The 67,568-nt window shown below is 48.5% G+C and overlaps 4 protein-coding genes, 1 long non-coding RNA gene and 1 pseudogene across 7 annotated transcripts; 5 read left to right on the top strand and 1 right to left on the bottom strand.

Moving 5' to 3' along the window:
• Window positions 1–12,023: 12,023 nt before the first annotated feature.
• Window positions 12,024–18,018, top strand: LOC118149234 (uncharacterized). Its single transcript, XR_008477833.2, has 3 exons — window positions 12,024–12,174; window positions 13,726–13,904; window positions 14,362–18,018. It is a non-coding gene; the product is annotated as an uncharacterized LOC118149234 (long non-coding RNA).
• A 2,222-nt stretch (window positions 18,019–20,240) lies between these two features.
• Window positions 20,241–23,354, bottom strand: LOC100387330 (protein S100-A7). Its single transcript, XM_008984425.5, has 3 exons — window positions 23,013–23,354; window positions 21,387–21,543; window positions 20,241–20,468 (listed from the first exon to the last, which is right to left on the bottom strand). Exons 2-3 carry the CDS (start codon window positions 21,525–21,527, stop codon window positions 20,304–20,306), a joined length of 306 nt encoding a protein of 101 aa, XP_008982673.1. The 5' UTR covers window positions 21,528–21,543; window positions 23,013–23,354; the 3' UTR covers window positions 20,241–20,303.
• A 7,951-nt stretch (window positions 23,355–31,305) lies between these two features.
• On the top strand, window positions 31,306–35,528 carry LOC100385901 (protein S100-A15A). The gene is made up of 3 exons (XM_035279893.3): window positions 31,306–31,483; window positions 32,648–32,873; window positions 35,184–35,528. Exons 1-3 carry the CDS (start codon window positions 31,452–31,454, stop codon window positions 35,358–35,360), a joined length of 435 nt encoding a protein of 144 aa, XP_035135784.3. The 5' UTR covers window positions 31,306–31,451; the 3' UTR covers window positions 35,361–35,528.
• Window positions 35,529–40,688: 5,160 nt separating this feature from the next.
• Window positions 40,689–41,814, top strand: S100A8 (S100 calcium binding protein A8). The gene is given in 3 exon segments (XM_008984424.5): window positions 40,689–40,826; window positions 41,283–41,462; window positions 41,614–41,814. Coding segments are annotated over 3 exon segments (342 nt in total). The 5' UTR covers window positions 40,689–40,793; the 3' UTR covers window positions 41,743–41,814.
• Window positions 41,815–54,861: 13,047 nt separating this feature from the next.
• On the top strand, window positions 54,862–55,665 carry LOC100386973 (lysosomal-associated transmembrane protein 4B pseudogene; annotated as a pseudogene).
• Window positions 55,666–59,800: 4,135 nt separating this feature from the next.
• On the top strand, window positions 59,801–61,314 carry S100A12 (S100 calcium binding protein A12). 3 transcript variants are annotated; one of them, XM_035279898.3, is made up of 3 exons: window positions 59,801–59,848; window positions 60,411–60,568; window positions 61,054–61,314. In XM_035279898.3, exons 2-3 carry the CDS (start codon window positions 60,431–60,433, stop codon window positions 61,192–61,194), a joined length of 279 nt encoding a protein of 92 aa, XP_035135789.1. In that variant the 5' UTR covers window positions 59,801–59,848; window positions 60,411–60,430; the 3' UTR covers window positions 61,195–61,314. The 3 variants fall into 3 exon arrangements, with proteins under 3 accessions (XP_035135789.1, XP_035135791.1, XP_035135790.1); XM_035279900.3 differs by having other exon boundaries at window positions 59,801–60,295; XM_035279899.3 differs by having other exon boundaries at window positions 59,801–60,307.
• The last annotated feature ends 6,254 nt before the right edge of the window (window positions 61,315–67,568 follow it).

The following is a 67,568-nucleotide window of genomic DNA, read 5'->3' as shown; positions in this document are numbered from 1 at the left end:
AATTACTGTGGAAAGACGATATAACAAGTCACATTGTTAACATTTTGTGAGAATACTTTCTATCTCCTTCTTCTGGCCAAAACTGGGTAGTATTGCCTACCATTTCCTCTGAGCTTCCTTTGCCAACATTTCTGTAGTCGTTCGGTGGGGACACGTGTTATGCATGACATCAAACTCAAATCCTTAAAGGAAAAGAGGGATTAACATGACTGTACAAATTTATATTCAAAATACGATGAATAGAAATATATATGTGGATGTAAATATAGACACAAAATATATGGCAAAATATTTTTTATTTAGGATACTTCATCAGAGTTATATATACTTCAAAATTTGTTTAGTAAAACAGCAGGCCCCATGTGTACATAATTATTTAGCTCCTTATCTCTGAATAGCTATTATTAGTCTTTGCTTTCTGAGGTTAGGCCCTATCTCTCCTTCAAATACTCGCTCATCACCACCACCCCCAAACATGCCTCTCAACACCTCACCCTCTAACATGTTCGTGTCCTGGTTTGCTGAGTCAATTACTACATTATTATAACTTGTACATTTTATTCAGAGCTCAGTCACATTGGATATACACAGCAGGAATGAAGGACCAGTATCTTCCGGGTCTCTCTCTCAAGTGGATGAGCTTCAGAGATTCATGTAGTCTTTGGCCACCCTGCCTGTCTTTTATTCCAGGTAAGTACTGGATATGATGGCCTAGCTCAGATCAGGCACTCTCTCCGTGAGCAGGGGAGGGCGGGACATCTTCATGTGCAGTAGCAGAAAGACACTGTCCAAAGAGGGAGAGGCAGTTCTAAAAAGAAAGGTCAGTCTGGGGCATGGGCAGGCAAACCGAGGATGTGAAGAAAACTGTCTGCGCTGTGAGGGGAACATGCAGTAGAGGATGGATTCAGAGTGGGAGGAAAAGAGTTTTTGGAAATATGGGCCGTGAATATTCCTGTGTGAGCTGGAGCCACACGAGACTGTTAGGTACTTACAGGGAGCTTAGGAAAATCTGCACTCCCCAACCTGGGAGACAGGTGAGGGGAATGTCCTGGTCACCAGACAGAGATAGGGTCTGGGCCAGGCAGTTCTGATGGGAAAGAAATGACAGGACATCTTCTCCTTAAGGTAAGGTCCTGAGTTCAGGTCTTGGTAGCTAGGGAGGCTTCCTTGGGCATTGGCAGCTGCAGATAGTTGGCCAGATGAGGGCACTGAAATCTAGGTGCTATCACCTTGAGGTTCTAGTAAAAGAATTGCTGGGCGTGGTGGCTCACACCTGTAATCCCAGCACTTTGGGAGGCCGAGGTGGGTGGATCATGAGGTCAAGAAATCGAGACCCTCCTGGTCAACATGGTGAAACCCTGTCTCTACCAAAAATACAAAAAATTAGCTGGGCATGGTGGCGTGTGCCTGTAGTCCCAGCTACTCGGGAGGCTGAGGCAGGAGAATTGCTTGAATCCAGAAGGCGGAGGTTGCGGTGAGCCGAGATCGCACCATTGCACTTTAGCCTGGGTAACAGGAGTTAAACTCCATCTCAAAAAAAAAAAAAAAAAAAGAATCGCTGTATGAAGGGTTCTTAGGAAGAGGAGGTGGATGGCCTGACTTGGGGTGGGGCTCCAAGAGGAGTGTCTGTGGTGCTGTACAGAAGCCTGCTGCACAACCTCCCTGGTTCTCTTGCTCAGTCTTCTAGCCAGACCCCAGGAGTCTCTGCCCTGTGTGCCCTGGAAGCTCAGTCAGATGAGCCAAGGCATCTTTAGCTGGGACTCATCCCTGGGCATTTTTGTGGCTTTGGGCACCCTGGGCTTCTCCAGACCTTGTCCTGCAAGCAACTGTCCTGCAGGGGGAGTCGGGGGAAGGAGGCTACTTGTCACTGAACTGTGGGGGACCACAAGGTCCTGACTTGGGTCCTAGTCACTTGCAAACCTATGCATCCCCATCCTATCCCACAAATGATGAAAAGAAACTTTGCCAGGAGTCACATAAGACAAATAGGGTGGGGCCTTTTTATAGAGTCTAGTTTTTAGACCATCAATAAGAGATGGAAACCACCTGCAGGAAGGTGCCACGCTGGGAACGTGGGTGGCAGGTAGCAGTCACTCCACTGTCAGGGTGAATCCCGGTCCTCACACACCCTTTCTCCTCCCCCCTCCTTGTCTTTTTTCTCCTGTCTGCTCTTTCCCCTTTTTTCCCAAACTCAAAACACTTGGTAAGCTTGGACAGTTTCAGAACTGGAGAGATTTGGCCACGACATTTTTCAGGCTAGGAAGGTCCCCCAGAACTATTGCCTAATTTTTTTGTGTTTATTAGAAGAGAACAAAAGAGCTTTCATCTGATCTGGTCCTAAGTCTTCTTGAGTCTGAGCAGGAAGGAGGAGGATGCCCAGGGTCCTGGACTTGCCCCTCCCAGCTGCTCAGCTCCTCTCGATTCACTGTGAGAGAGCTTGCCTGGAATGGGGAACCCATGGTCTCCACAGAGGCTGGGATCCCAGGTTCATATCTAAATACTGGCTGATTCAGGAGTCTAAGGGAGGCAATTTTCTGGAGAGAGGTGTCAGGATGTGGGACAAAAGCAGCATCTAGTCGCTGTCCACAGAGACCTCAAGGACAGGAATCCACTGGTTCCCAATTGGAGGGGATCCCATGAAAATGAAATGAAACCCGCACATTAGTACTAGACTGAAGACAGGAGATTAAAAACTGCAGCATCCGAAGGGATGAAGGAATTAGGAAATCTGGAAGTGAAGTTTCTTATATAGGTTGTTTCTTCCAAAGAGACACAGGGCAACAGTTCAATGACATGAGTAAAAGGAATCTCAGGGCTTGGGATTGAGTGGTGGCAGCCTCTTTAGCAGAGGAGACCTCTCACCTGAAGGCCCAGGGTTGCCCTGAGAGGGGAAGGGTCTTCAGTAGCACGTGGCTGGCAGCCTGGAGAGTCTGTGAAATTGCAGCAATTTTCCTGTGGCCCAGGCCACTGTAAGAACCCAGTTTGTGTGACCCTCAACACCAAGGAGGGTATTGGAGACCTGCAGCGCTGAGCCTCTGAACTTCAGTGGAATCCACATTCCATTTAGGGAGCAATAGAGAGCAACATCATCGTAATTATACAGAAAGGTCCCCTGAGACTTGAAGTCTGATTGCTGTGTTCAGAGTCCAAAGAGCTCACCATTACACCATGGAGGCTCACATTAGTGCGGAACCTCACACTAGCTCATTACTGGAGGTCACATTTAGCAACCATAGTTCCCACGCACCTATGTTAAGGCATTTCTTCTGATCCCTCAAGCAACACTCAAGGAAGGTGGACCTGCAAGGGAGGAGTGGTCCCTCTTCTTTGTCTCTGCCCTCTCCTTGGATCAACTTTTATCATTTCATTTGCACATCAGAAAATAAGGCAAACTCCACTCTATTCTTAGGGCCAGAGAAGAGCCGTCGAGGCCTCCCTCACGGCACACACACTCTCTCAGTTTACCTGAGTTTCCTGTACCGAGAGGACATTTCTGCAAACAGTAGTGTTATATGCTCTTTGCCTTCCCTCTTTTTCTTTTGCCCAAAGAGGCCAGATGGTTGTCAGAACAGGAATTGGGACTTCCTGGGTGCCTTTCCCCTTCTTCCGTGTAATATGTAATGGCTGGCACCAATCAAGTGGGATTGGGAAACGGAATCTCTCATTTTCTTCTTTGTTTACTCCTATGTTTGGTTGGTTTGGGCAACATTTTCTCACTAGAAATGGAGATTTGTTGGATTTAAAACAGAAAGCAATCAGCCGTGGTTTGCATTTTTTTTTTTTTTTTTTTTTTTGAGACGGAGTTTTGCTGTTGTTACTCAGACTGGAGTGCACTCTCCGCTCACTGCAACCTCCGCCTTCTGTGTTCAAGCAATTCTCCTGCCTCAGCCTCTTGAGTAGCTGGGACTACAGGCGTGCACCACCATGCCCAGCTAATTTTTGTATTTTTAGTAGAGACAGGGTTTCATCTTGTTGACCAGGATGGTCTTGATCTCTTGACCTCGTGATCCACCCGCCTCGTCCTCCCAAAGTGCTGGGATTATAGGCATCAGCCACCACACCCGGCCTTGCATTTTTATAAAACACTCACACCAGGCCATATTCACCTGCTGTGACTCAAAATCAACCAGAACTGTTGAGGTCAGGAGGCAGGGCCCTGACATTTAAGCACAGTGTGCTTCCAGAGAACTTGGCCAAGTTGATACTATTCCAATTTCTCAATATGCCATGACCCATTAATTGTGGTTTTTAAGCGTGTACATGAATAGCTTATGAAACCCCAGGGGTTCCGTCTAGGTCCTGCTTCTCAACACAAAGCCCATCATTGAGACATTGAGTATTGTGAGGAAGAAGGTTTAATCAGGTGCTACAGCTGAGGAGATGGGAGATCAGTCTCAAATTGATCTCCCTGATCAACTAAAGTTAGGGGTTTATGTAGCAGGGAAGAAACATAACCGTGTGTGGGAAGGAGGAACTAGGGAGGGGTGAGGAAGCACTCATGATGAATGAGGGGGCTGGCATCTCAATGGATGCTGTGCTGAGTCTCAGGTCTATGATGCTCTTTGAGAGGCCTGAGGGTCCTGTCCTGAGGCAGGAACTCCGTTAAAACAAATGTAAGTTTCTTTTATCAGATTGCTTGACCTCAGGAGTTTGAAACCAGCCTGGGCAATATAGTAAAACCCTGTCTCAAAAAAAAAAAAAAAAAAAAAAAGGGGAGAAAAAGTAAAGGAGAGAAAAGTCTCCGAACTAAACTTACCCCTTGAAATTCTCATGTGCCCACCTCTACTGCCTAGAGGAGTAGGGGCCATGAGGCAGCAGAGAGGGGCATGTGGGATTGTTGGGCCTAAGTGGATTGAATGATTTTAATTTCTGGTTCTGTGATTCATGAAAGCAGTTCATTCTGATTGTCGTCTTCTTTAAGTTCTGAAGACAAGGCACCGAGTGGTGTGAATGTTGAAGATTTAGCAGGAGCAGGTGCGTTGTTCAGACCAGGAGTCAGAGCTCTGTAAGCTAATAGCACAGGGACTAGTTAACAGACATTTGTACTGCAGAAAGTCCTGTTTCTTTCTAACATGCCACAAATGAAAACACTGTGATTTGGTGTTCATTAGTCACTGCCTGCAGGAAGTCAAACCATTGCATAAACGTGGTTAGGTTACCCCTTGCATGTCCCTAGTTGCCAGCACTCTAATGACAGAACCGTGAACTGTGCACCACCTCTCCCCGGAGGCCTCCTTGTCCTCCTCCACACCTCTGTTCTCTCCCGCCTCTCTGAAAATCAACTTTTCATCCTTTCTCTCTCCCGCCCCACCGACCCAAGCCGAGTTAAGCCAGGGGAGCCCAAGCCAGTAGAGGGTCGGGTGAAGGCATCTCTTTATGAGTTCTTAGCTTGACTCCAACAGGAGGTGTGCCCAAGAATCTTCCAATATATTTTTCCAACTCAATGAGACGGTCCTTTCCTTATAGGGAGGAAAGCAGCTCATTCAGAAGGTGAATAAACATTAGACTTGGAATAAACATTATAAAGACCCAGGTTTGAAAAACTTTCTCTATTTTCCCATAATCTGAACTATCCAAAGGACTAAAAGTGGGAAGTGCAGCAGGTTTCTCAGTGCCTCTATGAACCCTGCATTGGAACATCTTCATTCACCAAGCACCTATTGGGTGCTCCTGAGGTGCCAAGCCTTGCTCTAGGCGAGAAACTGCATGGTGAGCACGTCCTGCCTCATGGAGCCCAGATCTGGAGGCATCAAGAAGGGACCGGGCAGTGGGAGCACAACCAGTTCACATTCTCCCTTGGAGCGTTCCCCCATTCAGACACAGGGAGCAGGAGCGCTGAGCGCAACAAATGACCCATAGTGAAGGATGGGGAAGTGGGTGACTTCAGACCAAGAGGCTATGGCGGTCACTGGTCACGTGCAGTGGGGCTGCTTCCAATAGCAGAAAGACAGGCGGAGATGTGGGCTGGGGAGAATGTCATGGATCTGGCTGTCCCACTTCCAACCCCTGCTCACAAGCACCGGGTGTCAACTTGGAAACCTGCCCAGCCACATAACTTCTGGCCTCCATGTCACCGCACCCCCAGGTGTCTAGAACCTGTGCAATGGCACAAAGAGGTGAGGATGCCCAGCTTAGGGATGGGGGCATTTACTAACAGACAGGTATCTGAGGCAGATGTCCTGAGACTTTTAGGCACCACGTGCCTCTTTGTGGAGCACTCAGGGTAGTTGTTGGCAAACAACTGAAGACTACTTGTCCTGTCCCACGCAGGCACAGTTAACCTGTGACTATTACTTTCTGACCTCCATTGTTCCACATCCAGATATACAGGGTCTTTGTTGCCCATCTGCTTCAAGTTAGATCAAGAAAATCCTGCCTGAAGGGTTAAGGTTTGTCAGAAAAATAAATGCTGTTTGCAAAGGTGCATTTTAGATGAAAGCTCAGTTCTGGAGCTCCAGAACCCACCTATCCCAAGCCCAATACACACCTCCTTTCTCCCCGTCCCTCCTCGCTGTACCTAACTTTGATGAGTGCTAAGGCTGCATGTCTCTGAGAAGATGACAATCCCAGCAGAACAAGAGAGGCTTGGACTCTTCTGTCCATGAAGCCATAGACGCAAGCAGATAGCCTCATTTGGTGGCCGTATGACTCTGAAGAAGTCACTTAGGTTTTCTGTGCCTCCACTTCCACATTGTAAAATACTCCCAATAGGAATGCATTTCTATTTGTGTTGTTCCCAGTTTAAATGAGACATGGCAGTCAAACCTTGACCCCACGCCCTGACGCAGAGTAAGCGCTCCAAGAGCAGTAGCCATGATTACTACCATTACCGCTGGTGGCCGCATCGCGGCTGTTATCATCATCTACATCCATCTTTGAAATAATTGCACATCCTTTTAAGGTATGGAGGGATCGCCACTCATATAACACTCCCTAACTGACGGACATGAGAGTGGCCCCAGCATTTAGTATGACAAATATCGCTGCTGGGAACGTACTTCTGCATTTCATCCATCATCACCTGTGTGTTTCTCTATGACATCTCTGCACACAATTTGGGGACATTGCAAAAGATATTCCCTGACCAGGAATCGAACCTGGGCTGTGGTGGCAAAAGTGCTGAATCGTAGCCACTAGACACTGGGGAAGCCAACAAGTCTATATATTTCCTCATCAATAAAAACAATGTGAAGGTAAAGGTTAACTTTCTAAGAGAGCCAGAGTGAAGGTGGCTTCGCTCTGCAGGACCACAGGGCTCCCAGCAGCCACTGCTTCACTGGCTCAACACCTCCCACCTTCGCCAGCTTGGCTCCTGCTTTGGGCTGTATTGAAGCCAGGAACAAGAAAACTGAGTGGTGTTCCATTGTACCCGGCCTGTAGCACAGTGTGAGGCGGAGCCAAACACTTGTTGTGTTTCCGAGCCTCAGTTTCCCTGTCACTAAAGTGAGGACTTGGCTGTCAGCAGGTGATGAGCCCAGTCCCTCTGGGTCCTGAACTCTGAACTGGCTCAAGGGGCTCTCTGGATAATGACATATGTAGGGCCCCCTTCATCCTCCAACCAGCTCAATTAGTAGAGCCTGAAACTCTGAATGGCGGGGTCTTTGGCTGAGCTCCAAAGAGAGCTGTGCAGATTTAGGTTCATCTTCTTTTGTTCTGCCAGGCAATCCGACTGTTCTGCAGCTGCGTTCGGGGCTCCGGGCGTGAGAAAGCCAAGTGGGCTTCACAGGAACACCTGGTTGGTGTCAGAGACATCGCAGCTATCTGCTTGTCAAGAAGATTTCAGCAGTAGATGAGCATGCTGGGAATTCTGGATCTAAAGCTAACATGAAGTCGGCCTCAAGCGGAGTTCTCCTCTCTGATGGGACTCACAGTGGGGAAACCAAGCCTGGTTCCAGGGCTCAGGGGGGTTTCAGATACGAATGGCACTCCTCCTGTGCTTCTTGTGTTCAAAGATGCAGCTAGGTTCCCCCACCCCATCCCTCAGCTCCCCTCCCCTCCCTTAAAAAAAAAGAAAAAAGAAAAAGGTGACTGTGAAAGCCACCTTTCATGTGTGAGGTGAAACTGCGCACCCTATCTGAGCTAAACGAGCTGGACATCACCCGTTGAAGACACGAAGATCTTAGGTGCTGCCTTGGGCACCTGTGTATTACCGCCTATGACAGAGGAAATTCGACAGCATCCCAACATTCCCATGTCCCCAGCAAAGTGCTGGCAAAAGGCCCCGGGAAGCACCTGAGATTCCTCAGGCAAGAAGAATGCAGATCACAATAGGCCTGGGCTGAGGGTTCCCCACGTGCTTTCAAAATGAAAAGCCCCTGGAGACCCACACCTGGTTCGGGTAATTCGGATAGGGCTTCGACTGCAATTAGCACAAGACCTTTTCTAATATTCGGCAGTTCCTCACTGAGTTAAGCCTACCCTATAAGGAAGCAAATTTACTTGCATTGATTACACACAAAAAATGAACAATACAGCCAATAAACTTCTACAAAAAATGCTAGGCCGGGCCCAGTGGCTCACGCCTGTACTTCCAGCATCTTAGGAGGCCAAGGCTGGTGGAGCGCCTTAGATCGGAAGTTCAAGAACCGCCTGGCAACATGGAGAAACCACATCTTTACTAAAAACACAAAAAATTAGCTGGGCATGGTGGCACATACATGTAATACAGGTTCTCAGAAGGCTGAGGCAGGAGAATCGCTTGAACCCAGGAGGTGGAGGTTGTGGTGAGCCGAGATTGTGCCATTGCACTCCAGCCTGGGCAACAAGAGCAAAACTCCATCTCAGGAAAAAAAAAATGCTGTTGTGTAAATCTCATTTTTATACTAAGGAAAAACTAGGTACAACACAAACCTTCATCAACAAGAATTTAAAACCTACCCTTCTATAGTCATAAAACAATCTCAGAAGTTTACTCAATAATATCAAAACCAAAAACACACACTGATGAGACAGAAGGCAGAAAATCATGATGTGAAAATGACAGAGATGAGAGAGAGAGAGAAAGAGAGAGAGAGAGAGAGAGAAATTGCACTATAGCCATAGTAGTGGGTAAAAGCCAAAGAGCTTAATTTCTATCATGATATTCAATAGAACTGAAGGAACATGAGGCAATAGCTCCAAGGGTCCAGGTCCACACACGGTGCCTGCTGGGTGCAGGGTTCTGTCGGCTCCCACAATGCATCGCAGATGGGCTAATTGTTATGGTCATGGCTCCTGCAAAATCTACCAAAGAATAATACAGGGACAGTTCTCTGCATGCTAATTTACCATGGTATAGCAGGTATAGGAGGGCGAACTGGCATTAGATTGGTTTCCTCAAATAAAATCAAAACCAAGATTTATGAAGACGAGAGGAAAGGGGCGAAGAAAATCATCCCCTGGGACCTTAGTGATTTTGCTCCTCTTGGATAAGTGACTTGACGGAAAGCTTTCAAAGAGGTCACTGTGGCCCATCTTGTCCAGACCCATGTGACTTGGTCACTGCAGAAAGCAATTACGGATGTTGGAGGACTTTAAAATATTCTAGAAGTTTAGCAGTTCATCGTATGCCACAGAGTATCTGTGTCCATCACGTCCTTCTGCTGTCCGCCCCGTCAGCGGAGCCAGGAGGCCTTCTCTCCCTCCGTGGAATATCATACAGCGATGTGACGTTTGCTGTGCCGGCAAGTAAATGATGAAAAGGACATGGAGAGAACTGGGAAACTAATTGGATATGACTTGGTTCCGCTTCTGTGGAAGATAAATGTGCAGAATGTACTCAAATGAGAAGCATTAAATAAATGCTGGAATGTAAAAAGTGCGTATCCTGTTTCTGCACTATAGAAATATCTGCACGAGTGAGCAAAGAAATGTGAGTATGCAGGAATGGTGGTGATTGCAGCATGATTTGTAATCCTAATACCATGAAACCCACCTCATTTCAAAAACATTTTGAAAAGGGTTAAATAGACCAAGGGTGGTGGCTCACACCTGTAACCCAGCACTTTGGGAGGCCGCGGTGAGAGGATCACCTGAGGTCAGGAGTTTGAGACCAGCCTGACCAAAATGGAGAAACCCCATCTCTACTTAAAAAAAAAAAACAGAAAACAGCTGGGCGTGGTGGTGCATACCTGCAGTCCCAGCTACTCAGGAGGTTGAGGCAGGAGAATCTCTTGAACTCGGGAGGCAAAGGTTATGGTGAGCTGAGATCGGACCATTGCACTCCGGACTGGGCAACAAGAGCAAATCTCCATGTCAAAAAAAGAAAAAAAAAAAGCATTAAATAAACCATGTAAAAATGAGAACAAAAGGAAGAAATGCTGTTTTCACAAGCCATGGCGAGGGGCAGCATGAGGACAACTGATGCCACTGGTCACACTATTAACAGAGCATCAGTAAACCCAGGCACAGTCTGGGGATAGGACGCTACTGTAATAGTCTCCAATTATTATACATGAAGCAGTTGAGGGACCGTATGCACCCAAGCATTCCACGGGAGCAAAGCAGATTTTTATCACACCGGAAGTGTGTTTCCTGCCTAAAGTCTCTGGGATTCCTGAGTCTGACAGGTATAAGGCACCAGGACCCTTGACAAGCCTCAGACTCAGGATAAGTGGGAAAGAGGACATGTGTGTCTCGTGATTAAGCTGGAATTGATTGTGTATCAACAGAAACGGGTTACAACCCATCATTACATGGGCTGGAACCACCAAGCTCTCGGTTAACAACCCAATGCACTAACCCACCTGCCACAGAAACCCTTACTGCTGATTCAACTGGGCGCTACAGGCCGGACTCACTCCCCAGACTCCCCGCAGCCCTTCCACTCTCAGGTGCTGGCGGCAGAACAACTGTGCAAGGCCTCGGAAAACCCGAGAGATTAGAGCGCTGAGTGGCGCTGGTCGTGTAGGACACCCGCAGGTTGGGAGATCCTGGAGCTAGAAGGACAGCCGAATGGCCTTCGCCCGCCCTGCCCCTCACCTGCTTCAGAAACCCCCCAGCTTGGGGGCCCAAGGGGAGCTGAACGCCCGGCGGGCTCCCGGGATGGCTCTTCCCGTTCTTTGCGCCGCCTTCACCCAGTGAGGGAGCCCGTGCCCATCCTGCCCAGGCGCTTTCGGGCGGCTGCGGAGCTTTCGCGGCCGACTCGGATCCTGTGTCTGGCACCGGGGCTCTGCCAGGCAGGGATGGGGTGAGGGTCGCTCGTGGGTCCCATGGGGAGCAGGGGCTGTCACTCCGCAGGGCGCATGACTAGGGCTTGAACGAATCCGTCATCGCCTTCGGCTTTTAGTCATTTGAAGAGCCGGGAAAAAAGAAATCAAACTCATTTCCATGGGGAAGTTTCGTTTTGTTTTTTTGTCTTGTTTTTGAGACAGGGTCTCACTTGGTCACCCAGGCTGGAGTGCAGTGGTGCAAACACGGCCCACTGCAGCCTTGATCTCCCCGGCTGAGCTATTTTCTTGTCTGAGCCCCACAAGGAGCTGGGACAACAGGGGGAGCCACACGCCAGGCTAAATTTTGTCTTTTTTTGTAGAGACAGGATTTCGCCACGTTGCACAGGTTGGTCGCGAAAGGGAAGGGAGTTCTTTCTAAAAAGCATTTATTCCGATTGATTTCTCGGCGTCCCGTGGGGCGGGCAAGGGGCGAGGCTTCCAGTGGCCTCGATTGCCTCTCTGCGGAGCTGAGGGCTCAGTTGGGCTGTTTTTGGGTGCGTGCCTGGGTCGGGAGGCCGGGAGCGGGGCAAGGGGTGGGTCCCGCAGGGAACTGCAGGGGGAGAGCATGGAAGTCGGCAGAGGCCTGGACCCGGGAGATGAAACTTCCCAGTAGCTTTTGTCAGCGGCGAGGACTGTACAAGGGAGAGATGAGAAGTGTTCTTTTATTGCAGCAGTGGGGAAGGGAGGAAAAACGGAGACACCAAGAAAAAATGAAATCTACGCGGACCTTTAGGTCTCCAAAGCGGAGGCAGCCCTGCATTCAGCTGAAAGAACGAGGCCAGCTGCTTCCGCGCCTTTGGCTCGGTTCTTCGTTCCCTTTCGCCTCTAACCTCTGCCTAGACTGTGCCCTTTACCTGCGACTGGAGACTTAACAACGTTTCTGCGGCTTGGAGACTCTGTGCGGTGCGGAGACTAGAAGGAACGCCTACCGTGCACACCGAGGTCATCTTGAAAGGCTGGATTTTGCAAGTGCAACACCCGAAAGGTGAGGAGCTCCCTCTCAGTCGGCCTTATTGGAATCTTTTACTGTAGACATGATGCGGCTGTACCCGTTATTCTGGCTCAGATATTTCAAACAATGGCCTCCAGGTCACTCCAGAAGGGACAGTTGCTGATGAAGCCCCTGTGCTTTCTGAGGAAAACCACTTTTATTAGAGATGTCTTGCTGATCTTCCCAGGACTCCCAGGGCACCCAGGGAGACAGCTGAGCTTTTAATCTCATTTTACAGCTGAGAAAAAAGGGTTATTGGCAGGTGGCTTGCACAAAGTCACAGAGCTAGGGAGGGGCAGACCCGGGGCCATGTCACGGAACTCTCACTCCAACGAGCACGCGTGTTGCATGACCTCAGAGCCACACCAGGTCCCCAGACACACCAAGACAGCCCATTCCCCACAGAAACCTCAGGGGCAGGGACAATTCGTGCCAACTCACTGGGCTTACCATTGGCTTACTATGTAATGCAATTGATTCCCCACTGGGAGAGGGGAGCCTGGATTACTCAGTGGGCACCCACCCAGTACCCTGGTGCTCCTCGAAGCTGCTTCTCATGCCTTCCTTGAATAGGGCCTGCTTGTGGAGCCCTTCATATTGCCTGTGCACTGCTCCTCATGCTCCCAGGGTCTGTCAGGAGTACCAATGGCCTTGCTGACATCAGGGCTCCCTCGCCCTGCTGCTCTCTCGATTGCCCCTCAACACATGCATGCAGACACACACACACACACACACGAACATCTGCATCTGCAGAAACACACACACGGGCACTGCACACATCTGCACCTGTGCCTTCCCACTGCATCTGCCACATGACTTCCCATCCACCCTCCTCCAGCCAGGCCCTCTTTCTGCAGAGTTTTCAAATGACTTTATTCCAAGATACCTTCTTTTTTTTTTTGAGATGGAGTCTCACTCTGTTGCTTAGGCTGGAGTGCAATGGCGCGATCTCGGCTCACTGCAACCTCCGCCTCCTGGGTTCAAGCAATTCTCCTGCCACAGCCTCCTGAGTAGCTGGGATTACAGGTGCATGCCACCACGCCCGGCCTGGCTCATTTTTGTATTTTAGTAGAAATGAGGTTTTACCATGGCCAGGATGGTCTCGATCTCCTAACCTCATAATCTGCCTGCCTCAGCCTCCCAAAGTGCTGGGATTACAGGCATGAGCCACCGCACCCAGTGTGTTATTCAAAGATATTTTCTACAGACAAAATTATCTGCAGGAGTCAGAGATGTCAAACTGAAAAAGCAGAGGAGCCTGGGGAAGGGCGACGGGGAGGCCACGGCTCTGAATCACCTCCGAAGCCCTCCGGTTAAAAGCATGGATTCCGGACACCTGTGCCGTACAGCTTATTATCTCCGTGTGTCAGTGTCCTCATCAGTAAAAGGGGTGACAAAGACAGTAGATTCTTCCTAGGTTGTTGTGAAGACCGAAGGACCCGGGAGGGGAATCAGCAAGTGGTATTTGCTAAATGTGCTTAGTATTATTATTTTATGTTCAAGAAAGTAGCATAACGAGGTATTACTTTTACTACCTTTCCCCAGGGCAGGTGCGAGAGGGAGTACCTGGAAGATGGTTTCATCCCGAGCAGAAAGGGCAGAACCCCCTTGCCTGTCTCAGGAATGCTGGGTTTTCTACCATCACCAGAGGGTCCCAGAATGACACTGCGTGTGCAGAAGACAGATCTAAGGATGAGCCAGCCTCGTGAGTGCGACCTACCCAGGTGTGGCTCCCCTCAGTTAGTACAGACACCTGAGGCCTTGCCTGAGGCATGAGCACAGATGCTTGCACACCGGTGGGGTTGGTTCCAGCCTGACCTCTGCAGGGAGTCTGTCTAAGACAGTGGTTTGCGAAGTGTGTCGTGAGGGCCCTCTTGGAAGAACATGTGATGAGACAGAGCAACTGGGGCTCAGGCAGCAGCCCAGGAGTCAGGAGCACTGAATGCTGGTCTGGGTGGCCATGGGTGAGGCCTTTACCGCCTTCTGTAGAGTTGTCTCATCTACTGAAGGATGAAAAGAACTCACTGCACAGAATTCTTTTACGATTCACAAGAGACAATGGGGACAATGGTAATATGTAAATATAAGGAGATGGCAGTTTTGTTTTTGTTGGGTTTTTTGTAAGCAACAGTGATTTTCTTTTATTTCTAAATTTAATTTTATTTTCTTTTTAAATTCCAGGATACATGTGTAGGACATGCAGGTTTGTTATACAGGTAAACACGTGCTGTGGTGGTTTGCTGTACCTATCAACCCTTCACCTAGGTATTAAGCCCCACGTGCATTAACTGTGTATCCTGATGCTCTTCCTCCCCGGCCCCAGGGACAGGTCCCAGTGTGTGTTGTTCCCCGCCCCGTGTCCACGTGTTCAGCTCCCGCTTATAAGTGAGAACACGCGCGGTGTTTGGGTATCTGTTCCTGTGTTAGTTTGCCGATGATAATGGCTTCTGGAGATGGCAGTTCTGGGAGATTTAGGGGTGACAGGGTTAACTGGAGCCAGGTCAGGTGGGGCAGCAAAATAAAACTAGCTAGAGAGAACCGGACAAGGAGGTGGCAGGTGCATAGAAACGAGAATCAGGCAACTTGCTGCTAACAAACCATGTGACCGAGAGCAGGCACACCCCAGGGCTCTCTTTCTTCATCCATAAAATCATATGAAATCCTGCCTCATGAGGGAGTGCTCCTGTATCAGCCACGCGCCCCCCACCACCATAATATTGCACTCCCCTTGATCCCTACCCTCGGGGGCCCTTCTGAGACATACTCTCCTGGTTCTTCCTGTGTCCTCTAAGGCAGGGTTGGCCATAGGAGACGCTGATACTGAATTACGTACCCTGGCTTAAATGAGGGTGACAGGGTCCTACTGCAGCAGAGGCAGGCGACAGCACTTAACTGTTAGAAGCAAGGTGGTGTCACAACATACCGGACAGCAAGATTAGGCTGGCCCCGGGGAAGTGTGCCCCATGGGGATCTCTGGAGGTGGCTAAAGAGCATGGTGCTTCTAGAAACAAGGTACATGGGCATCTGTGTCTATGGGGGGAATTCAGCCTTGCCCACAGAGAGGTCTGGCCTCTGCCCTGGGCTTCTGGAGGTCATCTTGGAGCCCTGGGAATGTCGTGCCTGAGAAGAGTGTCTTTGTTTTCCTGGAGATTAGAACCACTCCAGAAAGCCTAACAATGTGATTGATGGTGGAGGCTTCGAGTCACGTGTTACCAGCTCAACTTCTGGAGGGCTGGAGACTGAGGTCAGTCACACGGACAGTGCACCAAACGGTCCTCATAAAAACTCTGCTCACCAAAACTCAGATAGGCTTCCCTGGTTGGCAAAGTCACAGGCCGTTGCCAGGAGCAGCGCTGCCCTGACTGCAGGAGAAGAGGATGACTGGACACTCCTGCTTGGAGCTCTCCTGGGCTCTGCCCCATGTGTCTGTTTCTATATCCTCTGTCTGTAATCAGCCACAACCACGAGTATAACCACTTTCAGTGAGTGCTGCTGGAACATTATCAAAGCGCAGGGTACTGCTAGAGACCCCTGAACTTGGAATTGGTGTCAACAGTGAGGGCTGTTTTGTGGACTGTTCTTCCTCTAACTCTAAAACAGCCAACAGGGTACAGCTTGATATGATCGATAAAAAGAAACCAAGAATGGATGAGCAGAAGGCTGAGATCAGCCACCAGATAGAAAAGTTCTATCCCCTGTCCACTCTCTGCACCTGAGCCAGTTCTCAGACCCCGAACCCATCAATGGAAAGAGAAGCTGGGTCCCCATAAAGACAGACCTTGTCATACCACAGCACGTGCATCTAATAGCAGTTTCCTCAGCCATTTCCTCTGCTTGATGGTTTAGGCTCCTTTTGTGAGGGCCAAAATTGCCCCCAAAAAGGCATAACTTCACAGGAAGGGTAATTGATTCTGATTACCATGTAGGACTGCTTTTACATAATGGGGTAGGGAGAATACTTCTGGACTCAAGTAGTCCCCTGGGTATCAATTATTATTCCGACACACAGTTTTAACTGTAAATGGGTGAGTACAGCAACCGAGACCTGATAAGGGCCTAGGAACCAGGAGCACGCATCCCTCAGGGATGACAGTCTGTGTCACTCCACCAGGCTACCTAGACTAGCGGAGGTGCCAGCCACAGGGAGGGAAATCTATAATAAATGGCAAAGTGTGGGGAGGATGTGCATCAGTTGTGACCTTAAAAACAACTGTAGCAGTAAGGCCTATAATGGCCCCCAACTCTACTCTTGTAAAATTATCCAGAAATCAAAACCATCTAGAATTGGAGAAGCAATCGCTGGATGACATGAATTTGATGTGAGAACCATATGGATCTGAGTGGGCACAAGGTGTGGACCGCAGTAGATGCTGTAATGCCCGCCCACATTCCTGATGCTGTGATGCTCCGCCCACATTCCTATTATCTGATCCTTGTGGCTGTCACCAGCTTCTGTTCGTGGTGGCCACTCTAACAGGGCATGACGGTACCCTTCACCTAAGAGCAGCCCCTGCTCCAGAGGAGCCTCCAGGCCCGGAAATACCTAAAAGGCTCTGCCTCTCCCTGGCGTGGCCTGTAGCCAGCGACAAATGGTGCAGGGGTGGCGGGGCATGGTGGCTCATGCCTGTAATCCCAGCACTATGGGAGGCCGAGGCGGGGGAGGGGGGCGGATCACAAGGTCAGGAGTTCAAGACCGGCCTGGCCAAGATGGTGAAACCCGGTCTCTACTAAAAATACAAAAATTAGCTGGATGTGGTAGCAGGCACCTATAATCCCGGCTGCTTGGGAGGCTGAGACAGAGAACTGCTTGAACCTGGGAGGCGGAGGCTGCAGTGAGCTGAGATCTCTGTGGAATTCTGACTTGCAGTCAGAGCTGTTCCTGGTACAGTTGACTCCAATCAGAAACCCAGGCGAAACTGTGGCCCTGAGCGCAGAGAATTGGTTTTCTGTTTCCCAAACTTCCACACGGTGGCACCACTGAGCACCCACTTCGTCCTCGTGGTTAAGGGAGACGGTTCCACGTGGCTGGGCAGTACTTGCGGTTCCTGCCCTTCTGTAGGCTGCGTGTCCCGCGTCGCGTCGGCAGCAATCTTGCAGCTTTTTGAAAAAGAAACCTTCACCAAAGGCTTCTGAAAGCCAGAGGCCTTTTCTTATTTCATTTGCGTTCTCTCTCTCCAAGGCCTACGAGAGAGCACTGCACAAAATCGTATATTGGGGATGAAATTGTTAATGGAGTTGGTAGAAACAGGAACAAATTTAAACAATTACCTTTTAGTCATGGGGAATTAAGTGAATCTTCATTCATATACACATGGAATCTCTGTGATGACTCGAAATGGACATTTGGTCTTTGTCCCTGTTACTGACACTGAGCTCTGAAACCCCTGAAATTTCCTGAATGATAGGGATGAGGGAGCTCCTTGCTATTCATAACAAGCTCCTCCAGCCACACTGAGTTTGTGCTAATGAGGTGACTCTTGGTGGACCCCTAGATAGCTGCAGGATGGGGCTGGTTGCCAGAGGAACCAACCATGTGATTAGAGGACTGAGCTTTCAGCCCCACGCTGGGCCTCCAGAAAATGGCTGCAGCTGCGGGAGGGCTTCAATGACCAGTGGCCAATTATTTGATCAGCCATGCCCAAATAACGTGACTGCCACAGAAACCACAAACGAAGGGCTCAGAGCGCTGTCAGGCTGGTGAGCGTGGGGTGCAGGGAGGGTGGGCACCTGGAGTGGGCCTGGGAGCTCCCTGCTGCCCCCATACATGGCCCTGTGTGTCTCTTCCACGTAGCTTTCCTGAGTTGTAGTATTTGTAATAAACCAGTAATCATGAGTAAAGTGACTTACTGACTCCTTTGAACTCCTGTAGCAGATTATCTAACCTCAGGAGGGGGTTTGTGGGGACCTCCAGTTTGTAGCCAGCCAGTCAGAGTATGGGAGGGCAGGTGCTGAGACTGGCATTGGAAGTGGGCGCAGCGTTGTGGGGCTGAGCCTTCACCTTGTGGGGTCTGTGCTAACTCTGGGTAGTTAGGGTCAGAACTGAGTTGTAGGATACCCTGTCTCTACTGAAAATACAAAAATTAGCTGGGCGTGGTGGCGCATGTCTGTAATCCCAGTTACTAGGGAGGCTGAGGCAAGAGAATGGCTTGAATCCTGGAGGTAAACGCTGCAGTCAGCCAGAATCCCTCCACTGCTCTCTAGCCTGGGTGGCAGAGTGACACTTGGTCTGAAAAAATAAAAGTTATTGGAATCTTTTGATATCAGAAATTCTTGGGACTGTTTGGAATTCCAGAATCTCACATCAGCTGTCATGTGAGTGTGGGCATAGAGTTGTCAATTATTCTTTCTCTTTAATACCCACATGATGTACAGTAGCTACAAATCCCTCTAAATCAAACAAATTCTTGCTCTAGTATGTGTTAGAACAAAGGTGGAATTCTGATCAATCCGACACTGGCACCTGCGCCCTTAGGCCTTGCTCTAAAATGGCCTCCTTCCAAAACAGAGTGACGCATTGCCTCCACCCTGTTCATTGAAACTCTTTTGAAGGAATACTGGATGAAGTGAAATCCACTTGCTCTCTGGTGACTGGAGCTCTGGGCTGTGGTTGTGGAGATGGCCTGGCTGTCTCTCCTCTTTATATCCAGCTGCTCCTGTTGTATAAGCTGCCCTGGTGAGTTTGGAATGACACAGTTCTCTTGACAATCTGCCACAGCACATCAGCAATATCTCAGGATTTTGGATCTTAGCTAGGAATTGTATGGCAGACATGTGGTCCCTGCCCTGTGATCACTTCTCTGGGATGACATGGACATGTAAACAGAATATCCTAATAGATGTGGTGAGTCCTGCGTTGGCATCAGCATGGAGAGTGTGAAATATTCTCAGGCACATTAGACAAGACTTCCTAGAGAAGGCAATTTCTAATCCTAGACAAGAAGATGAAGAAGTATTTGTCACACACTCCATCCTAATCTTCATGTGCCATTGTAAACTGGAGGGAATACTATAAGGTGAAATAGGAACTGGACAAATAAAGGGGGGCAGGCCTACATCAGGGTGGTCTGGACTGTAGCCACAGACTTGAAAGTCCAGCAAGCCCAGCACGGGAGACTCTTCTTTTGGGAGATCAGCATGTGGGTCCTGAGGCAAGCTATGCAGTCATTTGCATTATTCGTTTTGGCCTCGTTCCAGATTGTGGGGTCCAGATTGTGGGGTCCAGATTGTGGGGTCCTCTCCTAAGCTGCACAGCCTGCCTCCAGATTTGGAATCGTGGAGCAAAACACTGTTACCTCAGATCTCCTGGTTTCCCAGCATGCACCAGTACTGGATCCCTGCTCATAACTGTGCTTACATCATTTTTTATTATCAAATGCATTTGTGCAAATTCTGGTCAATACTACCTCACGTAAAGAGCAGGCATTTAACCGAACATCATTGAGGACAGCTTAGGAGCAGGGCGACTCCCTCTCACTTCCACAGGGTCACCCACATAGGCACACACACACAAGCACACAGCAAAGGGACAAGGACACAGCCCCAAGAGCCCAGGCCACAGGACAAGGGAGCCTATCCTCAGGGCACTGCTGAGCCTCCCATTCACAGCCACAGTAGCCCTGAGCCTGCTACCCTCCAGGAGTCCCTGTGTGAGTGGTTTCTGTTTCCCCAGGCTCTGGAGAACAGCTGGGGTAGGAGCCGGTGGGCAGGAGCACACTGAGAGATGCCAGCTCCTTCTCCCTGCAGTATCTGAATGCATCTGAATGACCCTGGTCCTTGCCTTGACGAGGAGGAGCATTGCTGTGACCTGGCGGAGGCTTTCCTCCGACTTCCACCTGGAACCTGCCGTGGTGGCTGCATCTAGGGAGAGGGGCAGAGGTGGACACCAGGACCTGTGTGAGAGGCAGCTCAGCTCTGCTGAAAGCCACAGGAGGGACATTGCTGGAGGGACATGACTCCTGGGTGACCCACTGGGTGGGAGTGGGGGAATTCTCCAGCAAACTTGACCTGGAATTGGTAGTTTTGACAACGTCATCACCAAAGAGAAGGAAATCAGGCAAGTGTCTCGTGGTGGGACACACTTTATTGTTTCTGGGGGTCTCTGGAGGCCCCTGGGTGGGGCTGGATCACTGGCTTCCCCCGGAACAGGGCTCTGCTCCGTGGCTCTGCTTGTGGTAGTCAATGGCTATGTCTCCCAGAAGGGACAGATACTCAGAAAACTCAATCTTCTTATCCCCATTCTTGTCCTTTTTCTCAAAGGCATTGGCCAGGTAATTTTTGCCCTTTTTGTCCTGTGGAGAGAAAAACATACAAACAAGAAAAATTCAATCACAGACAAGATTTGGGGCTGGGAGAGGAGACGAGAAGGCAGAGACAGAGACAAGTGCCTAGATCGGCACAGGCGTGGTGGTGGGGCTGATAGCACAGGGCGGGTGGCTAAGGTTGGGGTGAGGATGTGAGTGTTATGCCTGGAGCACCCTAGGGAGACTTTTTGACACAAACCTCAGGGTGGGAGGCAGGTCCTGTCCCGACGCTCTCTGTTAAGTGATCTTGGCAAGGGGAGTCTCCTGCCCTAGCCTCACTCTCACCTGTCCCCAGACGTTAAGGGCACTGCCTAACTTAGGTCTACCCCAGGCGCTCAAAATAGGCCCTCACACTTTGTGCTCTTTCTCTGACCCCCTCTCGTTTCTTCTCTTTTTCCATCCAAACTCATCTTTCCGGGTTCCCTGTTCTTGGTCATCTAGACCCTTAGGTACCTAGTAGCCCACAGTATTTTTCAGATTTGCTCATGAGTTTTGTTTATTGCAAAGAGGGGTATTGATTTCAACTAGCAATGGAACTTCTAGTGCTTTCCTGTCAATGTCAGGGATGTTGACGTGGGGCCTTCGGGAAGCAGGACCTGAGCATGTGAGTTTCAGTCTCACAGAGAGAGGGTCAGTGAGTGCTGGGAGGGGACTGTGCACTGCCCACAGGCTGCACTTTGCTGACTGTCTAATAACATCTTTATATCTGTCTAACCCTTTACCATTGTCATACTTGTTCGCCTATCATCCTTAGATTCCCATCTGACCCAAGCAAGAAAGCCCTATTGGCAAATGAGAGATTTTTGAATCAGAGGATGAGGGTGACCTGTCCAAGGTCAGGCAGCAAAATGTATCCTCAGCCATCCCAGGGCCCAGCCAACATTGAGAAGCTAGACCCCGACTCACACAGGCACTGAGGAAGTTGGGGAAGTTCTCCTTCATCATCGTCAGCAGGCTGGGCTTGTCAATCTTGTCGTCACGTCCGGTGTATTTGTGAAACATGTTGATCATGCCCACTATGGACCTCTCAGCTTCAGTGCTGCTCATCTTTGCTTTCAAAAGGCTTCGGAAAACAGAGACAATCATTTCGTTCCCTTCATTAGAGTTAAGTTCTCTATGTGAAGGCATTGAAAGGACGGCTGAGGAGTGAGTAAATCAGGGCTAAGATGGAGCAGAAGAAACTTGATTTTTTTAATGTGATGAGGTAATTTGCTCAAACATGGGAGGGTGGAGCCAAGTCTGAGACCTGCCCCATCCTGGCCGGGGCCAAGAGGAGATGTAGCTGGAAGTCCAGCTGTGGGCAGTGCTTTGGAGAGCGAGAAGCAGAAAGAGACGGGGCCAACAACACGTGGAAGAACTGAACCCTGAGCTGGGACCCTCAGCCACAGCCGGCACATGGCAGACCCACTCCTCAAACAGCACCAACTCCATCTCCTTCAGCTTCACAGTCGGGGCGAGAGGCACGGGGCAGGACAAAGGCCTTTGATCTGGGCTCTGACCCTCCTGGGCTGCTTCAGGAACAAGACATCATGGGCTCCACCTTGACTCAAGTGCGGGCCCTGCCTGACACGGTGTGTGCAGGCTCCAGGTGCACATGTGAGCGTGGACGTGAGTGTGAGCCGGAAACACGGCCCTGTCCTGAGCACAGGGGCCCCTCGTGCATTCCCTTGGGCATGAGAAACAGGCATGGGCTCTGTTACACAGAATAGAAATAACTCCCTGGTTCTTAAGCTGCTGAATGGGATGGGAGTGAGGTGGGGTCCCTTCATGTCTACTCTTGGGAATTATCTGCACCCTCTGAATCTCCAAGGCTTGGCTCTTTAAATAAAACGTTCTGACTTTCCAAAGCAGATAGTCTGGGCTCGCCTGCACCCCAAGCCTGAAAAATAGGACAGTGCAGCTGTAGCTTCCCACACTTTCCAAGGAACCAGAAAATGACCTTAGCTAACGAGTGTGGCATCTGACAATAAACCCCCATCACCTCCCAACACAGGAGAAAGCTCCTTGCCGGCAATTTACTAAAAGGAGCCACCCAAAGCTTTTTGAATCTGAGGCCAGGGCAAGGGGCCAAGCCCAGTTCCCAGAGGATAATTGAGGCTTTGCAGGTCCCAGGTCTGGGGATTTGAAGAGCACCCAAACTATTCACGAGGGACCTTTATCCCTCCACCCTCTGTGGGGGCAGAGCTACAGAGGGGATTCAGAACCCCAGACCCCAATAAGAGGATGAATCCAGGGAGGAAGAAGACAGGGAGGAAAGGGAGGGTGCTGTGCTCAGGTCCCACTGGGGACATTTCCACAGAAGCTGTCTCAGGAGACCCCATAGGAGCAATGGGCAGGGCTGGTCCAGCTTCCTGGTTCTACAGAGGAGCACTCTCGGGCTCCAGTGAAGGTCACACATCCCGGCTGGCGGCAGAGCTGGCCTAGACCCTGGACCCTGAGTCTTCGTCCACAGCCCTGCCCTGTCCTGCAGGCGGCACAGCAGGCCAAACACTGGGCGCTGCTAGAAAAGGCAAAGGGGTAGGTGAGACTTACCAGAGCTGGGACGTGTCACCAGGGGAAGGATGAGTGAGATGTGTGCGTTTGGATGAAGAGCAGTCCCTTTATAAGGCTCAGCCGGGCTCTTCCCAGGGGCTGGAAGGCCCGGGGCCACCTCTGTCATCTGTTTCTTGCCCCACATCAGGTGGGTGGGACACACCCAGCAGGCTGTGCTCAGGATTTCTGGCCAGAGTCCCAGGTCACCAGGTCCCACACCACCCAGAGACCTCAGTGGGGTCTTCTCCGGCTCAACCTTGGTTTGGGTTAAGGCGGCCGGTGCATGTGTAGTAACGGGACGGCAAGTAGAGGAAAGAGCACTGGGACTCTGGACCCAAAGAGGACAGAGTTTCAGACTCCAGAGCAGGTGGTCTGTCTGCTCCGCCTCCTGGTCCTTCCGCACAATTGCCGCCACAGCCTGTTCTCGACCCTCCACTTACTGCGCGTTTTCACATCCAGACATCGGGAGCCCTGCTGTGCCTGCATCCTGCTCAGTCCTCTTAGTCCTGTGAGGCAGGCGCTGCAATCTCTACTTTTGGAAAGAAGTTGAGATGTTTCCAAGTTTGCTCAGCTATAAACCCAGCACATCACCACAGGAGCGCAGAAAAGCCCGAATCCCATCCTCACTCTTATCCCCTCTACTCTGTCTTGGGTCGCGTCAGGGTCTGACTGGTGCAAACTCAAAGTCCGGGGAAGGAGGCAGGGTCACCTCACTGCCAATCATTGGTCAGCCCCTCACAGAAGCCCTGGATCCAGGTGCAGGGACTGCGGTCAGGGGTCTCCCTCTCTAGGTTGAGTGGTGGAGTGACCCCCATGGAATAAGCCTGGAGGCAGGGAGTGGGAAAAGTTCTTTCCTGCCCCAAGGCGGTAACTTCCCAGAAAGTCTTCAATGTTTTTCTTCCTTTATGCAAAACAGCCTGCGTAGGAGTTGGGAGTTGTGCCCTTGGCCGTAATGTGCCCTAACCTGCTGTGGAAACGCTGACCCAGGTAGGGGCTACAAGGCTGGGAAGGCGCGGGAGTCCCTGGGGCATGGTGAGGAAAGGGAGATGATGAATCACTGAAATGGACTCTTTTTCTGCTACCCCTTCCAGTGTTCCTTGTAGGCTGCAATAGAGTTCTGGGTTCATTTAGTGCCAGCCCCTTAAGCACTCTGGGGCTCCATAGAGCTGATGTGATATCTTCCTAGGTGGGGCCTATTTTCTCCACTCATCATATCCCTTCAACTTCCTTCTCCATCAGTCCTCATGTAACCAGGGGCACCTGTTTCTCCCTCTCCCACTTCTCCATAAAATGGTGATATTATTTTAGTGGCAAAAGATACACACACACACACACACAGAATAATCAACCATAAAAAGGAATGAACTTTGCAGCAACATGGATGGAACTGGAAGCCATGATCTTAAGTGAAATTACTCAGAAACACAAAGTCTAATACTACAGCCCTCACTTATAAGTGGGAGCTGCATCGTACGTACAGATGGAGGTAGAGGGGAGAATCACAGCCACTGGAGACTGTGAAGGGCGGGCAGTCAGGAGGTGGGTGAAGGATGAGACATTTTTAGTGGTATAATGCACGCTATTTAGGATGGGCTACATTAAAAGCTCAGACTTCACCACTGTGAAATCTATTTATGTACATTTGTATATGGGTTTTTGTAAAGACATAAGTTTTCAATTCCTTTGAGTAAATCCTGAGGAGTGTGGTTTCTGGATCCTATGGTAAGAGTACGTTTAGCTTTTTAAGAAAGCACCAAACTGTCTTCCTATTCTGTGTTCCTGCTGGTAATGAATGGGAGTTCCTGTTGCTCCACATCCCTCTTCAGCGTTTTGCGTTGTCAGTGTTCCACATTTTGGCCATTCTCATAAGTGTGTACTGGCATCTCATTGTTGTTTTAATTTGCATTTCCTTGAGGACATATGATGTGGAGCATCTTCTGATATGCTGATTTGCCACCTGCCGTATCCTCTCTGATGAGAGGTCTGTTAAGTTCTTTGGCCCATTTTCTCATTGGTTGATTTGTGTCTTGTTGTGAAGTTTAAAGAGTCCTTTGTACGTTTTGGATGACACTCCTTTGTCTGACATGTCTTTGTAAGCATTTTCTCCCAGTCTGTGGCTTGTCTTTTCATCCTCTTGATGATATTTTTCACAAAGCAGAAATGTTTAATTTTAAAGAAGTGCAGCCTATGAATTCTTTCTTTCATGGACTCTGCCTTGGTGTTGCATCTAAAAAGTCATCACCAAAACCAAGATGATCAAGTTTCCTCTTACGCTACCATCGAGGAGTTTTGTAACACTGTGTTTTGCATTTAGGTCTGTGATTCATTCTGGGTTATGTATCATCACCACATAGGAAAAAGAGGAACAGAAGAATAGTGATACAAAAGGAATCAGGGACAACAATATTAATACAAGACAAGAAAGAATTCTAAGAAAAGGAATTAAATGGAAAAGAAGAATAGTTCTTATTGATTAGTGTCCAAGTCCCCAAGAGGCAATAGTCTTATACTTTTTTTTGTTTTCTTTCTTTGTTTCTTTTTTCTTTTTTTGACACAGAGTTTTGCTCTTGTTGCCCAGGCTAGAGTGCAATGGCATCATCTCGGCTCACTGCAACCTCCTCCTCATGAGTTCAAGCTATTCTCCCTCAGCCTCTCAAATAGCTGGGATTACAGGCACATGCCACCTTTTTTTGGTATTTTTAGTAGAGATGGGGTTTCACCATGTTGGCCAGGCTGGTCTTGATCTCCTGATCTCAGGTGATACACCTACCTCGGCCTCCCAAAGTGCTGGGATTACAGGTGTGAACCACTGCACTGGGAATAGTCTTACCCTTATACACACAATAACATAATTTTGAATTATATAAAGCAAACATTGAAAGACATACATGGAAACTGACAAACTTATGATCACTTGTCAGGTTTTGGCAGAATCTGCCCAGGACTCAATAGGGTAGTCAGATAACAAAACACCAGGAAGGATTCAGAGCAGGGCGGGCAGATGCTGCCACAGCCCCAAAGCAGTCCCATACATAAGGGCACCGTGGGTGACGATGGCTGTGTCCAGTAAACCCTGATCTGCAGAAACGGTGGCTGGATTTGGCTTGAAGACCATAATTTGCTGATTCCTGATATAAAATATTTGAAGGACACACTTGAGTTTATTTAAACACACATGCATTGATGAATTTGTGCTCAACCATAGAGAATATACATACATTTCAAACGTATTTGAGACATCCAAAAAACTGATCATTTGTTCTTGCCAAAATCAAAATCTTGGCAAATTTGCTTTAACGGGGGTCTTATCTTTTGCACCTGCGGATCACGGTGACCCCCGTGAGCCCTTCCCCTGTGTCATGTCTGGAACAACCCCTCCATAAACCCACCCCACCTCATCACACATCCAGCCTCCCAGCCACTGCTGATCACCAGGGAGAGCTCACAACAGGCTGGCCATGAACAGGAATCTGGCTGGTTGATATGTTCATCTCCTCCATGTTTTGGGGGAGCTCCCCTCTCCCCAGTCTGAGGTAGAGGCAACTCACTCCTGGGTCTCTAGAAAATCTCAAGGTGCTGGGGAAGAGGACAGAAAGCCATTCGTTCTCTTTGCTGTATTTTATCCATTCATTTGTGTTTTGAGTGCTGACTGTGTTCCTGGTGAGCGGGTGGTGGGGGTGTCAGGGAGATGGAGTGGATGTGGACGGTGCCTTGAGCCATGCTCCGGCCCCAGGAGACAGCTCCACTAAGCCACTGTGTGGTGACAGAGTGGGGTGGACAGAGCCCGGGAGCCCCCAGCTCCCCAGGCAGTTCGGTGGCCACTTTCTCTGTGAAGCCTTCTCCAGGCAGAGCCACCATCCCCACGTCCCTGCATGTCTTGGTGACAGCCCTGGCCGCACATGTGCCATGTTTGTTTCTACCCGCCCTTGGCCATGTGCCACCAGCCTCCAGTGCAGAGAACTCCGTAAACGTTGGCTGAACTAGCAAGTGAGGCAGGTGTCTTCAGAAAGGTTCAGATCAAGTGTGTGGGAATTCGGAAGAGGAGAAATCACTTTTCAGGTGGGGGAACCAGGGGAAGCTTTGTCAGGGCGTCCTTTCAATAGGACGTGGAGCACTGCCAGGAGCAGAGGGGAGGTCAGAGAGAGCCACAGGAATGTTCCGAGACAGCCAGCTCTTCTGTTTGGGGCCCTTCTGGGAGGCGTTGGCTGGCTGCACCCCTGGACTCAAGCGGCAGTTGGGGGAGGGGGACAGAGAGACAGAGAGAGAGAGTTCCACAGCATTCACAAGAGGTTATTAGGACTCAGTTCTGCTGTCAGTCATCCACACTGGAGGATGAGAACACCCAGCTGCAGCCTAGAGCCTGTGGTCCAAGGGAAGGCAAAGGTTAAAGAAAGATGCAGAGAGAACCGGAGGCTCTACAGCAACGCAGGTGTTATGTCCAGCACAAGACCTGAGGAGGTGGGGGACCAGCTTGATGCCAGAGCCCCCTGCCGCTTACAGGCTGGGGTAATTTCTAGGCCTGGGTGGGGGTCTGGGCAGGATGGCTTGCTGCCTGGGAGGATATTGATAAGCTGTTTATGTGATCAGGTGGTTTGGACCTTTTTATGGTGGGATGTGATAGGCTGTTTCTTGGACCTTTACCCAGCAGGTATGGCAAGGATTTTCCTGTGCCTTGCAGTCAGGAGGTTAGGGATGTTTCTCAGGGCCAGAGTCTCCATGGAATGTTTTGCCGTAACCAAGGTCTGTGAAATGGCAGGGGGCTTGTAAAATGATGAGGTTTGGGCTAACACCCACCATATCCCGTCTAGAATGGGTTTGCTAGAAGGATTTACTGTCAATTCCGTTATTTTGATAAAGGGGGTTGCTTTCTCAGAGGCCACATACACAGACAGTGCTGGGAAGTGACCCATGAGTACCCTGAGAAATTTACCTGTTCAGCCAGATTTCAAGTTGGCAATGATCATTCAGTCAGAAACTCAGGTGAAACTGGCCCTGAGCGCAGAGAATTGTTTTTCTGTTCCCCAAGCTTCCACACGGTGGCGCTACCGCGCACACATCTGGCCCTCGACTTGCGGGAGAGGGTTCCACGTGGCTGGGCCGTCCTTGCCGGTTCCCGCCCTTCTTTAGGCTGTGTGTCCCACGTCGGGCAGCAATCTTATAGCTTTTTGAAAAAGAGATCTTCACCAAAAGCTTCTGAAAGGCAGAGTCTTTTCTTATTTCATTTGCATTCTTCTCTCTCTCCAAGGCCTACCAGAGAGCACTGCACAAAATCGTATATTGGGGATGAAATTGTTAATGGAGTTGGTAGAAACAGGAACAAATTAAAACAATTACCTTTTAGTCATGGGGAATTAAGTGAATCCTGATTCATATACACATGGAATCCCTGTGATGACTCGAAATGGACATTTGGTCTTTGTCCCTGTTCCTGACACTGAGCTCTGAAACCCTTGGAATTTCCTGAATGATAGGGATGAGGGAGCTCCTTGCTATTCATAACAAGCTCCTCCAGCCACACTGAGTTTGTGCTAATGAGGTGACTCTTGGTGGACCCCTAGATAGCTGCAGGATGGGGCTGGTTACCAGAGGAACCAACCATGTGATTAGAGGACTGAGCTTTCAGCCCCACGCTGGGCCTCCAGAAAACGGCTGCAGCTGCGGGAGGGCTTCAATTCCCAGTGGCCAATTATTTGATCAGCCATGCCCAAATAACGCGACTGCCACAGAAACCCTAAACGACAGGGCCCAGAGCGCTGTCGGGTGGGTGAGCGTGGGGTGCGGGGAGGGTGGGCACCCGGAGTGGGCCTGGGAGCTCCATGCTGCCCCACTGCTCTCTTAGTCAGAAATTGAATATTATCCTTCTTGAGGTCTTTCCAATCCTTGAGGTGTCTAAAATCCTGCGTGTGGGCAGGAGCGTGGGTGGGAGTGCTTCAGGGCCAATTTCGGGTAACCTCCTTTCTCAATTTCACCAGAAAGTGCTACTCTGCTGCTGTAGTGGCTTCTGTATGTCACAGGGCATTGCTTTCAGTGACTGGTCTACACACCGGAAAGACACGAAGGCTGTGCTTGTCAAGATCACAGTCTTGCCCTGGCCACAGGTGGTGAGGTTGGGACATAGGAGATGCATGTTTGGCACCAAGTTGGTGGTTCTTTTCTAAGTACAGTACCTGAAGTTTTGGCTAGATGTCTGTCTCCACCTACAGACTATGAGTTGCTGGAAGGCAGAATGTTATTCAATTCATGTCTGTCCCCTTTCTCCCACAGCACCTAGCAGAGGCGCACCTAGCACCTAACCCATGGCAAAATTCTGATAAACATCAAGGAAGAGTTGACATTAAAATGTATAAATAAAATTTAATGTCTAACAATAATGGATTCATAAGACAAATTTTGATACATGCGAACAGATGATCGCTACGTACTCACAATCAGGCTAGCATTCATGAAGCATGTGAGCTGTCCACAGCATAACATTGAGTCAAACGTGCAGCTACAGCACAGCTGTGCACCCCTGGGTATTGGCATGGTGTAGGGGGACGTTTTGTCCCAGAGTGAACAAAAGCTAGGGTGAAGAAGAGTGCAGTCTGCCCCACCATTCCCAGCCATAGGTCAGAAATGAAGTTTCTTCCGAACAACAAGCTACTATCCAGCAATTGTCCAAGGGTGAACCATATGAATATACCAAGTCTGTTCATTACACGGCTCTGTTTGTTCCTTGGTTATAGATACTGCAGTGGTGGACATTTTCCTGATAATTTTTTTCTAACTTCTGCTTAATTAATTGTTTTGGGATAAATTGCCAGGGGAACGACGGCTGAACCAAAGAATTCAATACAGTGTTTTTGTGGCTCTAGCTTGGCAAGGCTGATAAATTCAAGCCATGTTTTTAGTTTAGAAACATTAAAGTGTGTTGATAAACCACTTGTTTGCTGGGGAAGGCATTATGTAAAGTCAATGAAGTCTCACCCAGCAAACTGGAAAAGGTGTTGGCTTCAGTATCTACCTATGATTTTCTCTCCAACCTTCGGGGATGGGTAGATGGAGATCTGGTTTAGTGGCCTATCGTTTGGTGCCCCCTTCTGGAAGACTCAGTCATCAGCCTGTGCAGGCCCTCCCAAGGGAGCTGTGTGGGGTGAAATGGGACCAAGGAGAAGGGGCCGGCTGGGAGAAGTTTTGTGTTGGGATGAGGTGGCAGACAGGACCCACCTGTCACTCAAGGGCCCAGGTACCATCTGTAGGGATGTGGAGCCTACAGGCCTGGCCCCCTCAGAGTAGGGTCACTTCTACATTGCAGTCGGTGATTTGCTGATGAACAGTTTGGTTCTACCCCTGTTCTTTCACCTCCATCCATCACCCAAATCATTTAAAAATTCCTCTATTAGCTTCCTTCCTTGTTTGTGTATGGCAGTCTTACCCTGGCCCCGGTGGTAGGGGTTGTGAGGTGGGGGATGCATGCTTAGCACCAAGTTTGCGGTGCTTTTCTAAGTATAGTAGCTTGGAGTTTTGGCTAGATGTCTGTCTCCACCTGCAGACTATGAGCTGGATGGGACAAAGTTGAAACTGTAGCTTGGCATGGGGTCTTCGGATCTTGTCTCCCTCCTGCCTCTCCAGCCTTGTTCCTTCCAACTTCTCATGTGCACCCTGGGGACTCCATCCCCTGAGCAGGTCATGCTCTTTCCACCCCCAGGCCTTTGCCTGTGCCATGTCCTCTGTCTGGACCTCCTGGCCCTCCAGTCCTCCTTGCAACTCAAAATGTCTCTTCAAGTCCCAGCTGAAATATCACCTCCCTAAGGAAGTCTCCCTCAACTCCCCAGGCGGAAGGTGTTCCTTCCTGTGTGTCCCAAGCACCTGTCTGTGTCACTCAGTTGGCTTGCATGTGCCTTGTGACAGTGTGTGACTGTCCCCTCGCACATCCCCACCCTGTGAGCTGGCCCTGCATCTCATGCGTATTGCCTAGAAGAAGGTCTGTCACACCGTAAGTACTCAAGAGTATTTACTGAATGAATGAAGGAATGAATGTGCTTCATGACAGTGGAATTTGGGGGTTCGCTAATTGAGGGAGGACATCCCAGGGAGATGTAGTTAAGTGTGTGTCTGACCCCACCCAAGCCCTGGAGCTGGGAGGATGAGCTCTGAGGGAAGGAGACAGATAATGGGACCTTTTGTGATTCTTAGATGCTTCAGATCCCGATCCCAGGGAAGTGGGCCCCTAGAACCTTAATCTTAGGAAGTTAAGTGTTGTGATGTCATCTCAGGAATGCAATTATAAGGCTCCATCCTGCTGCAGAAGGACATGTGAAGCGACAAACACAGGCTGCCAGAATTGGAGGTGCTGAGGGTGGATGGGGTGTGGGGCTTGGTGATGGGTTCCCAGCTCCCACAGCTGCCTCTTGCCTGAGCGCTGTCGGGTATCTCTGGGATCAGCTACAGGCTGGATTTATGGATTCGGAACCTCGTCCCAACACTGACAGGTCAGTGCCTCTTCCAAGAGAGTTGTGGGAGTGGGTTCTGTGTGGGGTCTGTGCAGGTTCTGAAAAGCAGAGGTGGGCAGCTTCCCTGTTTTGGAGAACACGCACAGCGTGGATGGGCATCTTAACAGCACAACTGTGGCCCGAGACGGGGGGTTAGGACCGGAGCTGAAAGCACGCCTTTGGGCTTGTTACTAAGACGTGGGTTTGAACGCAGCTCCAGGTGGGTCAGTTGTGTGATCTTGGGGAAATTATTTATCCTCTCTGGGTTTCATTTCCCCCTTAGGAAAATGGGGGTAATGGTGCCTGCCTCCTGTGACCCTTGTGGGGGTTATGTGGGATATGGGATGATTTGCATAAAGTGCTCACCGGGTCCCTGGCTGGCACCATGGCAGCGGAAGCAGCATTGTCCTGACTCCTATCTGGAGAGTCCAGGGAGCTCAGGTGACCTGACAGGGGGATCTCATCAGGATCTCCATAGGAGGCGAGGAGTGGGGGGTCACAGGCATCAGAGAACCCAGAGAGGCTGCGCAGAGGCTCCAGGAGGGCCATTGGATGTGAGGGCTGAAGGGATGGTGCTGATGGCATGGGGACTTCCTCTGGAGAGGGTGGCACAGTGCGGTGGCGGCAGGAGCAAAGGCAGGATCCGTGTGCTGTCTATGGATTCAGCTGGGAAGCAGGACAGCGGCTCAAGGGCAGGGCGGGCTTTTCTGCATAGGGCAGTGATTCTAATATTCTGTTTGCTGCACAAGACAGTTTATGATAGCGCGGATTCTGCCTTTTCAAGGGTTTAAAAATATTAAAAATATTTCTATTGGAAAACAGCCCAAACCCTGTCTTGCCTGAGTCCTTAAGTTTCTCCTCATTCTGGACTGCAGGCCACTGCTGAACTGGGGTAGGCTGGAGGGAGGAGGAGGCAGCTCCTGTGCCCAGGAGGCCCTCAGTCCCAGAGGATGGATGGAGCCCTGTCCTGAGACTTTCCAGGAAAGCTTCTTGCACGGCAGTGACTTTGAGTCACGTTTTCAAGGGGTCAGATGGAGTATAGGAACCCCGGCGGCCTGAGACCGGGTGCGGGAATGTGGGCAGGTACAAGAGGGAGGAAGGGTCTTGGAGGAAGCACCATCTGCTGTGGACCAGCTGGGACCAGGTACTGCTCTCTCTTCTCAGACTCTCCACTGTCCCCTGTGGCTGCACCCCCACATCTCCAGTTCTGCCCCCTGCCTGGGGCCAGGGCCCAGCCGTCATGACAGACACCCCAGTGGAGGAATCTCTCTTCCAGATCATCCACTGCTTCCACCAGTACGCGGCCCGGCAAGGCGACGTGGAGACCTTGTCCCTGCAGGAGCTGCAGGCCCTGCTCATGGACAGTGTGCCCCGTTTCATGGACAGCTTGGTGCGCAGGGTCTGGGATCAGGGTGGGGGTTCAAGTGGGGCCAGGGCACCGGTACAGGGTGGGTTCTGGGGTGGCAAGTGAGTGTCGAAAGCGAATAGTGAGGGTATTACACTGGGCACTGTCTCCTATGAGATTTTTTTGTGTGTGTGACAGAATCTGAACCTCGGCTTCCCAAGTTCAAGTGATTCTCGTGCCTCAGCCTCCCGAGTAGCTGGGATTACAGGTGCCCACCATCACACCTGGCTAATTTCTGTATTTTTAGTAGAGATGGGGTTTTACCATGTTGGCCAGGCTGGTCTCCAACTCCTGGCCCCAAGCAGTCCCCCTCGGCCTCCCAAAGTGCTGGGATTACAGGTGTGAGCCACTGTGCCTGGCCCTGAGAATCTTTAATTCAGGAGATGGTGGGATCTGTGGCCACAGAGGGGTGTTCCCAACACAGCTGTGTTTCTTGTCCTTCCCTGTCCCCGAGCTCTCTGCCTAGCCTCACTCCAGCCCAAACTTAGTGGATTCCTAAAACTCAGTCCTAACCACAAACCTGTGGATGCCTCTGCCCCTCACCCATGCCACCTGTCCAGCCCTTTGAGCTCAGCCCCTTCTCCTGGGCTGCACAAGCCTGGCCCTCCTGCCCCCATGCCTGGAGGGAGGATGGCGGGGGCTGTGGTGGCCTCCTTAACCAGGGTGGAATAGGGTGGGGTGGGGGTAGGAAACATGACCTCCCCTTCTACCTCCTGTCCCCAGAGCTTCTCAGACCTGGACAGGCCCAGGACCCAAATCCAGGCTTAGACAGCTCCTCAGGCCCTGCCCATCTTCTTTGTCATCAGACCCAGACCCATGCTTACTGGGCTCCTTGGGGACTACAAGGCCTGCAAAGGTGTCTGTGGGGTGCTGCTCTTTATCCATGCCCCGGGGGCTCGGGACTGTCATCTCCAGAGGACTTCTGGTCCATCCTGACTCAAGGCCACTCCTTCCGGGAAGACTCCTTCGGTCACTTCCCATCTCCCCTGCCTAATGTTGGGAAGCACCTGAGGGGACAGCCTTGCATCTAGAGAGGGATGGAGTGAGGGGGCGGTGATTGTGGGTGGTCCTGTTTCCAGAAAACCTAGTCCTTTCTAGGGCAAACCGTGCCAGAACGGCCTGGACCCTGACCTCGTGGGGCTCACAGCCCCACCGGGGGCACGGAATCCTTGGGGACAGAACCTGGGCACAGAAGGCAGCCCTGGGGAAGGTGGGCTGAGGTGAGGGAATCCTGGAGAGCCTGCCCCAGGCAGGAAGCCTCCAGCTCCTCTCTGGGTAATCAGTTTTGTGGAGCAGTTAAGATCACGGGAACAGGTGGCAGGGGTGGGCCCTGAGGGGAGAGAGAGGCTGCAAAGCTGCCCGGCAGCTGCTTCCCCCAAGTGCTTTCTAAGGTTTCACACTGGGGTCCTCATGCCCACCAGCCAAATCTTGCTGAAAGCTGCCTCACCCGCCCTGCCCAGTGCTCACGATGCCCGCCTTGTCTCTTCCTGCTCTGTCCCCTGCTGTGCTCTGGCCCTGACTTTCCTCATGCTCTTCCTTCTGCCTCAAATGCCTCTTTCCTCTCCTCTACCATCCCCACTTCTCAGCCCTCAGGGCCACCGCTGGGCCACCTGCCTCGGAACAACCTGGACAACTCCCAGGCTCCTGGCTCTGTCCTTTCCCTCGTTCTGCGCTCTATGGGGGCCCAGCGCCCAGGGGCTCAGAGGTTTGCATGCTGTGCATCTGCCTGGGAATTGCTTCTGATTCGGGCAGATGCACGAGCAGATGAACAGGCATGCAAACCTCCGTCCCCCTGGGCACAGCCCTGCAGCAGTGCTGGGGATGCAGACTCAAGGGCCAGGTCGACTCTGCTCTTGGAGAGCTCCTGGTGTGGAGGAAGGCACTGCCCTGCCTTGAGGAAGCCCTGGCTGGGTCGTTCCTCCAGAGGAGTCTGCAGAGTGAAGAGAGGGGTAAACAGCCGCTGACGGTGGATGCGAAGTGCGTCTGGGGTGCCAGTGCTGCCTGGGGACTGCAGGCAGTTAGTCATCAACGGTGCCCAGTTTACCTCATTTGTCTGCACACATGCAGCTAGCTCCAGGCTCTGTTACGGGGGCACCGGCCATGCCCCTGTCTCTTGTCCTGACTGCAGCATTCGGTGTCCTAGTCACTGACTACTGGGGTGAGGAGTCATTTCCTGTAAGCCCTTGCAGGCCAGGCCAGGCCACAGTGACCCCATCCCCTCCCAGCGGACCGTGGGGAGCCTGGCAGGTGGTCTGCGTGCTGGGGTGGGTGGTTGACCCTCTGCCCACTCCTCAGGGCCGGAAGGAGCCGTACTACATCACAGAGCTGTTCCGGGCAGCAGACAAGAACAAGGACGACCAGCTCTGCTTCGACGAGTTCCTCTACGTCTTGGGCAAACTGGTAAAGGACTACCACCTGCAGTACCACCGGCAGCTGTGCGCCCGCCACTGCGCCCAACACAGCCTCTACTAGACGGGCTCAGGCAGCCTCCTGCCCATGGAGCCTGACCCGGGAGGAGGCGTGACCTGGCTGGAGAGCCCAGCTCTGTGTGTCTGTGTGCGTCTCTCTGTGTGTGCACATGTGGGTACATGACTGTGGAAAGGACACAGTGTGAGAGAGAATAAAGCAATTTCACACATATTTCCAAGGACGTGTCAGCATTTGGTTCTAGGCTTCACCTACAGTTCGGAAAAAGAAGGTTTGGTCCAAACCTGGGAAAGATCTGTTTTAGATGGATGAAACAGCCCTTGCCTTCAGGGTGCCCCTGTCTGAGGGGAGACACAGCTCCTGTCTCCAGGAAAGACCTGTCTGAGGGGGAGACACAGCTCCTATCTCCAGGAAGCCCCAGTCTGAGAGGGGAGACACAGCTTTTATCTCCAGGAAGCCCCTGTCTGAGGGGGGAGACACAGCTCCTATCTCCAGGGAGCCCCTGTCTGAGAGGGGAGACACAGCTCCTATCTCCAGGAAGCCCCTGTCTGAGGGGGAGACACAGCTTATTCCTCTAGGGAGTTTATCTCTGATGGGGGAGACGGTCCCTACCTGCAGTGCTCTGTCTGAGAAGAAAGAGTCTCTCTTGTAGAGATAGTGAGGCCTGGCCCGTGGTCACTCACTCCCCCACCACACAGTGGTAGCACAGGGGTAGGGGTGAACTAACGTGCCCACCCGATGGCATCCCTGCTCTGAAAGAGAGCCCCACGAATCAGTGAGCAAGGCAGGGGCTGAGCCTGGGAAGAGATCAGGATCAGGAGGCAGGTGCATTCCTAGCAGAGGGAACAGCAGTAGAAATGTATAAGGTATATCTGGGAGCAACAGAAAGTCTGCTTGGAAATGAGCGTTCCTGAAGAAAACAGTAGGAAGTCAGCTTGAATGGGTGCGTTAGGAGTCTGGAAGTCCCTGAGCACTGAGCCCTGAGCACTGAGCACTGGAATTTGGACTTCATCCTTTCAGTAAGGGATCCTGAGTGGTTAAGCGTGGGAAAGGGGCGAGGGCCCTGGGACCAGCTCCGTGTTTTAGGAAGCTGGTGCTGGCGGTTTGGGTGGAGGGAGACAGTGGGACCTGCACAGCCTGGCCAGAGGCTCTGGAGAGCCGATAAACAGCTGCATGGGACAGAAGGGAGGGAGCAGGCATCAGAACAGGCAGAACGTCAAAGGCAGACTTCGGGAGAGGAGCATCCGGAAGGAGGTGGAGGTTCTGGGGGCTGGCGACCGGCATGGGACCTCGGTGTTGGGGTGGGAGTCAGTCTGCAGGGAAGGCTGTGTGCTGGGTTTATGCATGCTGAGTCAGACGCTGACAGGAGCCGAGCTAACAATTCAGCCTGGCAGAACCAGAGACACCTGTCACGGGAAGAACAATGAGTGGAGCCTGGGTGACCGTCAACCAGGAAGGCTTTCTGGAGGAGAGAAGGGTTGGGTCTGGTTTTTTCCTACAACATGATGGTGGATGTGAGTTACTCTGACTCAGGGCTATTCATGACCCCCGATCTGAGTCCCCCGTGTCGCTGATCCCACCCACCTGAGACCTGCCCCTGCCCTTGCTCTGTTTCTTTTTCCTCCTCCTCTCCCTGGGACCCCAGGAATCTAATGCAGAAGCCCTTGAGGAGGGTCTCCTCTGCCTTCAGGATCTGCCAGAGCCCACTTTAGTGGGCTGTGTTTTCTGAGAGTTGGTTTGGGAACCAGTGTCCTGAGCTTACTGAGACAGAAACCATGGATTTTGAGAGTGATAGGAGGTGACCCATCACCTGTGCACAGGACTTCAGGGTAACTTAAGAAACTCGGTCTGTTTTACTCTCCACCTGGGCCTTTGCGCCAAACATGGTGGGTGGCCCCTGGAGCTGAGCCGGAGACCCTTTTATCATCAGTCCGGCTCTGGGGCAGGATTGGCCCTCGCTTCTCCGGGCCTGGCCTGCTGTCCCTCCCACACTTGCCATCAGCTTAGCTTGCCTTTCCAGACCCAGCTGGGCCCTCCCCTCCTCTGGAGACGTCTGCATCCCATTCTGCGATAACCTGCTTTTTGCCAGCTACAGCTGACTCTCTCTTCCTCAGACCAAAAGCTGTTCAGGCTTTATGTTAGCTTCCTGAGCCGGACAGACTCCATCTTAGCTTCTTCGTATTAGTTATTTTCCCACCATTAAGTATGTAACTGTGGCATGTAGCTGGGGTGGGCTGACGCTGGGCACCTCCAGGAATGCATTTGTGGATAAGGGGCCGAGTTAAGTGGTACCGTCAGAGCCTGGGAATGCGGGCAGGTGCTGTCCATTGCCCAGAGCCCCCATTACATAAGTTGTATGTCTTTTGTGACACTTTACTCCTGGCACCTGGCACTGTTTTATTTCTCATGTACCAGTTTATCTTTTAACTTTTTGCTTACTCTGCTTTTGTGAAAAGTTGGCTTCAGCTAGGTTCCCCCTCCCCTTCAAAACTAGGGTGTAAAAGACCACCTAACTTTTTCTTAGGGGCTGAGAGAATTTTGGGTGTTAGCCACCTCTCGGTCGCCGGCATAATAAAGGACTCATAATTCAATCTCAGTGTGGCTCGTTCCTTGACTCGCTCGGGCGCAACAATTCCCCTCTGCATTCTCTCCTGCGGAGGGGCAGCTTCTGCAGTGCTGCGTTGGTTTTGCACTCACCACAGAGACAGGACCTCAGTGTCCCCATAAACGCTCAGCAGGTGTTTGGGGAAGGAATGAATTCAGGACTGGGGCCTGTGGGGCTGGAATGGACAACCTAGATCTGTGCTCCTTCCCGCAGGGCGGTGACTGTCTAGGGGCATGAAGACCATCGCCTGGGTTACTCAGGCCCCTCTTCCTCCAGGCCCAGGGGAGGAACACCAGTCACAGCCAAGAAGGGCTGCGGTCTACCGGCATCGAGTGTGAAGCAGGGGCACTCAGCTGAGCCCTCCCTGCCCCTCTCCTGCCCCCTTCTGGGGGTTTCTTCACCAGCTCTGTCTGCTCTGTCCTCATTTCCTTGGCCTCAGGGATGGGCCTGTCAGGTCTGTTGGGACACACGTAGGGAATGAGCCCTTTCCTGTAAACACGAGCTGGTTCCGTTCCCTCTGGGTTGCCCCACGTCCGCCAGGCTGCTTACAGCCTCTGTCTTTCCCCCCATGTGCTTACCCAAGTCCTGATACGTTTTTGCTGCAAGGTCTGTCTCCTGCTGTCCCCAAAACACCCAAGGCTGTGTGTCCAGGGGTGCTGTTTCTGGGGACGGGGTGACATTTCACAATCTTGCTGGTCAGCCTGCACACGGTGTGGGGAGGAGGTTACCACTCAGGATTTTCTCACTGGACCTAGGGAAGGACCTGGGGTCACTCCCTGCACCTCAGTTTTCCCATCTGCCAAATAAGGATAATTATTCTTGTAACGTTCACATCACGTGGTTGCTGGGAATATCAAATGAGTCAGTGGATGCAAAACGCTTTGCAAATACGGTGTGCTGCTTTGAGGCAGGTGCTGGTACGCCAGGTCACCTAGGACAGTACGTGGTGAATGATGGGTACTAAGGGCGGGTCCTGGGTTGAAAACTTGTCATGTCCGAAATGACATTGTTTTCCCAGACAGAGTTTGATTCACCTTTTGTCAAGGAAGTTAGACTGCATTTGGTTGATGCATTTATACCCTGCCTTCTTCTAGAAATGATTTAAAATGGCTGAGTATGATAAAGAGAATTTCTGCCTTGAATGAGGGAAAGGCCAAACTCAATTTTGTATTCATTTATCCCCTCAATAAGTATTAATTGAACACTTAGTAGGTGCCAGGCCCTAGGGTTGTGAAAAGAAATGTGATTTCTTTTCTGAATGGTCTCCTAGTCCCAAAGAAAAGACAGACAATAGACAAATGACTCGTAACATAGCAGGGCCAGTGCTGTGACGGATAAGGATTTGGCTAGCATGGAGGAGAGAAGAATGAACTCCGAATCGATGGCGTGAGGTCAGGGGGATCAGGGATGGACTTAGAGCAGCTGGTGGTCCTGAGCTGGGTGAGGAAGGATCAGGAGGACATTACGGGGACAAAAGGCATTACAGGCAGGAACAGGAAGTAAATGCTGTCACATCACATCATGAGTCACTCAATCATTTAATGCACGGAATTACTACGTCTTTCTGTGGGGCTCAGTTTCCTCATCTGTACAATGGGCATTATAATAGTACATACATCATCGGATTAGTGTGATAATTAAATGGAGCAATGCAAATAAAGCACTTAGAGTAGTTCCCGGCACATGGGAAATACCCAGTGAGTGTTAACTAGTATTTTGCCATGATTTGTTCTGATCAGTGATTGTGGCTGCTGTTATTGTGTGTGCTGGGCACTGTGCTGGGTCCCCAAGTGTTCACATCCAGAGAGAGCTGCATTCATGTTGGAGGGTGAAAGGCTCCCTGCTGTGTTCATGCAATGGCTCAGGCCCTTGTGCGATGTGGAGGGACCCCAGGCAGCTTGCACCTCCCAGGGCACGGTGCATCCCCAGCTTCACGGAACAGGAGAGCTGTGGAGGAGTGTGGGCAGCAGGGTAGGAATGGATATATAGCCCTTGGCAACAACACATGTTCCCACAAAGCATCCACCTCCCCCGCAACCAAAACAACAACGACAACGGTTTTGGTTTTTATTATTTATTTATTTATTTATTTTTTGAGACGGAGTTTCGCTCTTGTTACCCAGGCTGGAGCGCAATGGCGTGATCTCGGCTCACCGCAACCTCTGCCTCCTGGGTTCAAGCAATTCTCCTGCCTCAGCCTCCTGAGTAGCTGGGACTACAGGCGTGCCCGACCACGCCCAGCTAATTTTTTTGTATTTTTAGTAGAGACGGGGTTTCACCATGTTGACCAGGATGGTCCCAATCTCTTGACCTCGTGATCCACCCACCTCAGCCTCCCAAAGTGCTGGGATTACAGGCGTGAGCCACCGCGCCCCACCCTTGGTTTTTAATAATGGGAACAATAGTCTTCAGTACTAAAATCCAGCAGCCAGGGCAAGTGTTCTCAACCCTTTTGCTGTCTTTGGACCCTTTCAAATTCTGATAGAAGCCATGGAAGAATGTTCTCATTGAGTGCATGCACTCAAAATGATGCATTCAATTTCAATTCAATTTCAGGGATGTATGGCCTGACCATTAATGCAGGGGATTAGCAATCCCGAGTGGAGAGGGCATAGGAGTTTCCCAGAAAAAGAGCCCCCCTTCCTGCCTTTTCCTTGTGGACACAATTGCCCAGCAAATAAATGCCTTCCTCCTTACACTTCTCCTACCTCCCCACCCCAAATTTTCATTCTGCACAGTGATTGCCACATTCACCTGGTTGAGAAACCAGAGACTGTAGCAACGCTGGCAGGGAGCAGCTGTCTCTGATGGCCTGAAGCTGTGGGCGCTGGCCAGCCTCACCGCTATAAAAGGAAGCTGCAGCTCAGCCCTGCATGTCTGTTGTCAGCTGTCTTTCAGAAGACCTGGTAAGTGGGGCTGTGTGGGTTGGCCCCACACTTTGGGCTTCTCTTGGGGAGGGTCAGGGAAGTGGAGCAGCCTTTCAGAGAGAGGAGAGAGAAAGCTCAGGGAGGTCTGGAGCAAAGATACTCCCGGTGGTGGGGAGTGAGGCAGGGATAAGGAAGAAGAGTGTCCCCCAGCACCTTCCAGTGGGCAAGGGCGCATGTCTCCTAGGCTGGAGCTTTGTTGGGCAGAGGGTGGGGTGGTGGGGAAAGGCCTGTGTGTGTGCACATGGCTCTGTGTGAACAGACCCTTCCCCTTTCCACCCTTCATGTCTGTTATCCACCGTTCCCATCACAGCCATAGCCATCTGCTCGTTGGGTTATTTGGAGAGTGCAGGCCCAGGACAAGGCCATCGCTTGGGGCATGAACCCTCTGAGTTCTGCTCTGGGCAGAGGCACACTCCCTGCCATGGGATTCCCCAGAGGGTTCTGTCTTTCAGGTGAGGCAAGTCCGTGGGCACCATGCTGACCGATCTGGAGAAAGCCTTGAACTCCCTCATCGAGGTTTACCACAAGTACTCCCTGATAAAGGGGAATTACCACGCCATCTACAGGGACGACCTGAAGAAATTGCTAGAGACCGAGTGTCCTGAGTACACAAAAGTGAGGAGGGGCTGGGTGTGGTGGGGGATCTCTGCCTGGTCCTGGGGGTGCCCTGGGCCACTGGTCCTCCCTGCTGCCCTGCGTAGATGGCCCTGCGTTGGCTCTCCCTGAGATCTTTAAACTCTGGCTTCTTCCTCCTCCATCCTGACAGAAAAAGACTGCAGAAGCCTGGTTCAACGAGTTGGATATCAACAGCGACAATGCAATTAACTTCCAGGAGTTCCTCATCCTGGTGATAAAGGTGGGCGTGCAAGCCCACAAAGACAGCCACAAAGAGTAGCTGAGTTACTGGGCCCAGGGGCTGGGCCCCTGGACATGTACCTGCAGAATAATAAAGTCATCAATACCTCAAGCCTCTCTTGCTCATGCTTTTGTGGGATGAGGTCCCTCAGGGTGGAGGGAGGGTTGGAAAACTCAAAGGAAGAAAAGTAAACCTATGTTATCTGCCTCCCCTCAACAAGCCTTTCCCGCTTTACCCCTCATCTGGCTTCTGTCCCACACTCCCTTCCAGCCCCACTCTCTTGAGCCATGGATTTGAGGCTTGAGGATTCTAAAAGTCCATGACACTGTAGCTGATGATTTTACTAGTAGTTCTGAAATAGGGATTTGGGATCAGGGTGGTGTAAGAAAAACTCATACTGTTCTCTAAGCTAAATTTTAGTTTCCAACTAAATGTCTTAGATGTGGCTCTTGGAAAATTAGGGTGATAGCTACATAGAAGTGTGTGTGTGTGTGTATGTGTGTGTGTGTGGCTGATTCTGTGTGTGGTGTGATGTAGGTGGACAACGTTCAGAGTTCTACATTAATAGGATAGTTCCCACACCTGGCCCCACCTCTATAGTTTGTCCTTGGGGATTCTGAAAATTTTTCCTCCCTCTCTACTCCCAACCTCCCAACTCATTTAAATAATAAAGGAATGGACAAATAGGAAAATAAATTAGTAAAACTTAAGTCAAAGAATAGGTTATTCAAATGTTGCCCTGTGGGATTCTATGCTTTGGTGACCAGAGAATTATCTTTAAAAAAACTTTCCAAGGGCCTGGTAGAAAGGGAAGGCCAGAAGATGAATGGTTCTTCTCTGAGATGGGGGTTAAAAGAAAGAAGAGCTTTGGGAGGCCGAGGTGGGTGGATCACGAGTCAAGAGATTGAGACCATCCTGGTCAACATGGTGAAACCCCGTCTCTACTAAAAATACAAAAAAATTACCTGGGCATAGTGGCATGTGCCAGCTACTCAGGAGGCTGAGGCAGGAGAATTGCCTGAACCCAGGAGGCAGAGGCTGTGGTGAGCCAAGATCGCGCCATTGCACTCCAGCCTGGGTAACAAGAGCGAAACTCTGTCTCAAAAAAAAAGAAAGAAGAAAATGAAGGGGCACCTTTTGACAGGAACATAACCCCAAACTGGACTTTCATGCTGTACTGTGGGGAATTTTCTGTTGTCCTCACTTAGGTGCTGGGGCAATGGTGTTAGTGATGCTTAAGAAGGTAGGAAGCTGTCACCAGAATCACTAAACCAGGGTTCTTAACCTGTCTGTCTACACATCTCTGAAATTGGATTGAAGTTGATCGCGTCATTTTGAGGGCACGTACTAAGTGAGAACATTCCTTCACGGTGTCTATCAGAATCTCAAAAAGGCCCAGACACCTCAAAAAGGTTAAGAACACTTGTCCTGTTTACTGGTTTTTAGTAACAAAAGGCTAAGTATTTCTCTCTCTCTCTCTTTTAACACTGGGTCTTGCTCTGTCACCTGGACTACAGTACCATGGCGTGATCATGGCTCACTGCAGCCTCTAATAACTGGGCTCAAGCAGTACTCCCACCTCAGCCTCTTTAGTACCTGGGACTATAGGCATAAGACAGTGCACTTGGCTAACTTTTAATTTTTTTTTTTTTTTTGGTAGAGATTGGGACTTGCTATGTTACCCAGGCTAGTCTCAAACTCCTGGACTCAAGTGATCCTCCTGCCTTGGCCTCCCAAAGTGCTGAGATTACAGCTGTGATCCATGCCACATCTGGCCAAAAGGTGGAAGATTTTTATGGCTATTGTTGTTTTGGGTGGCTGGGTGGATGCTTTTTGGGGACATACGTTGTTGCTAAGGGCTAAATCAATTTCTATCCTACTGCCCACACTTCTCCACAGCCCTCCTGCTCTGTGAAGCTGGGGATACGCCCTGGCATGGAGGATGGAGGCTGCTTGGTGTCCCTCTGCACTGCACAAGGGCCCCAGCCATTACCTAAACACAGTCTACAGTGGCTGAACAAAAGACTGTCTTTCAATGGAAAAGATTTTCCTGTTTATTTCACCACTTGGGAACCAGAACAATTTGGTTGGGTCCAGAACTCAGCCCATTTTCTGCCCTCCTGCCTGGGGCATTCAGTCTAAATACAAATGGGCTTTAGAGGGGAGAAAAAACTACCAACACGTATGGTGGCGTATGGTGGGTTGTGCGTGTGTGTGCGTGTGTGTCTGTGCATATGTGTGTGTGCGTGTGCGTGTGTGTGTGTGCACGTGTCAGGGTGGGAGTGCAACCTATCACAGTGCTTTTGATTCCCCTTGGAAGTGCACTGTTGGAGTTGCTGTCAATTGCTTCTTTGTGAGGAGAGTTACTAAATACAGCACGGAGACCTCCACCCTCGCTGGGATAATTGTTGTGCCTGGAACCCCAGGATCTTGGGCTGAAGAGAGGAAGCCAACTCTGGGGTAGTGGAGAGGAGGGGTTATTTGGAGAAGCTAGACATGCTTCATGCCTAAGAGGAGAAGAGGAGGTGACCAATCTCCTAGGATTTCAGGAGGAGAAAACCCTTTTCCCACCCTCTAGCAAAATGCCACTCGATTAACTGACTTCCAGTGCCGAAGATTACACACTTCAGGTCACTGGGCTTTTTCCTGTAGTAGACCTTAATCGTATAAAGCGCAGATGAACAGGGAGGGGTAACAGTTTAAGCCCTTACTCACCAACGTTTTAACTACCGACCAGTTTTATTTGCTATTAGCTCACATATTAGTGAAAATGGTTGGCGGTCAGCTGAACGTTAAGACTGGGACCTAACACGGGTTGGGAAAATCTAGTCAGCAGAATATGGAGATGGGCTTCTGCGGGGCAGGGAGGAAGGCCTAGGCATTGAATTGCTTTCTTTTCAGTTTTGCTGAAGGATATCTATCCATCCCTTCAAGCCAGTGCTTCTACTCAAGTCAGGAGTGTGGAATATACTCCACACTGCAGAAACGGAGATTATGCAGCTCTGAGAGGCACCACGGGGATGTATGTGTGATTTTCTCCAACACGTGGTTGAAAGGTGAGTAGCTGGACCAAATGTGGCCTAGGCAAAAAAAGGTGGGAAACGTTCCAGGGTTTACCAATCCACATTTCAGGTCAACTCAACATTTAGGGGATCTCATGGGAGAAAAGATAGTAATAGGAGCATGTAAAAGGAGTGAGCACCCCGTTTCTGCCTCTCGGCTATCCACACTGATGGTGGTGGTGGTGATATGTGTGTGTGTGTCAAGGTGGTGGGGGGCAACCTATCCCAGTGCCTTTGATTCCTCTTGAAAGTGCACTGTTGGACTTGCTGTCAGTGCCTTCTTTTGGGGAGAGTTACTATTCTCAGTTGCCTGCCTTTGCTTGGGAGTCCAATAAGTCTGCTTCCTCTGAGCTCAGCAGAAGGGGGAGGTGGCTCAGCCCTTTGGAGTTTCACCGTAAGTGATGGGCACTGGTTGTGAAGAATTGGGTCAACAGTTGCACAGCTGGGCAGGGTAGATGACCCAGCTGGCACTGGCCATCTGGAGAAGAGGAAAAGTGAGAGAGGCAGGCCTTGGAAGCTTCGCAGAGGACGCAGGCTTGGAGATGATGATTTACAAACAAGACTCTGCCCATTACTGAAACCACTGACAGAGCAAGGGGATTTTGTTTCCTGTTTCCCCAGCTACAAAAGAAGAACAAGGGAGTGGGAAGTTTAGAAATATGTAGTTTAGCAGGAAATCTCATGCAACATTTGAGCCCACAAAGGAGAGCTGGGCTCACCAATTGAAGCAGATCCGGCCACTATGATTTCTGGGTCCTGTAAGGATGACCTGTCTGAAATCTTGCTTCTCCTTCCAAGTTCTTCGCCCGAGGGACCTGTGTTCCTAGTGGTTGTGACAAAAGTCTTGAAGGACATGGAGAGGATCTGGACTTGGGCAATCAGTCTACAATGGCTGAGCAAAAGACCTTATTCCAATGGGAAAGATTTTCCTGTTGATCCCTCCACTTGGGAACCAGAACACTTTTGACTGGGTCCTGAACACAGCCCATTTCTGCCCTCCTGCCTGCGGGAATTCAGTGTAAATTCCACTGGGCTGAAGAGGGGAGGGAAAGCTGCCAACACATACCGGGCTCCAGCTATGTGTCAGTGTGAAAGAAAAATAAATCATCTCAAACCTGGAGAAAGGCAAAATGGCGACGGCTTATATTTCGACCTCATGCTAGAGTCTGTTGGATAAAAGCAGGTCCTCACTATTAGTCCTCATCGGACACGTAGGAGAAAAGTGACAGCAAAGTAAGTCTGGTAGCGATTCATGGCAGATGAAGGACAGTTTGCCTCTGCTAGAGAGGTCAGTGTGGCTCTAGAGGCTGGTCAAAAGGATAAACCCAAAGCTCTTAGGGTTTTTGTCACCCTATGAAAAGTCAAAAGACTTGTATCTAGTCTTGTGTCTAAATTAAGAATCCGAGGCGTTACTTTCTAACAGTCTTTTATATTCTTAATATCCTTCAAACCAGTTCAAAAGTCTCCCCTGCTGGTTCTCTTTTTAATGAATTGACACAAAAATTTTGACACAGGCCCATGATTTTTTGTTAATGATTTTGCTTTTTAGCTCAAGACATAGTGGTAACTTATTCCTCATAACCCTATGAGAGAAGTAATTACTATTTCCAGTTTGTAGATGAGTAGACTCAGAAACCTGACAAAGCTTATGAGTCTGGCAAGTGGCAGAGGTAGAATCAGATCTCTGCTGTCTCCAGGCAAGAGACCCTGATTAAAACACGAAGGTGCTTCTTTTAGCCGTTTTCCACCCTGGGTGTGGATGGGCCAGCCGTTCCTGGCCTGCCTGCTTGGGCTCTTTTTCCTCAGCCTCTGTAGGGTCTCTGCTGTCCAGAGGGAGAAGTAGGGAGAGCAGGTACCAGATGAGCTTCTCTCTGGGGCCACTCTGCCCTGCCCAGGACTGTACCTGGCACGCCTCAGGGCCTGAAGGACTGGTAGTTCTTTCCTGGTGTGAGCAATCATCTGGGAAGGATAATTTGCCCACATATAGAAGAAGAGGATTGACGTTTTGATTGTCCTAAGCTCTTAGGGGTTGTCCCAGTAACAATTTCGTCTTCTTCATGGGGTGGAGGAGCTTTCCTTCCAGTATTAGGAGAGTTGTAAATTCCCCTGTGATCTAAAATGTTGCTGAATCAGCCACCCATGTACTCAGAGCATTTCCATTCTGGAATAGTTCATCTGTGGCCTATCGCCAGTTTGACTGGGGTCCCAACAGCCATTGGTAGTTCTGATTGGAGAGTGATGGCCTTGGTGCAGGTTACCTAGAAAATAGACACACAATCAGACAGATTTTAAACATCATCAGTGGCATGGGAAAGTAGGCACATCATGCAATGTACTCTGCCACCTAACTCACGGCTACATCAGACATGGGCTTCGAACATTTGAACTGGAGACTTTCACGACAGCTCCCCGACTGAAGTTACTCCCTTGGCTGATATATTTCTTTGAAGTGCTCCCTTGGCTGATATATTTCTTTGAAGTGCTCCCTTGGCTGATATATTTCTTTGAAGTGCTCGCTTGGCTGATATATTTCTTTGAAGTGCTCCCTTGGCTGATATATTTCTTTGAAGTGCTCCCTTGGCTGATATATTTCTTTGAAGTGCTCCCTTGGCTGATATATTTCTTTGAAGTGCTCCCTTGGCTGATATATTTCTTTGAAGTGCTCCCTTGGCTGATATATTTCTTTGAAGTGCTCCCTTGGCTGATATATTTCTTTGAAGTGCTTGCTTGGCTGATATATTTCTTTGAAGTGCTCCCTTGGCTAATATATTTCTTTGGTGGGTATACTGTAGAATACCTGTTATCATCAGATAGAGCATGCTGTTTTGGAATTTGGGGTCCTCAAGTGTTTGTGCAAAAGGACACTGAGCTGGAAGGGCTTCCGACGTTGCAGGGTTGCCTGAGATACTCTGCCAGGAAGGCATTCTGACAGCTGATTCCATTTTGCTGCCTGTGTCCTCCTACCTGGCATAGGTGTACATGCCCTGGGAAAAATGGTACCCAACTTGTCGCTGACTATGTCAGTGATAAGTAATGCTACCACCTGGGCTATTTAGGACCAATGAGACTCACTGAACTTGTTAGCTGAGCTGGTGGTGAACACCTGAACAGCCCAGATCACCTGTTGGCAGAGCAGAGTGGCCTTTGGTTGTTGCCAACACCTCCTGCTGTACCCAAGTAAACTCCTCAGGTATTGTACAGACACAGGGGAAGGGATCCAGAGGCAGACCCAGCACATTGGTTTCAAACAGTGAGACCATCTGAAGGATCCTTCTTTGGCCTCATTGTAAAAAAATTTTTAAATTTTAGATTCAGGGTATACATGTGCAGGTTTGTTATATGGGTACATTGCATGATGATGCGGCTTGGGCTGCTAATGATCTCATTGGCCTAATAGTGAACATGGAACCTGTTAGGTAGCTTTTCAACCTTGGTGCCCTTTCTGCCCTTCCTCCTTTTGGAATCTGCTGTGTCTACCACTCCCATCTTTTTTTGTTTTTGTTTTTTGTTTTTTGAGACAGAGTTTCGCTCTTGTTACCCAGGCTAGAGTGCAATGGTGCGATCTCGGCTCACCGCAACCTCTGCCTCGTGGGTTCAGGCAATTTTCCTGCCTCAGCCTCCTGAGTAGCTGGGATTACAGGTGCGCGCCACCATGCCCAGCTAATTGTTTGTAATTTTAGTAGAGACGGGGTTTCACCATGTTGACCAGGATGGTCTCGATCTCTTGACCTTGTGATCCACCCGCCTTGGCCTCCCAAAGTGCTGGGATTACAGACTTGAGCCACCGCACCCGGCCCGTTCCCATCTTTACGTCTGTGTCTACTCAGGGTTTAGCTGTCATTTATAAGTGAGAACTTCTGCTATTTGGTTTGCTGTTTCTACATTAATTCACTTAGCATAATGGCCTCCAGCTGCATTAATATTGCTGCAAAGGACATAATTGTGTTCTTTTTTATAGCTGTGTGGTATTGACATATATGACATATATGTACTACATTTTCTTTATCCAATCCACCATTGATAGGTACCTGGGTAGATTCCATGTCTTTGCCGTTGTGAATAGTGCTTTGATAAACATGAGTGCAGATGTCTTTTCCTTTGTGTATATACTCAGTAATGGGATTGATGGGTTGAATGGCAATTCTATTTTTAGTTCTTTGAGAAATCTCCAAACTGCTAAACTAATTTGCATTTCTACAAACAGTGTATAATCATTCCCTTTTCTCTACAACCTTGCCAACATCTGTTATTTTCTAACTTTTAAATAATAGTCATCCTGACTGGTGTGGGATGATATTTGATTGTGGTTTTGATTCACATCTCTCTGATGATTAGTTTTTTCTTTTTTTTGAGACAGAGTTTTGCGCTTGTTTTTTTTTTTTTTTTTAATTTTTTTAAAGAAAAGCTTTCACTTATTTAGTTAAAACTGTCTTATGCTTCCATGTGAAATGTATGGCTGGTTCTCTTTTTTTTTTTTTTAAGTCCTGGATATCCTTATTAATTTTCTGTCTCACTGAGTCTAAATCTCGTTATGGGTCTTATGTATCTGGGTATTAAGATCTCTTATTGTTGCATTGATCCTTTTTTTTTTTTTGAGGGAAAAAGAGAAGAAGAAGGGGAAAAAAAGAAAAAGAGGGAAAAAGGAATATTACTTCATTCCTAAAATGGGTTTCAATAATGGCCGATCAATATTTTGAGTGTTTAAAGTGGTTAGTGCATATTTTATGTGTTTAAAATGGTGACCTCTATTGTGTTTATTTGTTCTGGCTCTGAGTTCAAGTCCTGGATATCATTATCAATTTGTTGTCTCGTTGAATCTAAATCTCATTATGTGTCTTATGTATCTGGGTGTTAAGATCTCTTATTGTTGCATTAATCCTTTTACCCTTGCATCCTTGTAGCTTTGAAATCTATTTTATTAAGTGTGAGAATTGCAACTCCTGCTTTTTATTTATTTATTTTTGCTCTCCATTTGGTTAGTGAGTTTTTTTCCATCCCCTTGTTTTGAATCTTTGTATATCTTTAGATATATCGTTAGATTTTGTGGATAATGTATATTTTGTGTGTTTAAAATGGAGAGCTCTATTGAGTTTATTTGTTCTGGATCTTAGTTCCAGTCCTGGATATCGTTATCAATTTTCTGTCTCGTTGAATCTAAATCTCATTATGGGTCTTATGTATCTGGGTGTTAAGATCTCTTATTATTACATTAATCCTTTTATCCTTGTATCCTTGTAGCTTTGAAATCTATTTTGTCAAATGTGAAAATTGCAACTCCTGCTTTTTATTTATTTATTTTTGCTCTCCATTTGGTTGGTACGTTTTTTTTTCCAACCCTTTATTTTGAGTCTATGTATATCTTTGGATATACTGTTAGATTTTGTCTGTATCTTTTGATTGGGAGATTTGGTCGATTTAAATTTAGGGTTGCTGCCGTTTGATATTAACTGGCTATTTTGTCCTTTTGTTGATAAAAATTCTTCTTTATGTTAATGCTCTTTACTTTTTGGTGTATTTTTAGAAAGGGTCATACTGGTTGTTCCTTTCTGTGTATAGTGCTTCTTTTAGAAGTTCTTGTAAAGCAGGCCTGGTGGTAATAAAATCTCTGAGTACTTGCTTGTTCCTAAAAAATTTTATTTTTCCTTCAAATGTAAAGCTTAAATTGGCAGGATATGAAATTCTGGGCTGAAAGTTCTGTTGATTAAGTATATTGAATATTGGCCCCCACTCTCTTCTAGCTTGTAGGGTTTCCGTTGAGAGATCTGCTGTAAGCCTAATAGGCTTACCTTTATGGGTAACTTGATCTTTCTCTCTGGCTGCCCTTAATATTTTCTCCTTCATTTCGATCTTGGTGAATCTAACGATTATGTGCCTTGGGGTTGGTCTTCTTGAGGAATATCTTTGTGGTGTTCTCTGTATTGCCTGGGGTTCAATAGTGTCCTGCTTTGCTAAATTAGGAAAATTTTCCTGGATAATGTCCTGGAGAGTATTTTCCAGCTTGAATTCATTCTCTCCGTCACATTCAGGTACACCAATCAAGCGTATATTAGTTCTTTTCACATAATCCCATATTGCTTGGAGAATTTGCTCATTCCTTTTTATCCTTTTTTCTCTATTCTTGTCTTGTTGTTTTGTTTCATTAAGTTGATCTTCGACCTCTGATACCCTTTCTTCTGCTTGATCCATTCGGCTGTTTAAGCTTGTACATATTTCACTAAGTTCTCATGTTGTATTTTTCAACTCCATAAGTTCATTTGTATTCCTCTCTATATTGTCTATTCTTTTCAACATTTCATCTAACCTTTTTTTCCAAGTTCTTAGTTTCTTTACATTGGGTTAGAACAAGTTCCTTTAACTCCCAGAAGTTTCTTATCATCCACCTTTTAAAGCCTACTTCAGATAATGCAACACAGTCCTTTTCCATCAGGGCTTGTTCCGTTACTGATGAGTCCTTTTCCATCAGGGCTTGTTCGGTTGCTGATGAGTCCTTTTCCATCAGGGCTTGTTCCGTTGCTGATGGGTTCTGATTTTGAGTATACACGGCCTTCTTAGGCTGTTTTTTTCCCTTCATTGTAGATGAACCGCCTTTCTAATTAGTTTTCTGAGTCGACGTCCGACTTATTGATTCCCAGTGTTGGGATCCGAGCAACCCACTGTGGCAGCCTAAATAGCAGCGGTAAGACTGATGGTGCTCTTCTGCCCGGGAATCTCTGGTCTGGCTTCCCTCTTGAGTCCGCAACAAGCGGCTCTGACTTCCCGGAGCTCCAAACTCCGGTCAGTAGGGGAAGCGGTCCCGTTGGCTCTGCATGAAGAGCTGCTGCACCTAGACGCCGGCCAAACCGCTGCGGCGGCCACAAGAGTCGCGCTGGTGACCCGTGGGGCTCCTCCACTGGTAATCGGCTGATCGGTGAGTGACGAAAATTCGTCCAAAAGTGTGGCGTCATCTCGTTCTCTGGGCTTTCACTGGGAGCTACAATCCTGAGCGGTTAGTGGTCGGCCATCTTGGATCAATCTCGAGTTTTGCGCTTGTTACCCAGGCTGGAGTGCAATGGCGCGATCTCGGCTCACTGCAAGCTCCACCTTCTGGGTTCAGGCAATTCTCCTGCCTCAGCCTCCTGAGTAGCTGGGATTACAGGCACGCGCCACCATGTCCAGCTAATTTTTTGTATATTTTTTAGTAGAGACGGGGTTTCACCATGTTGACCAGGATGGTCTCGATCTCCTGACCTTGTGATCCACCCGCCTCGGCCTCCCAAAGTGCTGGGATTACAGGCTTGAGCCACCGCGCCCGGCCCTGATGATTAGTTTTTTCATATGTTTGTTGGCTACTTCTGTTTCTTTTTTTGAGAAATGTCTGTTCATGTCTTTTGCCCTCTTTTTAAAGGGGTTATTTATTTATGTATTTTTGTTAAGTTGTTGGCATTTCCTGTAGATTCTGGATATTAGCCCTTTGTCAGATGCATAGTTTGTGAATATCTTCTCCCGTTCTGTAGATTGTCTGTTTACCCTGTTATTAGTTTCTTTCACTGTGTGGAAGCTTTTTAGTTTAATTAGGTCCCATATCAACTTTCATTTGTGTTGTATTGCTTTTGAGAACTTAATCATAAATCTTTCGCCTAGAACCTGTCTAGAAGAGTAGTTCCAAGGTTTTTTCCAAGATTTTAGTAGTTTAAAGTCTTACATTGAAGTCTTTAATCCATCTTGCGTAAATTTTTATATGTGGTGAGAAGCAGGGTTCCAGTTTTTTCATTCTTCTGCATATGGTTAGTCAGTTTCCCCAGCACCATTTATTGAATAGGGTTCCCTTTCCCTATTGTTTATTTTTACCAACTTTGTTCAAGATCAGTTGGTTGTAGGTATGTGGCTTTATTTCAGTGGTTTCTATAGTTTTTTTTTTTGTAGAGGCGGGGTTTCACCATGTTGATGAAGACTAGGGTGTTTTGGCCGGTTTCTGTAATTTTGTAGTTCTCCTTGCAGAGGCCTTTCACCTCACTGGTTAGATGTTTTCTTAGGTTTTTTTTTTTATTTTTTTGTGGCTATTGTGAATGAAATTGCATCTTTGATTTGGTTCTCAGCTTGAATATTATTGGCATATAGAAATGCTACTGATTTTTGTAGGTTTATTTTGTTTTCTGAGACTTTGCTGAAGTTGTTTATCAGGTCTAGGAGTCTTGGCAGAATCCTTAGAGTTTTCTGGACATAGAATCATATTGTCAGTGAAGAGAGGTCATTCGACTTCCTCTTTTCCAGTTTGGGTGCATTTTATCTCTTTCTCATGGCTAGGACTTTAGAACTATGTTGAATAGGAATAGTGAGAGTAGATATCCTTGTCTTGTTCCAGTTCAGGCAGAATGCACTCAACTTAGGCTTATTCAGTATGATGTCGACTCTGGGTTTGTCACAGATGGCTCTTATTATTTTGAGGTATGTTCCTTTGATGCCTCGTTTATTGAGAGCTTTTATCATGAAGAAATGTTCAATTTTCGGCCGTGCACGGTGGCTCAAGCCTGTAATCCCAGCACTTTGGGAGGCTGAGACGGGTGGATCACAAGGTCGAGAGATCGAGACCATCCTGTTCAACAAGGTGAAACCCCGTCTCTACTAAAAATACAAAAATTAGCTGGGCATGGTGGCATGTGCCTGTAATCCCAGTTACTCGGGAGGCTGAGGCAGGAGAATTGCCTGAACTCAGGAGGTGGAGGTTGCGGTGAGCCGAGGTCACACCATTACACTCCAGCCTGGGTAATAAGAGGTTGTGTTTTCAGGAATGTATTCATTTCCTCCGTCTCAAAAAAAAAAAAAAAAAAAAAAGAAATGTTCAATTTTTATGGAATGCCTTTTTTTGCATCAATTGAGATGATCATATTGTTTTTGTTTTTAATTCTGTTTTTGTGGTGAATTACATGGATTTATTTGCATATGTTGAACCATCCTTGCATCCCAGGAATGAAGCCCACTTAATTGGGAAATTAACTTTTGGACATGCTGCTGTATTTGATTTTCTAGTATTTTGTCGAAGATTTTTATGTCTATGTCCATCAGGGATATTGGTCTGTAGTTTTCTCTTTTTTTGTTGGGCCTTTGCCAAATTTTGGTGTCATGATGATACTGGTTTCATAGAATGAGTTAGGGAGGAGTTCCTTCTCAATTTTTCGCAATAATTTCTTTAGGAGTGACACCAGCTCTTCTTTGTAGATCTAGTAGAATTTGGCTGTGAATCCATCTGACACAGGGTTGTTTTTTGTTGATGTTGTCATTAGGAGTTTTATTACTGATTCAATTTCATTACTTGTTATTCTATTTCTTCTTGACTCAATCTTGGGAGGTTGTGTGTTCCCAGGAATGTATTCATTTCCTCTAGATTTTCTAGTTTGTATGCATGCAGATGTTCATATCTCTGAGGATCTCTTGTAATTCTGTGGAATCAGTGGTAATGTCACCGTTATCATTTCTGATTGTGCTTATTTTGATCTCTTGCTAATGGTCTATGGATCTCGTTTATCCTTTCAAAAAAGCACGTTTTCCTTTCTCTGATCCTTTGTATGGCTTTTTTTTTTTTTTTTTTTTTTTTTGAGACGGAGTTTCGCTCTTGTTACCCAGGCTGGAGTGCAATGGCGAGATCTCGGCTCACCACAACCTCCGCCTCCTGGGTTCAGGCAATTCTCCTGCCTCAGCCTCCTGAGTAGCTGGAATTACAGGCGCGCACCACCATGCCCAGCTAATTTTTTGTATATTTTAGTAGAGACGGGGTTTCACCACGTTGACCAGGATGGTCTCGATCTCTTGACCTCGTGATCCACCCGCCTTGGCCTCCCAAAGTGCTGGGATTACAGGCTTGAACCACCGTGCCCGGCCAGTATGGCTTTTTTTCTCAATTCATTTAGTTCTGCTTTTATTTTAGTTACTTCTTTTCTGCTAGCTTTGGGTTTAGTTTGTTCTTGTTTTTTTTTTTTAATTCCTAGCTGTGAGGCTAGGTTGTTAATTTGAGATCTTTCTATTAATATCTTCTTGATATAGGCATTTGGCGTTATAAAATTCCCTCTTGGGGGAATCAGAGGGCGAGGTCTGCAGGCGCCCTGGCGAGCGGGCCCGGAGCCGCAGAGGCCGAGGACACCGCAGCAGAGGCGCAGCTGGCGGGGCGAGGCGGTCGGCGCTCCTGGAAACCCGTGCGCGCTCGCGCCACTGGGCCCAGAGTGATGATGGTCGCGCCCTGGACGCGGTTCTACTCCAAAAGCTGCTGCCTGTGCTGCCGTGTCTGCTTTGGCACCACCCAGCTCGGTGTCTGGTACGCGATCATCAATACTATGGTACTGTTGCTTTTACTGAGTGCCCCGGCTGATCCGGATCAGGATCACTTTCCGAGTTCTGAAGTGGGAGGTGACTTTGAGTTCACGGATGATGCCACCATGTGCATTGCCATTGCGATTTCTCTCCTCATGATCCTGATATGTGCTATGACTAATTACGGAGCATACAAGCAACACGCAGCCCGGATCGTCCCATTCCTCTGTTACAAGATCTTTGATTTTGCTGTGAACTCCTTGGCTGCAATCGCTGTGCTTGTTTATCCAAACTCCATTCAGGAATACATAGGACAACTGCGTGCTAATTTTCCCTGCAGAGATGATGTCACGTCAGTGAATCCTACCTGTTTGGTCTTCATTATTCTTCTATTTATTAGCATTATCCTGACTTTTAAGGGTTACTTGGTTAGCTGTGTTTGGAACTGCTACCTTTACATCAATGGCAGGAACTCCTCAGATGTCCTGGTTTATGTCACCAGCAATGACACTACAGTGCTGCTACCCCCGTATGATGATGCCACTGCCAATGGCGCTGCCAAGGAACCTCCGCCACCCTACGCTCTGCCTAAGCCTTCGAGTGGGCGGGGCTGAGAGCAGCAGGCTGACTTTTCAGACATCTGAGGAATAGTTCTGTTATTTCACTTTTGAGCTGAGCTCCCTGAGCTTGTTTGTTGCTGAAATCTACTTTTTAAAATTTAGACGTTAGGTTGAAAGCTGCAGTTTTCAGCATATGCTTTGCTAGAGCACTGTGATAGATTCGCTGTAGAATTCTTTTTTTTTTTTTTTTTTTGAGATGGAGTTTCGCTCTTGTTACCCAGGCTGGAGTGCAATGGTGCAATCTCGGCTCACCGCAACCTCCACCTCCTGGGTTCAGGCAATTCTCCTGCTTCAGCCTCCTGAGTAGCTGGGATTACAGGCACGGGCCACCATGCCCAGCTAATTTTTTGTATATTTTAGTAGAGATGGGGTTTCACCATGTTGACCAGGATTGTCTTGATCTCTTGACCTGGTGATCCACCCGCCTCGGCCTCCCAAAGTGCTGGGATTACAGGCGTGAGCCACTGCGCCTGGCCCGTAGAATTCTTTCTGTAGGATTGAGGGAGTAATGGACTTCACTAACCTTCCCTAGGTATTGAAACTTCCCCCAAATCTAGATGGATCTAGAGTCAGTGAAGTCTGCCTTCGTACTTGCAGGGGCCCAAAGTTGGGCAGTCCGTCACACATTTTCTCTCAGTTCCCTCTCTTTTGAAAGTGAGACATAAAACCAAAAATAGACAACGTTTTCTTAAACCATTCCAACGTAGAGAACAAAACCTTATAAAAACAGGAACGTCAATTCTGTGATCATCGTTCTAATTAAGTAAATAGAAGGCCTTATATATGTGTTACAAGAATTTCCACCATAACGTCCTCTATGACTTAAGTTCCATGACAGTTTGCATTTGGTGGTAAAGGATTTTCTCCATGGCCTGAATTAAGACCATTAGAGAGCTCCAGGCACCGGGAGCAGTAACCATCTGATGACTGTTCTTGTGCATCCCATGTCCAGGGACAGGGGGCGACATGCCTTGTCTGTGTTAGAGGGTGGGCCGGATGTGTTTGGCACTGCATGGGATCTGGTGCTCCTCTTTTAGATCCACATCCTCACCCAGGGCCCACTTTTACTAAGTGTTCTGCCCTAGCCTGGTTCACGGGGGTCGTCCCACTGACTTTATCAAGTGGAATTGGGATATATTTGTGATATATTTGCCTAACAACATGGTAAAGGGTTTTCCTCCTTCTTTCCCTGCAAGGCACATCCTGCTGCTTTGCACTTCCAAGTATGCCTAGTCACCTTTTAAAATGCAGAAGTTTTCAGAAAAATGAGGATTGCTGCCCTTTCTGCATGTATTCTCTTGACTACCTGGATTGCAAGAGACTTTGATATATTCATATGTTCAAAAGATAGTGACTCTCCTGCTGCTTCATTATTGAACATGCTGTAATGAAGTCTTTTGCAAATAAAATGAGATCTGCCCACATCCAAGATGAAAAAAGATTTCCCTCCTCACACCCCTTTTGGTACATTCCAGATGTTTTGATATGTTGTATCTCTATTTTTGTTTGTTTCAAAGATTTTTTTTTACTTCTGCCTTAATTTTGTTGTTTATCCAAAAAGTCAGGAGCAAGTTGTTTAGTTTCCATTTATTGTGTGGTTTTGAGATTTCCTCTTGGTATTGATTTCTGTTTTTATTCCACTGTGGTCCAAGATTTTTGGTATGAGTTTGATTTTTTTGAATTTATTGAGATTTGCCTTATGACTGGGCCTGTGGTTGATCTTAGAGTATGTTCCGTGTACAGATGAAAATAATACATATTCTGTGGTCGTTGGGTGCATTGTTCTACAGATGTCTATTAGGTTTAATTGGTCAAGTGTCAAATTTAAGTCCATCTGTCTACTGATGTCAGTGGGGTGTTGTCCCCTGCTATTATTGTATGGCTGTCAAAATCTTTTCTTAGATCCAGAAGTACTTGTTTTATAAATCTGGGTGCACCACTGTTGGGTGTGTATTCACTGAGGATACATTTTCCTGTTAAATTGAACCCTTAAACACTATGTAATGCCCTTATTTACCCTTTTTTACTTTCTTGGCTTAAAGTCTATTGGATCTGATTCAAGAATAGCCACCTCTGTTCCTTTTTGTTTTCCATTTGTTTGCTAGCTCTTTCTCCATCCCTTTACCTTGAACCTACAGGGTCACTACATGTGAGACAGGTGTCTTGAAGACAGTAGAAAGATGGCTCTTGTTTTTACATCCAATTTGCCACTGTGTGTGTTTTAAGCACAGTGTTTAGGCCATTTGCATCGGAAGTTAATATTTGTATGTGAGGCTGTGTCCCTGCTTCTTTAATTTCTTCAGCAACCTCTTTCCTGGATGGCTGGGACCCTGGGCTAGTCCCTTCTCCAGGTAGATGTAAAAAAATAAAATAAATCTGCAGACCCCAAACTTACTAAGCCAGAGGGAAAAGTCAAGCTGGGAACTGGGATGTGCAAACCTGCCCCCAGTTTGCTTTCTAAATAAGATAGCTGCAAACATAAAAAGCCACATGCCACCCTCACAATTTGCCCACAAGGAAATTCCTTGTGAGTCTCAAGACCCTTACCCTGAAACAGTTCTGCTGAATTTCACCCTGGCAGTGTCTGATAGCTTGTCCTTACAGGTGTGGAACAGAGGACAGAACATACACTCATCCTGCTGCTTACCCGAGATAAATCCATATCTGCTCACTTCCTCTGCCCTATTTTTGTTTTCTTAAGTAAAAATGCAGACTCACTGAGCCAGACGAAGGCATAAGTGACTATTTTTTCTACTCCCCTCCTACATGAAAATTGTGTATTCAGTGAAAGATTGATCAAAGACTCAAAAGGATGCAATCACCTGTCTCTTATCTACTGACACATTTAAAAAATATTTCTTCCTCTTTCCCCAATATCCACCCTTTCTCCTTCAAATATTGAAGCCCTCAAAAATCATCTTTGGAGAAGGACGTATACCTACCTCATGGGCACGCATCCTTGGCTTTGCCCAAATGAACCTCCTAAAATGATTGAGACTCGCCTTGGTCATTTTCGTTGATGTACACAGGCCTGATCATCCTGCTGTGATGGTGTCCTCCTGGGCCTAGTGAAACTAATACTGTCAGTGGCTCAACAATGTTGATCTGGAGACAAACTTTGGCCTCCAGATCCAGGGAGGTCATTGGGCACGTGAAATGAACTAGCTTTGCTAAGGGGGAGATCTGGGTTGTGGGGTGGATGGCAGTACAGGCTTTGGCTTGGCCTTGGCTGCCCAGCAATCTTACTAACCTCGGGGCATAAACCAAAGGCAGAGCGCTTTTGGATGTCCCCCAGCTTTGGTGTGACATGGGGAATGTACAGATGAGACTTCATCCATCCTGGGCAGATTTCTGAGTCTTGAAGGACCACGTCTCCCTGAATCCTGGGCAGCGGTTGCCCCTTGCTGCCTCTCTGTGAGTAATAAAGTGGCTTTGCTAAAACTTGCTTGAGTGTTCTATCTTACCCAACTCACGAACTTGGTAAGTAACCTAGGTGCAGTGAACTTGCTTCACACACAGTGATTATCCTACTCCAGCTTTCTAGGTCTTTGTAACAGCCAAGTTAGAAAATGCGATGGGAAAGCGAAGGGAAGGCAGAGCAGTGTTGCTCTCTCCCTTTTTGAAAACCTTGGAATCTTTTTTGAAAATGTATCCTCTACTCCAGTGATACGCTTTGCATCCCAGGATGACTTAGGAGGAGGTCTCCCTTTCTGTCTTCTCAGCTGCGTAAAGATCTTTAAATTGATATTCCATTTGCCAAAACTGAGGAGCCCCATCTGTTAAGACAAGACACCCAGGAAGTAAAATTTGTTCTCCTAGTCTTTTATTAGGGAGCAGGGAAGTAGAGCTAAACCTGAAGGCTGGGCCCTGGCTCAGAGCTAAAAAATGTGCAGGGCACCCATGTTTGGGTGGGTGGGGTGGGGGGATTTTGTTTTGGGTTGAGCAGGAGGGTAAGATTTGGGCTGGGTACAGTCTGAGCTGCTTTTGTGGCAGCCAAAGCCACAGGTTTGAAGCTTCTCTTGAGCAACAGAGTACTTTACATAAATTGCAAGATGAATCAGAGTAATTTCTTCACCCGAGGGTGAAGATGAAGCCTGGACTGACTATAAAAGCTTCCTTTGGTCAGTACCCCTCACTACCACCAGCTTCTTGCTGTAGCTCTACATTCCTGTGCAGTGAGGGGTAAGTGCCCTTTTCTTGGATGGGTTCTTAGGTGTCCACAGGGTAGTGACTGCAGGTGGCCATTTGGAAATCCCAAGGTGTTGGAAGCCACAGCCCTCTACTTGCGTGAGCACCTCTGCGGTGACATTGCATTTTGGACCCAAGTAAGCCAGCTGTTGTTGTGCTAGGTACACTCAGCCCCATGACTTAAGAATGGCTAAGCATGGGTGTCATAGTGCCATCACCTGAGGGAAGCAAACAGCCTGGCCAATCACAGAACCCTTCCCAAGGGAGCTTGAGTAAGCAATACCCTCCACGTTATGCTCCCTGGTGGATGAGGTGGTATGCAACATGGCCAACTGAGGCTGATTCTTTCAGACGTTAGACAGTATTATATGTTTTCTCTTCCTCATCCTATCTACACATGAGAAGTTCACCATGGATCAAGCAGAGCAGAGAGACCACAAAGTAGATATGGAGGTTATTATTCTTTCTTTAGGCCCTTGATTCAGAAAGAGAGGGGAGAGTGGATCTTGAGGGGTGGGGGAGAAACTGCTGCTAGACCTCCCTTGTTTCCTTGAAGGTTAACGTGAGGCTGGGAAGATGACTAAACTTGAGGAGCACCTGGAGGGAATCGTCAATATCTTCCACCAATACTCAGTTCGGACGGGGAATTTTGACACCCTCTCTAAGGGTGAGCTGAAGCAGCTGATGGCAAAGGAGCTTGTAAACCTCATCAAGGTAGGTGATGCCCCTCTCAATTTAAACTCTCCCACCCCCGTGCACTGAGGGGAGTGGCAAGGCCTGGGGGAGGATGGTGAGACAAGGACTAGGGTGGGGTTGGCCCAGGTTTGAGTGCCCAAGGGTGCTCTCCCTGCTGCTGTGGGAGTGGGTCTTTCCCTCTCTCAATAACTCACTTAAGGCTCTATTCAGTTTTCCCTCTCTCTGGGTTTGTTTCCTCCCATGTAAAATGGAGAGAGGCAGGGCATGGGAGGGGCTGAATGAGTGAGCTGAAGAGTCCCTTCCAGGTCAAGCCTTGCTAAATCCAGGGTAATTCCTGACCATGGTGTCTTCTGTTTTGTTACATTGGATTCTCCAACACAGTGTTGGCTAACGAGTTAATGTGCCTGGGTCTCCCTAACCTGAGCTCTGAGGGGTACGAGGCCTATGAAAGGGTCTTGTGTAGAGGTTCCGAGCTCAAGGTCTCTGTTATCCTTTCCTCCTAGAATGCCAAAGATAAAGCTACTGTTGACAAAACATTCCAAGATCTGGATGCTAATCAAGATAATCAGGTCAACTTCCAGGAATTCATATCCCTGTTGGCCGTTGTGCTGAAGGCTTCCCATGAAAATATCCACAAAGAGTAGGAAGCTCTCTGAAGACCTTTTACCCAGCAGTGTCCCCAACGAGGGTCTTTCCTTTCCCTCACCAAAACCCAGCCTTGCCTGAGGGGAGTGAGAGTTAATAAATATACTCATGAAAAGTTCTGACTGGTGTCTGTGCCCTTTTTTTCTTTCCATGCCTGTGGTTCCCAAACTTGACCACACCTTACCCCTGCTCTTCCGGCAGCCTAATTTAGACCCCTTAGAACTCTTGCTCCATTTGTTCATTTGATCAACAATTATTTCATGTTTGAATGCCCACTATTATTAATTCATGTATTCATTCATTCAACTAATGTTCACTGAGCATCAGAGACTGAAGACCCAAACTTCTTGTCCTCTTAGAGCTTGCATATTATTGGGGAGGGGATAGAAAATAAGTGAATAAACAAGCAAATAAAAATATTCATGGCTTGTGCCTGTAGCTCCAATACTCAGGAGGCTGGGGCAAGAGGACTGCTGGAGTCCAAGAGTTTGAGGCGATCGTGTGCTGCGATTGCACTTGTGAATAGCGACTGCATTTCAGCATGGGATATAGCAAGATCCTTCTGTCCTTAAACATATATATATATGTGATATGATCAGATTATATGATAGAATAGTAGTTAATGATAAGTCATATGAAGAAAAATAAAGTAGAGAAGTAGAGTTGGGGTGGAAGGGGAAGGAAGGTGATGTTGGTTTAGATGGGATGGTCAGGGTATAGATTTGAGCAGAAATAGGAAATAAATGAGGATGAGTGATTTGCAGATATCTAGGGGCCAAGAGTTCCTGGCAGTGAGTAGCCAAGGCTCTTGGTGGGCACATGCCTGACCTGCTCAAAGAGTAGCACAGAAGCCAGTGTGCCTGGAGTAAAGTGACTGAAACGGGGAGTGGTGGGGAATATGGGCCTATATGTATCAGGAAGCAGATAACAGCAGCTTCCCAAGAAGCTTGTAGACCATGGGGAGGACCTTGGACTTTATTCTAAATGTGCTAAGGAGCCATTGGGGGGCTTTGAGCAGGGGAGCGAGATGATTCCATTTATGCTTTGAAGGATGACTTTGGCTGCTTTTGTGGAGAACAGTTTAGGGCTCAGGCAAGCGTGGAGGCTAAGAGATCAGCTAAGGAGAAATTCCCCAGGGCAACATTATCCAAGAGAAATATAGTGTGTGTAACCTACACTTTACTAGTAACCATATTTAAAAAAGTAAAAATAAAGGGAAAATAAAATTTAATAACATATTTTGTTAGCCTAATAGAACCAAAATATGATCACTTCAGCTATATAAAATTATTGTTGAGATAGTTGACATTCTTTTATTTCATGGTAAGCCTTTGAAATCCATGTACTACAGTTCTAGTACACCTCATACATATGGCCATGATTCAGATGCTCAGATGCTCATGGCAACCATATTGGAACCTGAAGCCCTGTATCGTTTCGGAGATGGAGTGGGGCTGGACTAGGGCAGTGGTAATGGTGATGACAAGGGGTGGTCAGATCATGGATACATTTTGAAGGTGGAAACGGAAAAATCAAGGATTACTCCAAAGGTTTTCCCCTAAGACACTCAGGTGAATGCTAGGGATACAGAGGTGAAAGAACAAGTCCTCACCTTAGATGCTCATCTCTGGTGGGGGAAGACCCACATCATGTCGTATATGTGTTGGCAGAAGTAAGCACAGGATGTTGTGGGAGAATAGAGAGCGACCCAGCTTTGGGGGTGGGCTGGGGCCAGTTAGGCTACCTGAAAGAGTGGACACATGGTCATAAAACTTGGGGCAGAACTTTGAAAGGAGGGAAATGATGTAGAATTTGCATGTCTGTGGGCATGGGATAGTAAAGAACGCTCTCTTTGGTTTTCTTAAAGAAGGAAAGGGCGGGAAATGAGTTGGGAAGAACAAGGAGCAAGGCACCAGGGAGAGGAGTATTATGCCCTGTGCAACAGTCAGGGAAGACTTCCCCGACCAGACTCTCCACGCCGGTCCAGGCCAGGTTCTGTGGCCAACACTCCCCTGGGATCATGCTGCTCTCCTTTGGTGCTCTTCTTTTCTTTTGTGATTCTGGATCTGTGGCCATGACTATTTGTTTACCACCCATCTTCTCTGGTGGACTTGGTTGTTAAATAGCGGATGCCGAATCACCGTGCGTCACTAGCGTGAGCGCAGTGCCTGGCAAGAGGTGGGTGTTTGCTATAGATTGAATGTTTGTGTCCCCTCTGAGATTCATGTTGAAACTTCATCACCAATGCAAGTATTATGAGGTTGGGGTTTAGGAGGCAATTAGGCCATGAGGATTCCACCCTTTTGAATGGGTTGGTGCCTTATGAAAGGGCTTGGGGGGGCAAGTTTGACCCTTCTAAACCTTCCACCATATGAGGACACAGCGTTCCTCCCCTCCAGAGGAAGCAGCAACAAGGCACCATCTGGGAAGCAGTGAGCAGCCCTCATGAGGCACCTGAACCTGCCAGTGCTTTGATCTTGGACTTCCCAGCCCCCAGAACTGTGGGAAATAAATGTTTATTGTTTATAAATTATCCATTCTGTGGTATTTTGTGATAGTGGCATGACCACACTAAGACAATGTTTGATAAACATTTCTCAAATGAATAAATGTGTGGAGAGTAATAAGACTGTAGGCTTGGCTCTCTGTAACTGGCCCAGGGAAAATAAGAAGCAGCATGGCCTCAGGGACAGGTGTACAGGCCCTGGTAAGAAATGAAATTCAATCTGATTAGTGGAAGTCACTGGGAATCTTCCTGTCCTCAAACTCCTGACTCCTCCAACCAACCACTAAGTCAGATCTGGCACTGATGGGAGCATGAAATCAGAAGTCAGCCCCAGGCCCTGATCAGTGAGACTGTCAAGATACCCACAGAAGCAGCGGCAGGGGCACAGCCTTGGGCTCTGGTAGACCCTCCCATGGCTGCTCCCTCTGGATCTTCTTCAGTAGTGGGGGCAGGCCAGGCAGCAGAATTCAATAAATAATTTTAGAAAGATCAGATACCCTGTGGGAGGTCAGGCAGGACAGATGTGAGGAAAAGTGGGAAGGGCTTTTGTCTTATTTACCACAAAGCCATGCAGAGACAGTGTATGGGAAGCTGGGATTCAGGACAAGTGAGAAATGATGAGTCCTGGTCACACAGGCCTGGGGTGGAGGTTTGCTGACCACCACCTGCCACCGGAGGAAAGAACTGCATCTGCATCCGTGAGATGCGGGTCTGAGTTGAGAAAAGCTAAGGCAGGAAGGAACTGTGGAAAGTGCATAAGAAAGTAGGAGCCTATGGATGGTGTTGAAGGGAGAGGCTGAAGATGGGAGTGAAGTAGGGTTGGCAGACGAGGAAGGAGTGTGGGACTCAGGGAAGGGAGTCCTGGAGCGGCCCAAGCCTGAAAGGCCTCCATCACCAAATGCGGATGAGAATGTGGGAGCATTTGGGGGAAGCCCTTCCTCACTGCTTGACCTTGGGCAAATCACTTTGCCTTTCTGGGTCTTTGTTTTCTTTATTTTTGAAGAATTCAAAGGAATTTAAAAAATTTATTTAAGAAAGTTTTAGACTAGGAGAATACTCAGGTGTCACCCTGTTGTAGTGCTCTGGGATACTTCAGTTGGATGGAGGGGAACTTTGTGTAGGGTCTAGAAGGAGAACATCACTTAGTGAGGGGGGAGGAAGGAGGCCGTTCCTCGGTGCTGAAGAGTAACAGTCGAGAATTTGAGGCCAGAAGTTATGCTTCTGTGTTCAAATCCTAGCATTGGCACTTACTAATTGTGAGACCTTGAACAAGTTACTTAGAATCTTTAAACCTCAATTTCCCCATCAGTAAAATGGAGATAAACATATCACCCTTCTCCCGAAGTTAGTGAGAGGATTAGATCATCTCGTAGCACATGGAAAGCACTTGGTACAGCATCCGATGCAGAGTGAGCACTCGACAAACATTAGTACAACAGTCAGATAATAATTTAGACAGGAGATAACAGCTGTAGTTGATCCAGCCTCTGCCACAGCACAATAGGAATAGATTATTTTAAACCAAAGCAAAGATTGAGGTTTATATTTAGGGGTGGCTTGGTGACTTAAAATTGACCAGTGTAAGATAAGGAACCAAGGGACGTTATGCAATGTGACATTGGTCATGTCGGGGTCACTACCCTGTGGGGGTCTGTCCTGCAGACCCTGGCTCAGTGATGGATGAACAAATACACTCATGAAATTCCAGGGCACCAGTGCGCTAGAGGGTCATAAGCTGCTCACAGAGAAAGCAATGGCAGCTATGCAACACCTACTAGTTGTCCTTCCTTGCTTTTATTCAGTATAGATTTAATAACAAATGCTTGAATAAACACACTCATGGATAACTAACAGGGGTAAGAGAGTAGTTCTACAAATGATTAAAGCTCAGGTACTGACGCCTAGAGCAAACACCATTAAGGGGTAATCTCCCTGGTTGACCTCCCTGAGAGGCCCATCAGCTCGAAGGTTAATGGGTAAACAAACTAGTTAGTATAGAGACAAAAGAATGTGGGGTAAACAGACTTAACTGGGGAAGCTTTGGTTGTCCCGAATATTTACCCTGTGACATAATGCTCTAAGGTAAGAGCCAGCCACCTTCAGCCTGTTCCATTATTACAAGTTATGAAAACCTTTTGGCCTCCCAAAAGGTTTAAAACTATCCCCTAAAATTTTCCCTGATATTTCCCTAATATATCTGCCTTACTATTTCTGCCACCACCCTGAGTGAATCCCAACATAGAAATATATTTCTATAAAGGCCTTTGAACTAGACGAAGCTGTTCTGCAAACTGGGCCACTCCCTTGATGCACTCACCTTGGTTTGGGACCACTTCTGATAAACACAGCAGTATTAGAATCTGTTAAAAAAAACCCAGCAACTAACTGATGAGAAAAAAAGCCCAGCATATTCACTGTTGTGGATACATTTACCAGCTTCAAAGTAGCCCCCTGAACCACAAATTGAACTTAAATCATGGCTAGGAAGATTTTAAGGGCTGCTAACCTTGGTCAAAATCCATCAGTCAGTGGCACCTAAGGGCAATGACTAGGGCCCTTGACTTGGACTCAAATGAGCTTGGTTAGACTCCCAGCTCAACTGCTTGGCTCTGTGAGTTTGGACGAGTGGCTTCCCTTCTCTGAACCTCAGTTTCTTCATCCATTAAAGAGTGCTGTTTGCACAAGTGATCTCCACTCCCTTCATGAAGACAAAGAGACTAGACCCTGTGACTATGGCTGGTGTCATTGAACAAGTGAATGAACACAAGCGCTGTTAGATCACAGAGCTGAGATTGGCGCTGCTGTTTCTGGAGGCCTGTCTCAGTTACCCTCTGTCCACACCCAGAAGCCCTGTCCTCCAGCCACGCCAGAGCAGTCTCCAGCTTATCCATGGCGTTCAAGCTTCATGAGTTTTGCTCCTGCAGTCCTCTTGTTCTCTTTGTCTGAAATGCCTTTTCTTCCCTTCATTCACAGACTTTTGTGTGTGTGTCTGCTCTGTCACAGGCACTAGGCTATCTGGGCCCTTCTCTGGCTCTAGAACACCTGGTTATACACTATGGCCTGACTCAACTGTCACATCCTCCAGGGAGCTCACCTGTTCATATCTTCCCACGTGTTTCCACAGAGAGTAGAGCTTAGGTCCCTTCCGATTTGGGGCTGACCTCCTTCTTCTGCTCTCAGGCTCCTGCTGGAATGATGAGTCTGACAGAGCCATCTGGGCAAAGGCATTACTGGGCGATAAAGGACACCAGTGCTATTCTTTAGCTGTTATACGTGCAACACTTTGCCCTCAGGAGGACATTTTGGGCAGGCTTCCGGTGCACCACCAGCCAAGCCATGCCAGCCTGTGCATCAGGCCCTTGGAGCTCAGGAGAAGGATCTGGGCTCAACAAAATGGCTATCAGAAGCCCCTGATGTGAGAACGATGAGGTTCCGTCATTTTAACTTGGCCAGGAAAGGAAGCCTTTCGAGTTAAGACAAAGCAAACTAAAAATCTGGAGGGCAAGAGCCCCCACTTCCTGTGTTTCTCTGATTTCTCTCATTGCCTAACATAGCACTGGGCACATGGAAGTGCAACTCTTGCCCTTTCAAAACTCAGCTTGGGCATTAGAACAAGCAAGCTTTCCCTCTCCCTCCTTCCCCTACCCCTGCCCCACCCTGAGCCAAGAAGACAAGCAAAAAGTGCCTCCTCTCTACTCTCAGGGCTTCTCTTGCTTCTCATCTGCCTCTGCTTGTCTTTTGCCCACAATGTTGCATTGTACAGAAAAGATCTGTTTGGCACTTGTGCCCCCACTGGACTGAGGGCTTCATGAGGGCAGGAAATCTGGCACAATATTCCACCTAAAACCAGGCTCAGCAGCCTCCTAA

The sequence above is a fragment of the Callithrix jacchus genome, chromosome 18 (genome assembly GCF_049354715.1).
Source record: "Callithrix jacchus isolate 240 chromosome 18, calJac240_pri, whole genome shotgun sequence".
Taxonomy (NCBI): Eukaryota; Metazoa; Chordata; class Mammalia; order Primates; family Cebidae; genus Callithrix; species Callithrix jacchus.
The sequence above is the reverse complement of the archived record's forward strand: the minus strand, read 5'-3'. Positions and strand labels throughout refer to the sequence as shown.

Coding starts and splice junctions, on each gene's coding strand:
- LOC100387330 (XM_008984425.5), bottom strand. CDS start 21,527: ATGAGCAGCACTGAAGCTGAGAGGTCCATAGTGGGCATGATCAACATG. Junction 20,469..21,386: donor CCAACTTCCTCAGTGCCTGT/GTGAGTCGGGGT, acceptor TTCTCTCCACAG/GACAAAAAGGGCAAAAATTA.
- S100A12 (XM_035279898.3), top strand. CDS start 60,431: ATGACTAAACTTGAGGAGCACCTGGAGGGAATCGTCAATATCTTCCAC. Junction 60,569..61,053: donor AGCTTGTAAACCTCATCAAG/GTAGGTGATGCC, acceptor CTTTCCTCCTAG/AATGCCAAAGATAAAGCTAC.
- LOC100385901 (XM_035279893.3), top strand. CDS start 31,452: ATGGATTCGGAACCTCGTCCCAACACTGACAG. Junction 31,484..32,647: donor CCTCGTCCCAACACTGACAG/GTCAGTGCCTCT, acceptor CTCTCTTCTCAG/ACTCTCCACTGTCCCCTGTG. Junction 32,874..35,183: donor CCCGTTTCATGGACAGCTTG/GTGCGCAGGGTC, acceptor CCCACTCCTCAG/GGCCGGAAGGAGCCGTACTA.